Genomic DNA, 72,089 nt, shown 5'->3' with positions numbered 1-72,089 from the left:
ATGACTAGCTTTCCATCCAAGTCGATACCTTGAATGATGCTCTCATTAGCCAGGATAAGTTACTTAAGAAAGCTGTGTGTGAGTTGACGGATCTTAGGCCTAAGTATGAATCTGTCTCTACTGAACTTGCATTGCTTAGGTCTAGGCCCAATGTTGAGAAGTGTGAGAGTTGCCTGATTGTCATAGTTGAACTTGCCAAGCTTTGTAATGTGCATACTCAAGTCGCCAGTTGGCTTGAGAGTGCCAAGAATAAGTTCCTTGAGGAGGAGTCTAGGTCTACTCTCTTAGGTGCTTGTAAGATTTGCCCTTTGCTGATGTTGAACTGAAAGACAAACACTTGAAGGAGTTAGAGTCTAGATTGGAGAATGCTAGGAGTTCTAAGTATGTGCAGCCAAATTGTTTCACCTGCACCATCTTTCAAGATAAACTTAACTAGGTTAGTGGGCAAGTTCAAAAGCTTTTGACTGAGAATGAGTACCTCCTTTCTCTGGTGGAGAAGTGCTCAGAAGGCAAAGGGAAAATGAATTTGATCTTGGCCAAGACCAAGATGTGTGCTGACTAGGCGGGTTTGGCTCTTGGGTTGGATTTTGAGAGGGTGGCTTACAGTGGGGAGAGTAAAACTGTGTTCACCACACCTACCACCCTAGAAGTTGAGAATTTCAAAATCAATGCCACACCACAACCCATCAAGAAACACATTCCTCAACCCACAAAGAAGAAACTCGTACCACAACCCAAGAAAGCTCCACAGCCTAAGATGGGAGAGCCCCGAGTGATCGACAGACGAGTTCCTGAGAGACGCTACCACTACACCTACTGCCAAAGAGAGGGTCACTTGGTTGGGTTTTACTTTCGCCATAGGAGAGATGAGGGAAGTGAGTGGGAATAGAGCACCCGGGACATGTAATGTCCCTCTGTTGGTGTACATGAGTCTTTTCCTTGCTTCCACTCACGAGCCCCTAGCGCTTTTCAGTCTCTTCCTAGAGGTGTTGTCTGGCATGGATTTTGCCATGACTCATATGATTTTGGTCCACGTGTAAGAGGCTTTTAAGTCCCAGCACTTTAGCAGACTACGTTTTCCTCATCGTGGTACTCACCCTCAGCGTACTAGACATGTTTTACCCGTACCTAGTTTTACCACTTCAGGGCGGATGACCTAGTACTGCATTCCCAAAAGGTTTTTGGCTAACCCCAGTACTGAGCCAGCCACCTATTATTCTTCTCATAGGTAGGTGGCAAGCGGAGGCTTGGAGAACTAGTGGCTCATTGACTCTAGTTGTTCGTACCATATGACCGAAGATTCATCATGGTTCTCCAGCCTCATCCCCATGAAGCGATATGAGTACATCATATTCGGGGATGATCGGAAAGGAAGAGTAAAAGCCAAAGGTATAGTAATGGTGAATGAGAGTTTCACTCTCAAGAATGTAGCTTTGGTGGAGCTTCTGGGATACAACCTTCTCTCTGTATCTCAGTTGTTGGAAGAGGACTTGGAAGTGTGTTTCAAACGCGATACTTCTCGATTTATCAATTCTTCTGGCACTTTGATTTGCAAGAGTTCTCGAGTTATGAGAGTTTTTGGAGCTGATTTTTCTGAGTCTCTTGGTTCTTCTCGTTGTTTGATTGCTCAACCTTCTTATGAGCTTTGGATGTGGAATAGAAGACTAGGGCACATGAGCTTTGATTTGATTACTCGTTTGAGTGCCCTAGGCTTAATTCGAGGATTGCCCAAGCACAAGTTTGAGAAGAATCTTGTTTGTACTCCTTGTCAACATGGCAAGATGATTTTTGCCTCCCACCCACCAGTCAATATGGTGATGACTAAACGACCCGGGGAACTTCTCCATATGGACATTGTTGGTCCTTCTCGGGTTTGTTCGGTGGTTGGGAAGTGGTGTTTTCTTGTCATTGTTAATGATTTCTCTCGCTACTCTTGGGTCTTCTTTCTTGTGAGCAAGGATGAAATGTTTTCACACTTTCGGAGCTTGGCTTTGAGATTGTTCAAAGAACTCTTTGGTGTATTGAAAACAATTCACAGTGATAATGGCACAGAGTTCAAGAACTAACTCTTTGGTGTATTGAGAACAATTTACAGTGATAATGGCACCGAGTTTAAGAACTAACTCTTTGGTGTTTTGAAAACAATTTACAGTGATAATGGCACCGAGTTCAAGAACTATCTCTTTGGTGCTTTCTGTCTTGAGCATGGCATTGAGCATCAATTTTTTTTCCCAAACGCTCCTCAGCAGAATGGTCTGGTTGAGAGGAAGAATCGCACTTTGATGGAGATGGCTAGGATGATGCTCAATGAGCATAGAACTCCAAGGAAGTTTTAGGCTAAGGCCATCAGCACGGCGTGCTACATCTCCAATCGAATTTTCTTGCGCTCGATCTTAAATTTTACTTCTTATGAGTTGCGTTTTGGGAGAAAGCTGAAGTTTTTGCATTTGAGATTTTTTGGGTGTCGGTGCTTCATCCTAAAGTGTGGTAATCTTGACAAGTTTGATTCATATTCTTTATGGCTTTTCTTAGGATTCTCTTAATAATCATGCTTACAGGGTTTACAATCTTGACACTTACACAATCATGGAATCCTATGATGTGACTTTTGATTAGTCAACCTCCTATGCTAGTTTTGTCTTTGAGTGTGCAGGTGATCAGGAGATGAGCGAGAGCATCTTTGTAGATAGCGACCTTCCAGCTCTTGGTGATGACAAGGATGATCCACTACTTCCCTCGACCACACCTGCTCCAGAGATGGCTTCTGCTTCTTCAACTCCAGCAGAGGGTCATGCAGCCTCTATTTCCACTTCAGCTACTTTCGGGCTTGCACCAGTAGTATTTGAGGGAGAAGTACACTCACAACGTGAGGCTCCTCAACACATTCAGCGGCGACACCCTCCACAGACGATGATCGGTGACATCAATGAGAGGGTAACGAGGTCCAAATCTGCTTCTCATGCTCATTTTACTGATTCCGCATTCGTTGCTTCTTTTGAGCCCCATGATATTGAACATGCTTTATCTGATTCAATTTAGGTCAATGCTATGCATGAAGAGCTTGAAATTTTTTAGAGAAACCAAGTTTGGGTCCTTGTAGAGCCACCCCTAATGTTCACACCATATGCATAAAATGGGTTTTTAAAAACAAACAGGGGGAGGATGGGTCTGTAGTGAGAAACAAGGCTAGACTAGTAGCTCAGGGTTTCACTCAGGTAGAGGAGATAGACTTTGGAGAGATCTTTACACCGGTAGCTAGACTAGAAGCCATTAGGATCCTCCTTGCATTTGCGGCATCCCAAGGTTTCAAATTGTACCAAATGGATATAAAGAGTGCTTTTCTTAATGGTTTCATTTAGGAAGAGGTCTATGTCAAGCAACCTCCAGGTTTTGAGCATCCTAAATACCCACATAGAGTTTTAAAGCTTAGAAAGGTTTTGTATGGGCTTAAGCAGGCACCAAGAGCTTGGTATGATAGGCTTAGGTCTTTCTTGCTAGAACATGAGTATGTGATGGGGTCAGCTGATAAAACTTTGTTTATTCTCAGGCCTATAATGATTTCTTACTTGTTCAGATATATATGGATGATATCATTTTTTTGGCTCTTCTCATGCACTTGTGGCCAAGTTTGCAGAAACTATGAGCAGGAAGTTCGAGATATCAACTTCTTCCTTGGGCTACAAATCAAGCAATGCAAGTAAGGTACATTCGTCCACTAGATAAAGTACACCAAGGATTTTCTGAAGAAGTTTGACATGAGTGATGCGAAGCCCTTGGCAACACTGATGGCTACCTCGACCGTGATTGATCCAGATGAAGATGGTGAGGAGGTGGACCAGCGGGAGTATATGAGCATGATCGGCTCTCTTCTGTACTTGATGGCGACAAGACCTGATATTTACTTTACCATTTGCTTGTGTGCTCGCTTCCAGGCCTCAACGAGGATGTCTCACCGCCAAGCAGTGAAACGCATTCTGAGGTACCTCAAGCACACTCTCAAGTATGAGCTTTGGTGTTCTGCTTCCTCTTCACTTTCTCTTTGAGATTTTTTAGATGCGGATTTTGCTGGTTGTAGAATTGACAGGAAAAGTATCTCTGGTACTTGTCACTTCTTGGGTACTTCACTTGTGTGTTGGTTTTCTCGCAAATAGTCTAGTGTTGCGTAGTATACTGCTGAAGCTGAATATGTAACTGCTGCTAGCTATTGCTCACAGATTTTGTGGATGGTTGCTACTTTGAGAGATTTGTGGTTGAATTTTAGAAGTGTGCCACTTTTGTGTGATAACACCAATGCCATAAGCTTAGCCAATAACCCAGTTCAACACTCCAGAAACAAACACATAGATGTGGGATTCCACTTTCTAAGATACCACAATGAGAAGGGAGACATTGAGTTGAGTTACATAAATATCCAACACCAGCTAGCCGACATTTTGACCAAGCCTCTTGATGCAATCATATTTGCCTATTTGAGAGGAGAGTTTGGGGTGTGCCATCCTTATGGCATTGTGTAAGGGGGAGTTGCCTTTGTACATATTCTATTTTACTTTTGTTGCATTTGCATTGCATAGCATTTTGTAAGATAATCGTGTTAACAAGCTTCACTTATATGTTCTTTGCACTTTCTTGTACTAGTTGTGAATTTGTGTTAAGTGTAGTGGATGTATAACAACTTGTGCAAGGTTAGGCTCTTGTTAACACATGGCATAAAATCTATTGAGTAAGCTTGTCTTTTTCTAAGAATGAACTTGAAATATGAACATAATCTCTTATCACCTTTGAGTATCTGTTTTAGCTTGATCAGTGCTTAAATTAGGGCTAGTTCTGTTAAAAGCTTATACTAGGCCGCTTTGTTCAATTTAGCCGATTAAGGGTTCTTGACCTTTTTCTATGTAAATGTTTAGCCTATGATTAACCCTTGGGAGAGCATGTGCTCTTTTGTATCACAAAGACACAACTTGTTTTGACTTTATGAAAAATTACATATCTTGAATCCTATGTTGAGTTAATAAAATGAATGATCAAATTTTGACCTAAAATTGAATCCAATATGGTGGCTTAAGGTTTCATGTGGTTTGCCAAAGAAGTGACCCATGGTTGCTTAAAGCTCACTTTATGATAGTTAAATGATCAAATGAGAAATTTAACTTGTGCTTTTTAATGTGCTAAGAATGTTATTTTTCATATTGTCAAACTAAAACTTAGATTGATATGTAGGTGTTTGCATAGCCCGTCGGGTTGAACTTGGTTGCCTAGTTTGAACTTGACATAGCACTAGTTTCTCTAATCTTTGCTCTGATCATGAAACTGTGGATACTTTTGTGATGACATCTTTTGAATAATTGAACAACATGATCAAAACTTGCAGTTCATTTACACATCTTTGGCATTGTCTTGTATCCTTGATGTTTGCATTGCCAAAGGGGGAGAAAATATGCCCAAAGATATTATGCACAAATATCCTACAAAGGGGGAGAAAATTGCATTTATCTAGAAATGATAAAAAATGGAAGATGTGCAATCATCAAAGATGAGCTTGTGTTTTTTGGTCCTTGATATTTTCATGCTCTTTTCAGGTTTGTGGCTTGTTTTTGCCTCTCTTCGACCTTTTGAATCTTTCTTATGCCAAGTGACATGGTTCTTGCTCTTTCTCGAGTTTTGGTCACTTGGACGTGCTTCAATTCTTCAAACCCAAATCTTTGTGTTTTGAAGGTTATCAATGCACTCATCAAGGGGAAGATTTAGAAACTAAGTTGAAATGTGTCTTGGTTTGCATGTGATGAGTAATTGATAATGTTGTATTTGAAATGATTTTGGTTGGCATGAGCTTGTTTGTGTGTGATCTTGTTTATGGCTAACCAAAGTTTGAATTGGAGCATACTATTTCAGAGTCCAGAAAATTATGCCTCACTGGAACATCCGGTGTATGGGTTTTCGGCCACACCAGATAGTCTGGTGTTACGATGAAGTGAGCACCGGAGCATTTTTAGTTCTAAGAAATGGAAGCAAACACCGGATGGTCTGGCAATGGACTTAGAGAACGTCAGATTATTTTTTGTAGAGAGGAGATTTTTGGCACCAAGTTTGAATATATACACCGGATGGTCCGGTGCTGAGTTTGTGAACACCGGAGAATGCGCTGTACCTTTTGTTGCAGAAAGGTTGCAGAAGGGTAGTTCAGTGGATTGGCACACGCGGGATTATCTGGTGATGGATATGAGATCACCGGAAGCTTCCACCAGACCTTTTCTTGTATAGAGCAAAATTTTCCTAGAACAGATAGTGCTATACTCACCGGATGATCCTGTGTTTAGGAGCAGAACACACCAGAACATCCGGTGTTCATGTTTTCTCCAGGATGTGCTCTGAATTGAAGTTTTTGATTTTGTGCTAACTTGAAGTTGTTTTGGAGTGTGGAGAAATGTGTTTGCTTGTTTCTTGGTGTGCAGGTGACGGATGCAACTTAGCGGTCGATGATGGGTGATCGGGGCTAAGCGGGTGCTTAGTGTCGGACGATCAAGGAGGGTCGGGCGGAGTCAAGGGTGATCCTAGCTATACACATGGAGATCAAGCAAAGTATGAAACAGAGGATGAAGATGGCGTGGTGACAAAATAAAGCGAAGGGGATGCCGGTGCAAGTGACAAGGCGACCCGAGGGATCGGGAGCCGGAGAGACTTTTCGGCGGTCCAGATCGCAAGACGGAGGACACGTGTTATCATCGGAGCGCTTGCTTCAGGTGGAAGCAAGTGACGGCTAATCTCGCTTTGAGAAGCATGCTAGGGTTTTGTGGTTTGGCCTCAAAAACACAGGAGGTCTGGAGGAGTATATGGCACCATCGTAAAACTTGTGTCAAGACGAAGCTAAGTCGTGAGGGCGTCGAGGCCGTCCGATGAATGGAGAAAAAAATGGACCAAAATACCCTCTGTGGTGGGTAGAAGTGTACTACAAGAGAGAGGTATTTTGGAAAAAAGCTAGGAAACTTAGGGGCCAAGTTTCCTAGGCCTATAAACAGAGGGGTAGGGCTATAGGAGATAATGAACAAGCCACTTAAGCCCCTTGTGCCACTCATTTAAGAGCCTAGTGCTAGGGTCTTAGAGGAGAGGAAGGATGAGTGTTTAGCCCATATATTAGGTGAGAGTTTTGAGTAAAAAATCTTTGTAATCCGCCTAAAATAGGGCTGACCACTTTGAGTAATGATGTTTATGTTTTTACATATGCTTGAATTCCCCTCCTTCTAGTTTCTCTCTATTGGTTTCCTTGCAAATTTGAAAGTTTTTGGTGTTTCGTTGTGTTTTTTGTTTTGGAATTTGGGCTAAATTTTCAGCACCTTGTGAAGTCATTCTTCTCGTTGCTAGAGGCATAAAAATCACATACGAGTGTATACTCATGGGTCTTGAACTCCTTTGCCTCTAGATCATCAACTTGGAGAATTTCTTCAACCGGTGCTTATCTTTGATTTTTGAATCTTTCTTCTCAAGTTTCAAACTTTGTGTGTGGATGAGTTATGAATTGGTTTGTTATAGAACCTAGTGTTCGATTCTAACCATGAGACCCACCTTTGATTGGAGCTTTAAGTTTGGTTTTTGAATTCATTGAGTTTCTGTTCCGTTCTAGCCGGATCTTTCGGGTTGAGCTATGTGTTTCCACTGTTTCTGTGTTTTGTGTTGCGCTTTGTCCTTGAGGTGTGTTGTGTGACAAAATAGGAGAAGTCCATCTATTTCAAAAGAAATTTGTTGAGACGCCTATTCACCCTCTTTAGTCACCATTCTCGGTCCTACACCACTCCTTGCATCCCCACCACAGATCCCACAAGTTTCACAGTATTCTGTGCAACAGTCAGCGTTCAGAGGCTGTTCTCCCACAGCAGGGCATTGATCTGCACTATTCAGTCCCTGGCTTGCGAGATCTTCTTGTCATCAGCTAAGTGGGCCCAGCGGCTTGCCCTTCTGCTTCCAGCCTCCATCATGATGGCATCCCACAAGCTTGCGTTTCTGTGCTATCTGCAGGGGTCGTGTACCCGCCGTGAGACCATGCCTTGCCCCCTTATTTCATGAGGGAGTCCGGGATACTGGATCAGAGCATTCACTTCTCAGTGGAAGACCGGATGAAGCTAGGGCCATCCCTCTGTGGCTCCCCAGCGGGAGGCAATTCTGTGATGCGACGGGAGAAAGTTACTGCGGCAATGAATCTAGATCTCACCAAAGATCTCCTTTGCATTCAATTCAATCTCAATGCTAGTTCATCGATGACTTGCCTTCAGATGTCAAAGCTCAGCAACCCAGAGCTTCAACGTAGCACAAAAACCTCCCAGCATTCAAGCGGCACAGGCCTTCATCAGCTATGTTTGGTAGAGCGTCAGTCTCACATTCTCGTCAGCCCCATTGTAGAGTCCGCTGCAGCAAACGTTCGAAGGGCTCGAGGCAAAGCCCCATAAGATTTTGATGTGGGTTGGAGCTTGGTCAAACCACTCAATTGGTGGAGAAAGCCTGGGTTTCATTCACTGCATCGTCCTTCGGTGGGTATCTTTGTTAATGCAGAGGAGAAGAAGCTTAGCAAGAAGGCATTCCTTAGGAGAACCCAAAGGAGGTGTGCATCAACTGTTTTTCTCCGAACCATAGAGTTGCTTCCTGCTATGAACCTCTGCGGTGTTGGAAGTGCAGGAGGTCTGGTCACCGCTCCTTTGAGTGTTTCGGCAAATCTCCCGACCACCCAACTCTACTGCTCCACGCTCCCACCTTCCATCTACGTCTTGCTTTTCTCCAGCCAAAGAGCAGCCACGCTTAACCTACAAAGTAGATCTGCCTTGATCCACCTCAAGTCTCTCTTCAGCCGGCTTTCCAGTGCTCCGTCAGTGATCGAGAGACGATGGCTGCTTTCCCTGGTGATCCAGCATCGACACCTCTCAAGTTGGAAGTGGTTGTCTCTGCGATGAGCACGATGATGCGCCAAATGGAGATGCTCCTAGATCGTGCTACGGTTTGCTGACTAGCAGGGAACATGCCTGACTAGGAAGAGTGCCACCTCTCTGATGCGCTCTTGAAGGAGTTCGACGTAGCTGTGCATGAGTGCCAGGTGGTCAAGCATCACCCAAAGGACTTCCTCATTGAGTTTAGAAATCGCCGAAAGCATGATGAGGTTATCTCTTCGCGCGGCCTGATGTACCATGGAGACTTCTGCTTTGAAAATTAGAATGAGCGGAGGTATGTAGAGGGTACTCACTTCGATTTCCATGTTCGTCTGAGGATCGAGGGCCTCCCGGCCCATTGTTTCTTTGAAGAGATCACTGCACAGATCATCGGTTCATGATGCGCTATCCACTACATGGAGGAACACTCTCATAGAAGGGAGAGAGCAAGAACCTAAGGCCTTTGGGCATGGTGCAAAAACCCGAGTCAGATCCCAAGAATCGTTTGGCTCACTGTTCTGGAGGGTGACCGAGAGTTGCCTTCAATCAACATACCACTGCCTCAGGTACAGATCCAACACAATGAACCATCTGAGCTAAAAAGGGGTCAGACCTACCACCGCTTCGTCCACCTGGAGGTGGTCCATGACCTGGCCTTCCTCACTGACAATCTGCCGAGGGGGCTCGGTGAGTCAAGGCATTGGGAGCATATCCTAGACTAGAGATATGGCTCACCTGGTCACAGTGTGGTCGCTCCTTTTGACCCACTGTCAAGGCGCTGGGAAGATGACGCAGATGAAGATGTGTCAGGCAGGGTGTGTGACGTCACCACAGCCGTTCCCTTTGGTCCTAGCTATCGAGGTCGTGTCGAGATTCGAGGGACTTCGTCAAGGGCCACGTCGACCGGGGTTACCAAGGGTGGCATCAAGATGGCTACGGGCATCATTGACATGGGTCCTTGCCCCCTCGGTGTAGTCCAATCTGCAATCGATGTAAACTGCGAGGATGGTTCCCAGGAAAGTCCACTTCACTTCACCCGTTGCTACTTACCTGGACTTTGGCACAGGTGAACAAAAAGAGAACAAATCCTCTCCAACACCTTAGGTCATGGTTTTGGTTGGCCAGAGGGAGCACAACGTAGTACAGAGCTTTGACCCCATGCTAGATGAGAGTTGTTTGCTGTTTGTGTTTTCAAGTCTTTTGGATCTATCTCCGAGCATGAAAAACACCATTTGTGGTTTGTCCAGCTGATGATCTTTTCCGGATGCCACTAGAGACAAACTTGGTGCCTAGCAACCCTCCTCCAGAACATACAAGCACACATATTGATGGCAGTGACAACGAAACTGCTCCAGTTGACCTCCTGTTACACGATATGCAAGGGACAAACACCAACCTGGCAATAAAGGTACATGAGTCGGAAGAATTTTTCCAGCTTCTGTCTAGACCCCTTGACCTACCATTAATAGGCCAGCTTCCCACCTCGCCAAAACCACCGATGGCTTGAACCCAGATTTTCTCAGCTACATCATCTACACCTATCAGAAGTAGTGTGCGCCTAAAAAATAGAACCACCTCATGCAAATCTACCATGCAGTTGGCAAGTGAGGTGCTCGCTAAGAAATTGGGCGTTCAATCATTGAGCACCACTGACAATCAAGCCTTGATTAACTCTTATGTGCAGAAATTTGAGCAACCATTGGGGGAATCAGCCATGCTAGCAATCACCACTCTGGTCAGGAATGGGGATCGTTGCAAGAAGAAGATGGCATAGAACAACAGGGTGGCTCCAGCGGGTGCTATGGTCCCAGTGGCTCCATCGGCTCCTACAGAGCCAGTGGCTCTAGGGGCTATAGAGGGAACTTCTATGGCTTAGCGCAAAGCCCTCTACTCTCAAGTGGTATGTCTCATGTTATTTAATGGGTTCTCAATGTATTGGTGTGTCTGTACTGTTATGTGTCCAGTCCAGTTGTGTTACAATCGTTGCAAGGATTCTGCACTTAGGGGTTAGGATCTTTGGCTTGGCTGTGTTGGTGTCGTTGTTGTTGTCATGCTCATATGCCTGGGTGTCTCCTTTGCAGTCATCAGGACTCTAGTCTCTACCTAGCCAGCATCAAACATGTCTTATGCGATCGTGTCAATGTTGATGTGCTTTTGTGGTGCTCAGCTTCCTTTTGTCTGGTCAGAGTGTTCCAGTTGGTGGATGCCGTGTTACCATGTCGTAAGAAAATTATAAGCTGTTAAGCTAGAATGTCCGTGGGTTAAACGCTTCGATGAGAAGAGCTAGTGTCCGGTTGGTAGTGGAAAGTTGTGGCGCAAATGATTGTTTGTCTTCAGGAAACCAAGATTGTGTCATGGTCTGCGAACTTGGTTGTTAAAACTCTGGGTCCTCGTTTTGTTCGGAACTACGTGTGTCTTCCAGCTCAAGGAACTTCCAAGGGAATTTCGCTGGCATGTTCAGAATCCTTCTTCTCTTTCTTTGAAGTCCGCACCACCATCAATACAGTCTCTGTCACTATCACCATGATGAATGATAATTTTGGCTGATCCTTGACGAGGTGTCTATGGCCCCCAACAGAATACCAAAAAATTGTGCTTCCTGCAGGAAATGCAGGACCTCAGACAACATATGCACCCACGTTGGTTGATTTGTGGCGATTTCAATTTAATTTGCAAAATAGAGGACGAAGGTAATGCAAGAGTCAATAGACAGATGATGATGAGTTTTCAGAAGCTCTTAACAATCTACAACTACACGAAATGAAGCTCAATGGTAAGAAGTTCACATGGTTGAGTCAGCAGCAAAATGCAACGCTTTCTAGGATCGATCGATGCTTCTACTCTTCTGATTGGGAGCTGTTATTCCCAAACACCTACATGGTGGCCTTATCTTCAAATGGTTTAGATCATTGGCCACTGCTCATCCTGGGAGATCAGGCCAATAAGAGTTGTTCGGGTTTCAGATTCGAGTCTTTTTGGGTGAAAATGCAGGGTTTCACCAAAGTGGTACAAAGAAGTTGGGAGATACCTATGTACTCGGTGGACCCAATGCTCAAACTCCACGTAAAGCTTCCCCGCCTTTAGAGGGATTTGTGTAACTGGAAGAGAAGGACGATTGGTGATACTAGGAGAAGATTAGCGATTGCACAAGAGTTCATTCTAAGGCTGGATCAAGCGGAGGAAAAATGAAACCTTTCCCCGGATGAAATTGTGTTCAGGAAATTTTTGAGAGATAGAACCATCAGACCAGTGGCCATTGAAAAGACACGTCTGCGACTACACGCTCGTCTCACTTGGATACGAAAGTCTGATGCAAATTCAAAATTCTTCCGGCTCAAAGCAAATGCAAGGAGGAGAAAGAACTTCATCCAAAATTTAGAAACGGAAACTGGTATGGCCATCACAAAGGACGCAAAGGTGGCAGAACTGAAAGCGTTCTTCATCTAGCACATTGGCACGGTAAGGGAGAGATCGGTGGAGCTTAACTAGGCGACCTTGCAGTAAGCTCAGCATGACCTAAGTGAGCTAGAGTATCCTTTTGAGGAAGGAAGTGTTGTTGACAATTAAGTCTCTCCCTGCTGAAAAATCACCAGGCCTGGACGGATACATTGGGTTGTTCTATAAGACATGTTGGCAGATCATTAAGTTGGATGTTTTAGTAGCTTTGCGTGCTTTCTATGATTTGAGATGTGCAAACCTGCTTCTCCTCAATATTGCCAACATTGTTTTGATACCCAAAAAGACAGATGTAGCTAAGGTATTGGACTACAGACCCATAAGCCTCATCAACATCATGTCCAAAATCATTTCAAAGTTGCTTGCAAACAGGTTAGCGCCACGCCTGAGTGAGATTGTGTCCATGAGTCAAAATGTGTTTATCAAAACAAGGTGCATCCATGACAACTTCATCTATGTGTAAGGTTTTGACTCAGTAAGCTGGCCATACTTGCTCAAAGTCCTCGATGCATTGGGGTTTAGAGTTCGATGGCGGGACTAGATCGCTCAGCTTCTAGCCACGGCCTGCTCACGTGTCTTGCTCAATGGGGAGCTCAGATCTAACTTCAACCATGCAAGAGGCCTATGGCAGGGGGATCCCCTTTCACCTTTGCTTTTAATCATCGCAATTGACCTGCTCCAACGCTTATTCCAATTAGCCGAATAGAAGAGGATTCTCACAGTGGCTCTTCCCAAGAAAGCCAACCTTCGCTGCTCCCTTTATGCGGACGATGTTGCTTTATTTTCCACTCCAGATAGAGGCCAGTTGCAGACCATAAACCGAATTCTACATGTTTTTGGTCATAGTTCGGGCCTGCTTACCAATCTCACAAAAAACTGAAAATTTTCCAATTAGATGTGATGACAGCCACCTGGTTGACATCCAAGGGGAGTTTCCGGGTGCAATCAAGAGATTAACTTGCAGTTGTCTTGGCCTTCCCCTCCATACTAGGAAATTGAGAAGGATTGATGTGCAACCTCTACTGGATAATCTAGGTGGATACCTAGTCTATCAGGGTGGAAAGGAAAGTTTTTCTCCCTAGCGGGCAAAGATGTTTTGGTAAAGTCAGTCCTTTCTTCCCTGCCCACCTACCATCTGACAGTCTTCCCTCTGCAAAAATGGCTCCTCCAACAAATTGACCGCATACAACAAGCTTTCTTGTGGATAGGGGAGGAACTAGAGAAGGTAAATGGCTCTCACTCCCTTGTAAATTGGAGGGTGGTAACAATGCCCAAAGAGCTTGGGTCTAGGTATTTTAGATTTAGAGCGCTTCGCTAGAGCTCTGTGAATCCAGTGGCTTTGGTTCCGATGGGTGGATGTAGACTGACCGTGGAATAAGCTACAAATCCTGTGTGATACGAGGGACCGAGACCTCTTCATGGTTTCCACAGAAGTTGCAGTAGGCAATGGGAGAAATACTTCTTTCTGGCACGATAGTTGGCTGAATGGGGTGGCACCTAGAGTAATTGCTCCTGACCTCTTTATTTTGGCTAAGAGTAAGCTACGGACGGTAAACAAGGAGCTACAAAATGAAAACTAGATCCCTAATCTGCGCCTCTTTCATCGCGGGATGAGCTAGTTCAGTTTTGTGGACTACACTGTAGCACGTGCGTCTCAACCGCGAGGTAGAGGACCAAATCCACTGGAGGTGGACTATGGGAGGAACATATGATTCACGGAGCGCCTACAACATTCAATTAGTCAGAGCTTCCAAGCGCTACAATATAAAGCCTGTCTGAACCAAAATGCTAAACCGAAATGCAAAACTTTTGCTTGGATCCTCGTGCAGGGGAAGATTCTAATGGCAGAGAACTTAGCAAGAAAGGGATGGCAACACTCACAACTTTGTTCTCTTTGCCACTCAGCTAGTGAGGATGTCATGCACCTTATGAAGAATTGTCCCTACACAAACCGGGTATGGTGCTTTTTATCTCTTTGGTTCGGTTGGAACCATCTCCCTGTCCCCTCTAGCTACAAAAGTGTCCGGTCGTGGTGGCATCTTGCACATATCAAAATAGCACAAGAGGGCAGGCGTGAATTTAATGGAGTTGTTCTTTATTTTTGGTGGAATGTGTGGAAATAAAGAAACTGACACATTTTCTAGGGCCAATCGCTTCACCAGGAAGCTGTGGCCATATTTGCGAGAACAGGCATAGAGCAAAGAAAAAGAGCTTGGTGTCAGGGGCTGCATATGTAAGGTCTGTGTTATGGTAGTGGCGATCACTACCGCGGGTGTTGGCTTGGTTATTGTAGTGGTTTTTTAGCTTTCCCTGCTGTTGTCTTCCTAAGCTCCCCTGTCAGTTGGTGAGGTTTTGTTGTTTCTGAACTCTTCTTCCTTTAATAAAACATGGCAATCTTTTGCCATGGTTCTTAAAAAAAGTGCATGCTTCCTCGCGGGACGTTCGTACGTATGTATATACGGTAGGATTCAGGCCAGTGCGTCTAGTTCCAATGGCACGACAGTGAGTTCAGTGGGTGATTTTCTTCCAGAAATGGTAGGACAGATTGACTAGGTATTCGACGATTCCATGCCATTCTGGGTCAAATGTTTGAAGGCATTAATTAACGAAGGCTTGACCCATGCATTCATATACTCGTCCAGAAGACTAGAACCGGTCATAAGGCCACTCCTATACTTTGTTTCTTAAGTGATGTCTAAAAAAATAGATAGAGTAAGAAATTAATATTAAGAAACAAGTTTCTGATGGATGCAAGTGTATTACTAGTTTCTTAAGGTTTTTTAAAACAATTTTTTGTTCCACAATCACTTAGGATTGCTAAAAGAGTTAGTTTCTTTCATAATAAACAAGCTCATTCTCTTTCATCTTTAAATTACTTATCATATCATCTTTTTACTTAGATTAACACCTAATTAATATAAAAAAAACTAGCATTGAAAGTGATCTAAGTTATGCTGATCCAGCCTCTGGCTGATTAGAGTCTTGCCATAATACCATGCATGCATCTTGGAATCGGTTGTTTTTTCTTTTCTTTTTCTTTTACCCCTTGAAAACGAAAATTAATTAACATCCACGAGGAAATACAAACAGCTGGTATATGCTTCAGGTTGTACTCAAGGATGGATCCACGTTGTGACTATAGGGTGTACAGGACATGGGTTAAATTTTTGTTTTCTAGTAATCCATCATGTGTGGCAGCTCATATATACTACTACAGAAAAGCTCATCACTGTTGGTTCAAAAAACTGCATTACTGCAGGTTCAAAAACTACATTACTACTGGTTTTTTGAACCGGCAGTGATTAAACGGCTACAAAACCAGCAGTGATTGTACATATCACTGTCGGTTCATAGCTAGAACCAGGAGTGTTACAAACTATCACTTTTGGTTCTTGAGCTTATTTTGTCGATTGATATACTTATCACTGTCGGTTCTAGCTATGAACCGGTAGTGATACTCAATCTAGGGAAAAAAATTAAAGTTTAAACAGGCAGACAATAATTTAACCGAGCTTTAAATTACTAATCTCCATAATTACTGGTTTATATCACACTAATCTATAATTAAGTTACTAAATCTATCACTGTACACAAAAACAAAAGACATACACGGCCACGCGCAAATAACCCTAAACCCGCGAGCGCAAAAAAACCTAAACACGCGCGTCTACCGATGAAAGTGCATCTAGCCCTTAAGTGTGGCTTTGTTAATTAATGACAATACCTATAGACTAATAATATTGTCGAGAATTGTTAGTAGTTTATTTCATAGGTGAGAGATATGTATCGAGATGAATGAGCTCTAAGTAATGCTCGGGTAAGTGATGACAATACCTATGGACTAACAATTATATTGAGAATTATTATTAGGATTATTTCATAGGAGATGTATAAGAAATAAAGCATAGATTCGTTGAAGAATGCCATAAGTTCAAAAGAAATGCTTCATTGTCATTGAGCTCTTAGTGACGCTCATGAGATGATTGAGAAGCTCAAGAAGATTGACAATAAGAAAAAATGCTAAGTTACTTGTGGAGATCAAGTAACTAAATGTATGGCATTGTCAACTAGATTTTATGGACTAACCTATTTACTTTATGCTTGAGGGTGAGTTAGGGTTAGGTTTTATAAGAAGGCATGAGTTGATTTGAGATATTCAATATGCCAAGTCGGAGGAGCAAAATCAAGACAAGCTTAGTGGATAACTTGTGTACTTGATGCTTACGGTTCATGCCTAAGTGGTGAACCGGATGAAGATGATGCAAAGAGAGAAGTCTTCCATGCTTGGTGCATGGGAAGCAATCGAGTAAACTTCATCAAGCTTTTGGAAGATCAAGTGAATGTCAAAATGGAAGTGAGGATGATCATCGTCATCAAGAGAAGAGGAGTTGATGATGAGCCTTGAAGAGGTATGAGAAGCATCAGAGCTTGGATGATGTGTCCGTCAAGTTCGAAAGGATTGCTCAAGGCAAAGGAATAACTAGAATATGTTTTCTAGTTTTGCTGGTCTCAAGGAGTTTGGTGGAAGACTAGGTTATAGGATCGATAGCCGTACTATCAAGAGGGACTACCGAAAGTGTTGCTCGATTGTTATGTTAAGTGCTCAAACCATGTGCTTAGTGAGGGATGGGTTTGTGTTGAGAGTTCGCTTTAGGAGTCCAGAGTATCTAAAATGTGTTTTAGATTTAACCATTTGTGTTGTTGGCCTTAGTGGTGAAAAGTGGTTGTAGCCAAGCCTTAGTGGTGTTTGGCATGTTCTATGTGGTTCCTAGTTTAATCTTGGGGGATTAAGCTTTGGATAATGGGTGGAAGAATTGAATTGGTCTTCAGAGTGTTCCTAGCTTTGATCAAATATGTTTGAGATCATGAATTTAGTTGGGATGTGTAGTCCTCTGAATAAGCTTTTCGTAGAGTCCGAAATTATCAAAATCGGACTTCGAAATCAAAAGTTATCGCCATTTTCAGAGTGTGAGCTGTGCTGAAATTGGAAGTTCCGATGTGTAAGGTCGAAAGTTCCGATGTCAGTTGGAAATTCCGATATTTTAGAAATCTGGTGCTCTCGGGTTTGGAGTTAGCTTTTAATCAGAAGTTCCGATCTGGGGGATCGGAAGTTCCGATGTGTGCTGGAAATATTTTGTAACGACTAGTTTTCACCCGTTGGGATTTATGGGATCGGAAGTTCCGATCTGGGGGATCGAAAGTTCTGATCTATGTAGTCTAAGTCTAATGGCTAGTTTTTCAGAGTGGGGTATTTATACCCCTTAGCCTCATTTTGTGGGCTGGTTGCTTAGCCAGCTTTATGCTACTTGTGTTAGGTGTTTGAACTTGGTGTTCCACCTTTGAGTGCTCTCGTTCCCTCTCTATTAAGATTTGGTGAGATTTAAGCCTTTGTGGCTTAGTGAATAGAGAGGGAGAGAGGTGTGAAGGGTGTGGTCCTTTGGTAGCCTATGGTTGTCGCATTAGTTGCGTGTGTTGAGCACTCGATGTTAATCGTGCGTGAGTTCGGGAGTTTGTTACTCTTGGAGACCACCATCTCCTAAACGGCTCGGTGGTGGATTGCCAGCGATCTCCTCAAGTGAAGATTGTGAGGAGGTCCGGAAGTGGTTGCGGAACTCACCATCTCCAGAGTGATTGAAGAGTTGGCTATAGTGGAGGCGAGGAGTGCATGTGTGCAACCCCGTGAGGAAAAGGGTTGAAAAAGATCAAGCCCAAGTGTGATCAAGCTTCCTTAACAGAGACGTAGGATATCGGTGGATATCCGAACATCGGTAACAAATCATTTGCTTCCGTATTTACTTACTTTTGTACTTTACTTTGATATTCATGCGTGTATTCTTGTTTTTATGTGCATAGAGTTAATTTCGTAATTCTGAATCTGCTGTTTTGAACTGACCAGAACTTTCGATTTGAAAAATTGGAACTTCTGATGAACAGTACCAGAACTTTCGATGAATAGTAATATCAGAATTTCAGATTAGACTTTTCTTGTTTGATTTGAATAGTTTTTGTCTCACTCTAGGATTATAAGCTTTATATTGGTTTAGGGTGTTTGTGCACTAGTTGAGTCTAGCATGTTTAGGTTTTTCATTTGTGAAAAAATTGTTAGTTTATTTCCACTGCGAGTTTAGGCCAGATAGTAAAAGGGATAAAGTTATGTTAAATGCCTATTCACCACCCCTCTAGACGACATCATTGTCCTTTCAACCGGTTGGCCAGAATGACGAAGTAGTAGTAGTAGTAGTCGTCATCGTCGTCCTCATCCTTGTTGTCGCCGTCATCGCTGGCCTGCGCCTCCTAATCCTTGTCATGGCGTGGCCGGAGAAGGTGGTGGTGGAGTTGCCTGAGTGGGAGAAGAAGCGTGTGGATCCATCACGGCGGCGACGATTGCGATGGAGGAGAGAAGGACGATCGAAGAGATCGAGTGTGAGCGAGAGCGATTGAAGGGAGTGTGAAATATTTAAAGGCACTATAGAGAAGATGAGTAGGTAGGATAGCCATTATCACTATCGGTTATTAAAGGTACATCTTTTTATAAACTAGCATCACTTACGAACCGACAGTGATAATCACTATTGATGTCGATTCTTACTATCTTAACTTTTTATGTGCCCCATGAGCTTATGAATAGGTAGTGAAATGAGGCAGAGATGATCTTTTATGTATTAGTGATAATATCCCTAGCCTAACAATTGGTACACCCAAACCTATAGCAGACTAGCCTAGGATATCCGGTTATTTTTGTTATGCATCTGCAACTAGCTGTACCCTTTAGAAATTAGAACAGTGGTCATGGTGACAAACTTGTCTGATGTCCGCTACTAAATTTTGGTTTGGCTTTACTGAGGGTCTTTCAATAAAACCAAGGAGCATTTGGGGCCAAATCAATGGAGACCAGGTCAAAAGGCAGGGCCTGCAAAAAACAAAGCCTGGGCACATCATTGAGCCAATAAACTTCTTGCTGGGCTTCCCCGTCATCGGCTAGCCCAGCAAGAAGGTTGCTACCTTCGTGCTCGTGGTCGGTGGCGGAATTGTTTAATATATTTTTAAAAATATTCTAAGATTATAAGATCGTTTGAAAAATAACGAGTATACTCTACGTATGTTCAACAGGCGAGAACATGATCTCGTCTATTGAACGGGTGAGATTATATGAGCCTCGGCTGTTAGTGAATTTAATAACTAGAAAGAGAAAGATCTCGCCCGTTCAGTGGGCGAGAACTTGAACAGGCGACATATTTGTATCGCCCACCTTTCGAGCAATATATTTGATTTAATTCAATTACAAAAATATATGTATAATTAGTTTTTTTAATATAGATTTTGTATTCGGTAAATTGAAAAATATTGCACATTCATTCAGCGAAAAATGGTAGCTATGCATACAGTTGTCTAAACGGTTCATTCTATCCTTAATTTTAGTTGGATGTTATTTTATCGATATTTCTTTATTTAGTTGGTGTAAAAGTGTGTAGAATTTTTTTAAGAGACTTTGTGAGAATACAAAATCTAATTTATCAAATAATAATAATTATGAAGCACAAATATCATATAACTCGATACAGAGTTTACATACGTTGATAAAAATTATCACTATCGGTTGATAACCAATTATCACTATCGATTCCACAACCGACAATGATAATCATTGATTATCACTATCAGATGTAGACAATGATTAATGGTTATTGAACCGACAATGATATATATTTATGTGTGGTAGTGAGTCTAACTCTAAACCAGATTACATTTAATTATTGGAGCACTAGGATAGCTACCTACTTGCTTTTATCCTAAATAGAAGTCTATTTAGAATTATCCTAAGTAAAAAAATTATCCATGCCTATTAATTTCTAAAAAACATATATATCAACAACATAAGATTGATGCTACTAGATTTGTCGTGAAAAATATTTTCATAATATATAATTCTTTCTGTTCAAAATAAGATATTTTTATACATATTAGGAATCAAAATGTTATATACGGACCGTGTCAATGTTATAATAAACTTATATTTAAGATTAGACTAAGTATTCACTAAGTGTCGCTTGATATTTACAACTAATAAAAGAAGTCGGCATGATATCAAGTAATCCTGACGATTGATGCCGGGACCACCCACCGATCACCTCTCACCGGAAATTAAAAGCTTCGCCCCCACCCTAGTGGACTATGACTTCTTGCCAGTCCCCTCTCTCTCTATATATACACACACTTTTTTCCACAATCAATGTGTGTAAATATAAATGTACCATTAATCGTCCCCAAATCTAACACGAGGTGCAAATAAAAAACGAATAGGCCGTTCCACTAAAGGAGAAGCAAACCGAGTGCCAAAGACCTAGCAGTAATTAATTGAGCTCCGATCCGTCCCATGCGTGTACGTACTTACTAGCTCAAAGAAGCTACAACCATTTGACAATGGCTGCTGTACGCGCGTAGCAGGGCAGGAGCGCATCATGGCATGGCGCGGCACGGCGTGGAGCGCAGCGGGCCAGGTCGACGAGTGTAGAAAAACCGCGTCGGCCACGGGCCACCGTCCCGGGGGGACTGCAGGACGGTAACCGTACCGTGGGGGCCGTACGGTGCGCCGCGCATGTGATCCCCCCTCGCCAGCTGCATACCGACGCGGCGCCGCACCGGGACGGCCGGGCCCCGTGATGGCGTGCAGGCACCAACAGCAAATCTCGAACCACATTCAATTGATGCTCTGTTTACCTGTTCACCGTAAGTTCAGGAACGGAAGGCAATGTCACGGAGCTCCAAATTGAAGTCCTGAACGCTCAATGCAATCAGCTGCCAATTATGCAAATCAAGTACAAAACCGGTTGCAAAGCATGTTACAAACGCTAACCACAATTACAGACCTTTTCTCAAGGTTAGCCCTAGGAGAAAGTCTAAACTACACCGAGTTCTCAAAATCGTCTACCATACCACCTCTATCTAAAACTACTAGAGTTTGCGCTAGCTGACATTGAGGTGTTGAGGTGGTTTTGCTAGGACAAACTAAGTCGCCATATCAGTCAACCATACAAATGATCAATAACATAACTAAAACTATGAAATCATGATACTATATTAGCTAGAAGTGGACGAAAAGCTCGAAACTCGTGAGTTGACTTGGCTCGGTCATAGCTCCGCTCGCCTCAACTCGACTCGGTTCTTGATGAGTTGAGCCGAGCTTAGTTGTTAGCTCGTTTGTTTAACGAGACGAGTAGAGCTGGCTCGCAAACCTAACATGCCAAGAATGCGCTACAGGGTAGTCCAACATCCCAACAGCCAACCCTACCTCAATAACCCATGTGCTGCGAGCTCCTCTCCCGTGGTCCCAATTTAAGCGGCGACATGTTTGTTCTTCATGAAAAAAAGGCCACAACCACATTCAAGCGGAAGACAATGTCTCACCGGCCACAACCACACCTCTTGTTCCACCTCACCACCACCCTTTAGTACGTCTCGCAATCTGCACTGCCTTCCCCTTTGTTGATTATGGGTGAGCCTTGAATTTAAGAGGCTATGAACAACACCACGGTCCACACTAATGTCAACCCCCCCCCCCCTCATTGAGCTCATCCGCCATGCCACATGCAGCACTGGCCAACAACCTCCACGAGACTCCGCCACATCTATTTTTGCTAGTTAGAAACCTTGATGTTTGAGTTGTTTCTTGTGGTGATGTCAAATATCTAACTATAGGGTATATATGCATAAGGAATATATTGTATACGGACATGGTACACCGTGCGCATACTTAAGAACTCTAGATATTGTGGAACCGAATCTGCGGTATCTAATACACCCAAAAATCTAGAAGGTATATACTAGGAAGGTTTCGATTGGTTACCGAACTCGATTACGACTAGTATCTTGGTCGGATTTATCTGCTTTGTCTTGGCGGATAAGATGAAGGACTCCCTATCAATTACGGCTGGATAGGAGACGGTACATCAGTCTTATATAAAGCAGGAACCCAGACCCCCTGAGGATGACCGCAACTCAAGGCATACATATCTTAACACAAGTACCAAGATCATAGGAGATACTCGGTGACTTTATCTCTAGTTTAGTTTAGATTTGATTTACTCCTTGTAATAGGTCTAATTCCATTGCTTGTACTCGAGAGAATACATATATATCAACATCCATACAGGACGTAGGGTGTTACTCCAATCGGATGCCAGAACCTGTCTACATTGTGTCTCTTGTTTCTTACTCGATCCCTGATCAATGAAGGTAACCCCGTTATTTACGAACATATTGTTAAGGACAAATATTTGATAGTTGGCACGCTAGATAAGGGCATTCATCTACTTTTTAGGATCGATCATGCCTTGAATACACGCTCGAGTTGGATTCTTTGGCGACGGCTTCTACAACCACTTCGAGTCGACATCGGCCATCTTCACATCGCCTCCTACCGGGTCCAAGATCATCTTCTAAACACATGATTTCCGCTAGGATGATCATGGTGGACTGATCCACATCGGTATTTTCGAGTCTAGCCCATTGGACGCATACCGCGAGATAGGATACCTCGAGTGGGATCCCATGGAGCCCAACGTTCTTGTGAGGAACTATTCAAATAATATTCTAATCACTAAGTAGATCATTTATATAATTACAACTTGAACGATTAACCAGAATATCATCCCGGTAGTCCTGACACATTTGCGCTCAAGATCGGAACATATGACATATCAACATTTAACATCACAACACAGCTTAATAAAGAGCGAGTAATTAAGCTTATATTATAAGTTTTAAGTATTTGCAAATTCTCAAAATTTACAGTAAAAGAGCTAGGAGGATACTAAAACTAATCAACTCCTAGACAAAAGAGAAATTATGCAACGGAAGCTAAAGCTATAAACAACAAAAGGGGGATGGAGCTATATGCCCTTAGGCTCCATCACAAAAGCACGACCTCCAAGTAGTTGCCTACTCATGCTCGCCACCACTCTCGACGAGCGTGAAGTAGCCAAAGACCAACTCCTCATTGCCGGTAGCACCTGAAAGAGCAGCGTAAGTATAAAGGTACTCGCAAGACTTAATCCATAATAGGTATTTATATATAACCCGACTCCAAGGATTATACATTTGGACGTTAGCAAGAAAACGACCACATGGTTAAGTAGATTAATATGCGAAAGCAGTTTGACATAAACATGTGAGCAACTATACTATAGTAAAAGTAACATTCTACCATATAACCAACATCATGAACATGTAAGTAATTGGAACCATGTTAGCAAAACTGAACAGAACCACCTCAACCACACCAACCTATAATTGTGACTCTACGACCAATGCGGATGGACAAAAGTATGCTCATAATCGAGAGCGTCACATTTCAAAATATTTTACATTTTATAGGGGATACGACTTGAGGACCATATGGCTCATGTGACCACACATGTCCACACTAGGGGTATTCATGTCAAACTTTCTCATACCCAGAACTATCCACTTGCACATGTCCATATGGCACTAGGGTTACCGCGAGCGTGTCCCGGACACCTCCGGCTCCCCGCCAACTTGCTTTTCCTATTCTTTTTCTCTTACGTGTCGTAGGGACGCACGGAAAGAGTTAGCATGGTGTATGATATTTGTCTTATCTTACCATTAGATCAACATGTGGTGAGCACGGAAAGTGCTAAAGCCAATGGCAGCAACAGACGATGCTTAAACGATGCAAACAGTCTATGGCATCTGGGTTCCTCTCTTGACCTACCTCGGGGAACTCCACATCAGGGAAGAAGAAAACACCCCTAATACTGTCCACATGTCGCCTCATCCTCACTACTCATTCAACCAGCATCATAAAACCAACATTATTATTATTGTGATAGTAATTAAAGCCTATGCTCGCGAATGATGAATTCATTTCACCACTCGACTTCTACCGAAGAACCTAAGCATGGCTAAGCAATTCGGTTAACCTTTGAATTAGACAACATCAAGTTAACCCCTGGTTACAAGGATATGGATCATCAATATCTTAAGACAGGGGATGTAATGCATCAATATAAGTTCTACCCATACCAAAATCCGACGTCGACTCAATAACATGCAAACATACATAAAGCATATGTTATCATATTAGAAACATATGATCCAAATTAATGGGAGAAATATGCTTAGATGTTTGCCTTGCTGCTTTGGTGACCACCTAATGCTACTCACACAACACTCACAGAATTCTGGTAGATTGGCGTCACCTTCGCCCATGCTCGCGTCACGCTCCGGTTTTTCGTTCACTAAAGAAGAACGTGTGTAATGATGAACATGAATGATGTGCAACAATGTATGCTACAATATGCATAATAACAAGCTAAAAGTGTAAGACATGCGAAATAATAGCAAACTTTGCGATCTAAACGACTTTAGAAGGCTAACAAGAGGCTGGAGACTCCGGGTTGAACTCAGAACATCCGGATCTAGACCTCCTGGTTGTACTCTGGACAGAGGTTCTCTGCTAAATCTAAATCGAAATAACCCAGAATCTCCGGGCTATACCAGAATCTCCCGGGTGAGGCTTCGAGTGAGGATGCTCGATTAAAATCTCTCGATTTAACCCGAAACCTCTGGGTGGTACTCGGAACCTCCAGGTTCCGGCCGAGTTGAGCTATAATGTGTTTTCCTCGGCCGATTCAACTCGCATACCAAATCTATCCCACCTAAACATGGATAAGCACTATACAAAGGGTTCTAGATTCAAATGGCACCCTAAACAATCATGGTTTTCAAACACAATTCAATGGGGGTTTTCCCCTGTGCTACCCAGAATCTCCGGGTGAAATCCAAATTATCCGGGTTGCTACAGAGAGCAATTTCCACAGGGACAACTTCGCTGATTTGATTTGAAAGCCTCTCCAATCAAAAGGGAAACATATTTGAGATAGTTTGTATAGCCTAGACCTCACTTACTGACCTAGAAACACGATTCCTAACTCAAATCCTCAAATTCATTCCAAAGCTCATGAACATGAGGCGCTTCACAACTTTGCAACCGAAGCTCCAAACTCGGATTTCAACCAACCAAACCACATATTCTTGCAATGGGAGTCTAGGAGAATCACCCAAGATGTTTTATCAAGGTTGGTTACCATCGGTGGAAAGTGGAAAAGCTCAGGAAGAGGAAGAACACCGGTACTCCTCGTGCTTCAATCAAAAACACCAAAAGACATCAAAACCAGCTTGAATCCTTCAGGAAAACAAAAATGAATTAAATGTATACGGAGCTTAGGAGCTAGGGATCACATTAGAAACACATGCATACCTCGATTCCTTCTCTTGAGGTGGGACTTTGGGAAGAAGGAGAGGGTGCTTGAGAGAGGGAGGGGCTCCTTTGGTTTGGCCGGTTGGAGAGGAGAGGGAGCTCAGGTGGGAGTGAGGGAGAGAGAGGGAGCAGGTGGGGTTGCTACCCAAGGGAGAGAGAGAGTGGTTGGCCACCCATGTGGGACCCACATACTAGAGAAAGAAGCTCGTTTTAACTGCGAATTCATTTTTTTCTATCCCGAATTTCTTTCTCTTATCCAAATTGATGAGGACATCCCTTCCATTGATGCAACCATGCCTATTGCACAGCAGGGACCAATGACTTGAGCTCAAGCACGCCGAATCAATTATCAGGTTCCTCTCCAAATGGGGTACTACTAAAACCTTGTGATGATTTTCTTATGCTTAGAAACTTGGGAGACGAACCAGCTAGACACAAGAGTAACCAAGGTAACCATCAGGTGGATGCTGGTGTAAACAAGAAGATGATCGGACCAAACATCCAGACTGCATGTTCGGACCTCCAGGCATCACCATTTTGATTTGTCCATAATTCTCTGCTCCAGAATGTGATTGGGGCCCATGAGCACTTGTTGGAAAGATCTCATCATCTACTTTCATATGGATCCAACACCAGCATTAGATTCCATCAGAGCTGCTCAGAATCGGCGAAAGAATATTCGGACCTCCAGCCATGGGCCTTGGTCCTTGTATCCCGTAGAGCCCACTAGGGGCCCATTCTAAGTTAGGGTTTGTTCTATATTGTTAGGTAGACCATGGCAACATGATAATGGCAAGAAACTTGTGTTGCATCCTATGTCGCCTGAGGCCATTTTGAAAGATGAAATTGCTAGAGCTAGCAAACTGAAAAATCTTGAGAATGCTAAGAGTGAAAATCAAATTGTGGTAACTGAACTTGAGAAACATAAAAAGAAAAACACCAAATCTGTTCATGGTAATAAGAATGAGATTAAGCTGAAAGGATCTTGTTTCATTGCTACTAAATCTGATTTGGAGGAAATTGATGCTAGCACTGTTGTTTGCTATGCTTTGGTATGCAAAGAAACATTGTTTCCACTCAAATATATCTCTACTTCTTTGCCTCCTACTGTCACTAACCTTTTGCAAGAGTACGCTAATATTTTTCCAAAGGAGGTGCCACCGGGGCTACCACCAATTCGAGGGATTGAGCACCAGATTGACCTCATTCCCAGGGCCTCCTTGCCCAATCGTGCGCCATACAGGACTAACCCGGAAGAAACTAAAGAGATTCAGCGCCAAGTGCAAGAATTGCTTGACAAAGGTTATGTGCGTGAATCTCTTAGCCCCTGTGTTGTTCCCATGCTTTTAGTTCCTAAGAAAGATGGATCATGGCGCATGTGTGTAGATTGCCGAGCAATTAATAACATTACAATCAGATATCGTCACCCTATCCCTAGGCTAGATAATATGCTTGATGAACTAAGTGGCTCAATTGTGTTCTCTAAAATTGATTTGTGTAGTGGTTACCACCAGATTCGCATGAAGTTAGGAGATGAATGGAAAACAGCGTTTAAAACTAAATTCGGTCTATATGAGTGGTTAGTCATGTCTTTTGGTCTCACTAATGCACCCAGCACTTTCATGAGATTAATGAATGAAGTTTTACGCGTCTTCATTGGCAGATTTATGGTGGTATATTTTGATGATATTCTAATATATAGCAGATCACTAGAGGAACATCTTAATCATTTGCGTGCTGTTTTCGATGCTCTACGTGATGCACGTTTGTTTGGTAACCTTTAGAAGTGCACCTTTTGCACGGATCGAGTCTCTTTTCTTGGCTATGTTGTGACCCCGCAGGGAATTGAAGTTGATCAAGCCAAAGTTGAAGCCATACACAGCTGGCCGGTTCCCACAATGGTCACACAAGTGAGAAGCTTTCTCGGACTAGCTGGATTCTACCGCCATTTTGTGAAGGATTTTAGCACCATTATAGCCCCACTGCACGAACTCACCAAGAAGGGTGTGCCATTCACTTGGGCTGTAGCACACAAAAACGCCTTCAACACGTTGAAACATAAGTTAACACATGCACCTTTGCTCCAACTTCTTGATTTCAATAAAACTTTTGAGCTTGAATGTGATGCTAGTGGAATTGGTTTGGGAGGTGTGTTGTTACAAGAGGGGAAACCTGTAGCATATTTCAGCGAGAAGTTGAGTGGGCCTAGTTTGAACTATTCTACTTATGATAAGGAATTGTTTGCTCTAGTTTGAACTTTGGAAACATGGCAGCATTATTTATGGCCCAAAGAATTTGTTATACATTCTGATCATGAGTTTTTGAAACACATCCGAAGTCAAGCAAAACTGAACCGTAGACATGCCAAGTGGGTTGAATTTATTGAGTCTTTTCCCTATGTCATCAAACACAAAAAAAAGGGAAGGAAAATGTCATTGCTGATGCTTTGTCTAGGCGTTACGCCATGCTTTCACAACTTGACTTCAAAATATTTGGTTTGGAAACAATTAAAGAACAATATGCACATGATGATGATTTCAAAGATGTGTTGCTAAATTGCAAGGAGGGTAAAACATGGAACAAGTTCGTCCTCACTGACGGGTTTGTGTTTAGGGCTAACAAGCTATGCATTCTGGCTAGCTCCGTGCGTATGTTATTGTTACAGGAAGCGCATGGAGGAGGGCTGATTGGACACTTTGGTGTGAAGAAAACGGAGGACATCCTTGCTAGTCATTTTTTTGGCCCAAGATGAGGAGAGACGTGGAGAGGTTTGTTGCTCGCTACACAACATGTCAAAAAGCTAAGTCACGCCTTAATCCTCACAGTTTGTATATGCCTCTACCTGTTCCTAGTGCACCATGGGAGGATATTTCTATGGACTTTGTTCTAGGACTGCCTAGAACAAAGAAGGGGAGGGATAGTGTCTTTGTTGTTGTGGACAGATTTTCTAAGAGTGATGATGCTACATATGTTGCTGATTTGTTCTTTCGGGAGATTGTTCGTTTGCATGGTGTGCCAAATACCATTGTTTCGGATCGTGATGCAAAATTTTTTAGTCATTTTTGGAGAACTTTGTGGGCTAAGTTGGGGACTAAGCTTTTATTTTCCACTACTTGTCATCCCCAAACTGATGGGCAAACTGAGGTTGTGAATAGAACTTTGTCTACCATGCTTAGGGCTATTTTGAAAACGAATATAAAAATGTGGGAAGAGTGCTTGCCTCATGTTGAGTTTGCTTATAATCATTCACAGCATTCTACTACTAAGAAATGCCCTTTTGAGATTGTTTATGGGTTTGTGCCTCGTGCTCCTATTGATCTTTTGCCTCTTCCAACCTCGGAGAGGGTGAATTTTGATGCTAAACGACATGCTGAATTAATGATAAAACTGCATGAGATCACTAGAAAGAACATAGAGTGCATGAATGCTAAGTATAAACTTGCTAGTAGCAAAGGAAAGAAACATGTCACTTTTGAACCGGGTGATTTGGTTTGGTTGCATTTGAGAAAGGATAGGTTCCCTAATTTGAGAAAGTCTAAGTTGCTTCCTAGAGCTGATGGACCATTCAAAGTGCTAGAAAGGATTAAGAAAAATGCATACAAGTTTGAGCTGCCTACAGATTTTGGGGTTAGCCCCACCTTCAACGTTGCAGATTTAAAGCCATACATGGGAGAAGAGGATGAACTTGAGTCGAGGAGGACTCCAATGCAAGAAGGGGAGGATGATGAGGACATCCCTTCCATTGATGCAACCATGCCTATTGCACAACATAGACCAATGACTCGAGCTCGAGCACGCCGAATCAATTATCAGGTAAAATCGTTCCTTGCTGTCCAAACAAGTTCCTCTCCTAATGGGGTACTACTAAAGCCTTGTGATGATTTTCTTATGCTTAGAAACTTGGGAGATGAACTAGCTAGACACAAGAGTAACCAAGATAACCATTAGGTGGATGCTGGTGTAAACAAGAAGATGATCGGACCAAACGTCCAGACTGCATGTTCGGACCTCCAGGCATCACCATTTTGATTTGTCAATAATTCTCTACTCTGGAAGGTGATTGGGGCCCATGAGCACTTGTTGGAAAGATCTCATCATCTACTTTCATATGGATCCAACACCAGCATCAGATTCCATCAGAGCTGCTCAGAATCAGCGAAAGAATATTCGGACCTCCAACCATGGGCCTTGGTCCTTGTATCCCGTAGAGCCCACTAGGGGCCCATTCTAAGTTAGGGTTTGTCCCCCCCCCCACGCCTCCTGGCTGCCTCGTATGTATAAATAGCACCAGCAGCCACCAGGAACAAGGTTGGGTTTTGTTTAGATGCAAGATAGCTTTAGCTTCTTCCTTATAAACGCGTGTGTCGGTTAGACCACTTGTTTTACTCGACTCAGAACCCCAACTTCTTGTGTATCGGTTTCATCCTTGGCAAGGTCTATGCACTATTTGCTTGTCAACTTGTTCTTGCTTGTTCTTCGATTTGCTAGCAAGTTCAAGGTTGTTCTTGGCACGGCAAGAACAGCAACAAATCGGAGTCGGTGTAACTGTCGCTAAGGCGCAGCGTCCCTGTTGGTCGTTGTAGTCGGGCAGCACAATGTCGAATCCACCCCAAATCGAGTTATCCCCTCTCACCGAAAGGTCAGGACCAGCCCTTGCCTTATCACAATTGACTTAAAACCAAGTGCTATAATGCTCCGAAACAAAATCACTCAAAATCAAACATAATGTTTATGAAGCATGATTACACTTAATTACGTGATTACGGTTTTAGGACGTGATAGTTCTGCAATTCATGGACACCGACATCGACGGTGAAAGTCACAAGAGTGGCAACAATGTCTCTGTCGTAGCCAAACCAGCCGAACAGATCGATTCATGTTCATGGTTGGAGGAGTCGTTGGCGCACCCCCAGACCTAATCACAGAAAATCTAAACACCATGGTTCCAATCACATTCAATCAAGTCGACCACCCTATCGCGGTTCCACACCCTAGTCGGTATCCGATTATGGTCCAACCAACTATCCTCAACATCAAAGTTTCTCGAACCTTGGTCAACAAGGGTAGTTCCCTCAATCTCATCTTTAACAAGACCTTAGATAAGATGGGGATCAAAAGGTTGGAGCTCAAGAAAGGAGTTGAACCCTTCCATGGCATAACTCCCAACTCATCGATCGTGCCCCTTGGTTGGATTAAGTTGCCATTCACATTCGGTGCACCTGACAACTTCCGCATGGAGAAGTTGACTTTCGACATTGCTGACTTTGAGATGGTGTATAATGTTGGTGCATTATGCATACCAGATGCTCAAAATCCCCAGTCCTAAAGGGGTCAAAACAGTGAAAGGGGATCAACATGTAGCAGCCAAATGTGACAAGCAGAGCTTGGATATGGTCGAACACTTCTATCAAGCGACAATCACTTCTAAAGGAGTGAAGTCCAAGAGCTAGAAGCATCAAGTTGTCGTTGAGGTCAAAGACTCCAAGCTCGTAAGTCTAGCTAACACTTCTAAGTTCAACAAGGTCACCATGGGAGAGTCCAATGATGGTTACAAGGACAAGAAGATTGATCGTGGTGTCAAGGCAATACCCCTCAACCCATCTGAACTAGCCAAGATGATCAAGATAGGGGTTGACCTTAATCCAAATAGGAACTTGACCTCATCATTTTTCTCTGGGCGAACCAAGATGTGTTTGCATGGCAACCGTTCGATATGCCTAGAGTCCCTAGGGAGGTGATTGAGCATCGACTAGCTATGAAACCTGACGCCAAACCCATGGTGTAGAAACAGCAAAGATTTATAGATGATAGGAAGCAAGCTATCCAGGAGGAGGTCTACAAACTCCTAAAAGTGGGCTTTATTCGAGTAGTTTATCATCCTACATGGCTTGCGAATCCCATCCTCGTCAAGAAGGCCAATGGCAGGTGGAGATTTTGTGTCGACTTTACTGACCTTAACAAAGCCTGTCCCAAGGATCATTTTCCTCTTCCTCACATCGACCAGATCATCGACTCTACGATAGGTTGTGACTTGCTGTATTTTCTAGATTTCTATTCGGGATATCACCAAATTAGTATGGGGGTAGAGGATGAAGAGAAAACTGTTTTTGTTACCCCATTCAGTATATTCTATTATGTAAAGATGTTTTTCAGTTTAAAGAATGCTGGTGCTACTTATCAACGGTGTATTCAAAATTGTTGATAGCCTCAGATCGGCATAATGTTGAAGCTTATGTCGATGGTATTGTAGTCAAGTCTAGAACCGAAGACATATTGATTAACGACCTCAAGGAAATATTTGACAACCTCAAGAAGTATTGTATGATGCTTGACCTTGAGAAGTGCACGTTCGGCGTTCCGTTCGGTAAGCATCTCAGCTTCTTGGTGCCAAGTCGAGGCATTGAGGCTAATCAACGCAAAATCGAGGCCCTCGATCAAATGTGGTCACCTCGAACACTGAAAGAAGTTCAAAAATTAATAGGATGCATGGCAGCCCTTAGTCGATTCATCTTCAGGATGGGCGAGCGAGAGATGTCTTTCTTCGAATTGCTAAAGAGGGAGTGAATTGGGACACTTAAGAACTATTCTAATTTGCTCCAAAAACTTCACAAGATAAACCTATATCAATATCTATCTAAATGTGCTCTAGGTTTATCTAGTGTGTCTATTCTACCGCTTAAAAGGTTTGCAACCTATAGCCAATCCTAGCAAACTACTCTAGGAAAGTAAATGCAAAAAGGTAGATTGCTAGAATGTAAATACGACAGAGAAAGCAAACTCGACATAAGGGATTTTTATCTCGTGGTATTGATGGCATAAATGCAACCTGTAATCCATGTTAGAGCTCCACCAAAGATATGCTCCCAGGCGACACCCGGTCACGGCTCTTGAGCCACTAAGGCCTCAAGCCAGATGAGCCACAAGCCACCAAAGTAAGGCCTCACTACAAACCTCTCTTCCAGTCACTTACTGTCGTGATCACTTCAAAGCTTGAGTCACTAAGGCAAGAGATTCGTGTCCCCGTACACGTGTTTTGCCGCTGCTCCATACCAAGTCAAAGGGTCAACAATCTTGAACAACTCTGGCTTAAGTTGCCAGCGAGTCACCAAGACTTTAAGGTGTCGGTGTACCACCTGGTACAAGCTAGAATCACTCTTTGATCCCTTCTTCAAGCTACAACACCTAGCTACAACTCAATGTAGGTCCATAAGCACTAATCACTCACTAATATTGTGCTTAATTGCCTTGGATGATCACTTTAAGCACTTTGGTGGCTTGGATGTCTTTCCCAAGTGTCTTTGTGTTTCTCTAAACTCTAGCAGCATGCCACACCTTCAAATATCTTAGTGGAGTGGTATTTATAGCCTCAAACATGCCAACTAGTCATTTTCCCAATGGCTCAAAAAAGATGTTAATACTGGATGATCCGGTGAGAATAGTAGTACTAATACCGGATCATCCGATGAGTACATCTACAAACACTAGCCGTTGGAACCCCCACTCAAAGCCTCTTTGAATACCGGACATTTTGGTGTATACTTCATCTCCATCACTAAACTATACGGTGAGTACATTTGAGCCATCCGAGCCTCTGTAGCCTCTCTTTAAATTACTCCGGTGTAAACCTCCGGTATACACAACACCTATCATCGGACCATCCGGTGAGGTATTCTTCGATCTTAAACTCTTGGAAATGCTTCTGCAGGAAATACTCCGATGTGAAGCAACCGGTGTGTACAACACAGACATCGGTCCTTCCGGTGAGTTGATCTTTGTTCTTTTGTACTTGGATTCTTCACTGCAAGAATTAATTTGGCGTGGTCCTCCAGTGATCACCAAATAATTCGGTGAAGCCATCTGCATTTTCCCCTTTTTCAACAATGTTCTGCTGCTTCTGCCCTTTTGACACCGGATCATCTGGTAAGGTAAAGCTGCCTCTGGACATAAAACTCTAGTGCATACAATTCTTCCAGCATCAGACTATTCAGTAAATATGTTTTTCCTGGGACTTCTCCAATTCAACCAAACTTTGTCCCGACTACGGTGGCTTCTTGATGTATTATATCTATGAGACCTACTAACATATATTCTTGATAAAGATGTTAGTCACAATGACTATGTTGTCATTAATCATCAAAATCATAATCATGACCTAATAGGGCTATTTTCACTATAATCTTCCCATTTTTGATGATTGATGACAACACAATCAAAACAAGTGGTGAATAATAAATCAATTGTAAAGAGCACAAAGCCTTACCACATTGTTTAGATACATGTTGTTTTCACTTAGTCCCCCTTTTGTTGTGGCTCCTCCTTTCTCCATTGCAACTATCTCCCTTGATCGACTCATGCAAGAGCTTCTCTATTGCATGCTTTTGATACCAAATGTAGGTGAGTCCTCCTTTGTTAATCTTGACATCTTGCTTGTTCTCCACTAAGCATGTCTTTTGCTTTGGTCGTCAAACTTCTCTCCCTTTGTCAATAATCTCAAAAAGGGCTACAAACACATGTTGAACTCGAGAAAGAGCGTTAGAGCACATGAGAGAGAGTTTCATAAATTATGATCCAATAAAATGATATCAATTGAAAAAAAAACTAATTGAAAAGGTAGGAGGCATTGATATCAATTGAAAAAGACAAATAAGGATCATAATTCATGAAACTCACATGATATAATCTAAACTCCTCTTATATGTATGCATACATATAATGAGACCCACTTGTGAATACCACTTGTAGGAATGTAGTAATATATGCACATCTAGACAATAAGTAGAGGTAGGAATTTTAAGTCATATCATGCATTTATGTAGCTTAAATGCATAAATAAATTGACAATGATACCAATTTAAGCCTTTAAGTATTGCCTACCTCCGGGGACGTGTTGATTGCACCACGAGGCTACAAAAGATACATCTAGCAACACATGTTTGCCTCAAAATCACAACCTATAGGATATGCTCTCCCTAAATATGTACATACAAATGTTGAATACTTGTGAGAGATATGCACTTAATTTTGATAACAATGAGAATTTATCCTATAGATTGGATCATGATACATAAAAAATACCAATTGTAAAACTAGTGTCATGAAAGAAACTTACAACTAATAAACCAAATAGGTTACTCATAATAAAGAGAAAAACACAAGCAACCTACCATATGAAAACCTACACTAGATATTGCAACAAATTGAAATATGCACATACAATTATAGACAAGGCAAATAAGCTATAATAGTAAAAATATTTTGCATCTAGCTCCATTACCTCTTTTACCTTTGGATAGACATTTGTGTATATGATGATCATAATCTTTGTTAATACGTCCAATCTTATACACTTGGCTTCTTTGCTTGAACCTTCACTTTATTTTGTGATCCAAGTATCCAAATCCCCATAGCCGCCTCTGGCTTCAAGTCTTCTTTGGAACCCAAACCGATTGGAGCCCATTCATGTTAGTGATGACTTCCTTGGGCACCCAAATGGGTTGATTCCACCCTCGGTTCTTTTTTCTAATCATATGTGCAATCACCTTGTTATTTTCCTTCTTCTTGAGCTTGTAGTGGTTACTTTTGATCTTATTCTTGAAGTTGGGCTTGGTGTGGAGGTTGGAGGTCTTGTTGGAAAGGTTCATCATCTTCTTCTTTTCTTTAGTCTCCTTCTTGACTTGCTTGCATTGGAAGAATTTATGGTCTTCTTGATGACACTTGAACCATATCACGGTGGACCCCTCCACAGGCTTCTTTGCCATGGTAGTATGGTTCTTTCCCTTTAATGTTGTCAAGTCCTTCTTGAGCTTCTTCACTTCTTACTTGAGCTAATTATTCTCTTATGCAATGAGTTTATTAGATAATTCTATAACAACATTCTCAATGCATGTCTTATTGTAAAGGGGTGAGCTAGATAAATCAATTAAATCTTCACAAGAAGTGAAAGCATCTACCTTAGACTTGAAATTAAAGAGTGAGGTAGATTGATTCAAAGGAACCTTAGTTTGATTTTCAATTCACTCAAATTTAGCCTTAAGCTATTCTTGCTCCTTATTTAGCAAATTAAATTTTCTCAATAATTATTCATAATTAGAAACAAATGTAGTATGAATATCATTAAGTGCATTGAATTTCTTAAGCTCTTTTGATTGTTTTTTAAGGTCATTTGGTGCTCATAGATCAAGTGAAGGAGTTCTTCTTGAGAGAGAGAGAACCCTCATCGGATTCATCATCACTTACATCGCTATTCATATCTTTGGCCATAAGGTATTTCTAAGATGACTTGCGCGATGATGACTTGCATGGTGATGACCTTGAGAAAGAGCTTCTCTTAGAGGGGAGGATGGTGAGGCTTTCATCACTTGAACTCGATTCTTCATCATCGCTCATCTATTTTCCTATGCTTGAGAATGCTTTGGCTATTCCCCTTGTCTCCCTCTTGTTTTTTGTTTTCTTCTCCTTCTTGATATGATCAATTGTGTTGACCAAGTCTTCAATGAAGGTTGGATAATCAATCTTGGCATTAATCCTCTTCATATTCTTCTCTAATTTTGAAAAGAGCTTGACGATCTTAGGATCAATTTCTTCATCATTTGATGTGCTTTGATCATCCTCTTCATTGCTCTCTTCATCTTGATCATCATCATCTTCGTTTGAGCTTGACTCTCGCTCTTGTCTCCTCATCCTTGCCTTCATGTGTTAACATTAAGCTTGTTTACTTGTGAGAGTAAGATTCTTGGTATCGGATGAGGTATAAGCTTCCATCCCCATGTTTATGATCATCTCATGAGTGGTGATGTTGCCAAGCACTTGACTTGAAGTCATCTTATTGATATCATTGTTATCGTAGATGATGGAGACTATCAACTTGTACTATGGACTTGATCATTATCAATTTGCGTCAAACCTAGCCCATTGATCTCATTAACAATAATATTCAAACATGAGTATATGTCATTAGCAACTTTATAGGGTAGTTGTTTGATGTCATTAAGCTTAGTAACTAACACATGATATTTCTCATTGTTCACATCCTTTGTGTCTTCATCATGAGACTAGTCTAAATATCATATATATTGGTGAGAGAATAAACATGATTAAATGCATCAATATTTAAAGATGATAAAAAGACACTCTTCGCCAATACATCTAATTGGCTCTCCTTGTGGTGATGTGTTGTCTTATCCCTTCCTCGGTGACTCTCCAAACATCTAAACCTTAGGCTTGCAAATAACAAGGAATTAAAATTTTCCATCGGGGGTAATTTGTGTCATCGAAGAGTGGAACACTATAGGAATCCATCTCTACCCCGGACGTCACAACTCTCTAGACGGTGAAGCCTAAACCGATCACAATGAGACTAAGGCTCAAATGCCACTTGAATTGGCGAAACCTTACAAAAGGTGTGAGGCTCTAACACAAATTGTAGAGCAAATGTGAGCCCTAGCTCTAATATCACTTGTAAGGATCGGTAACGTCTTAAGAGGGGAGTGAATTAGGACATTTAAAAACTATTATAATTTGCTCCAAAAACTTCATAAGATAAACCTGTATCAATTTCTATCTAAATGTGATATAGGTTTATCTAATGTGTCTATTCTACCGCTCAAAAGGTTTGCAACCTATAGCCAATCCTAGCAAACTACTCTAGGAAAGTAAATGCACAAAGGTAGATTGCAAGAATATAAATATGGAAGCATAAAGACAGTAGAGAAAGCAAACTCGGTACAAGGGATTTTTATCCCATGGTATAGATGGTTAAATGCCAACCCTAGTTCACGTTGGAGTTCAACCAAGGATATGCTCTCGGACGACACCCGATTACGGCTCTTGAGCCACCAAAGCCTCAAGCTAGATGAGCCACCAAGTCACCAAGGCAAGGTCTCACCACAAGCCTTTCTTCCGGTCACGTACCGTCGTGATCACTTCGAAACTTGAGTCACCAAGGTAAGGGTTTCTGTGTCCCCGTACACATGTCTTGCTGCCACTCCACACCAAGTCCGAGAGTCAACAAGCTTGAGCAACTTCGGCTCAAGTTGCCAGTGAGACACCAAGACTCCAAGACGTCGATGTACCACTTGGTACAAGCTAGGATCACTCGTTGATCCATTCTTCAAGCTGCAGAATCTAGCTACAACTCACTCTAGCTCTATAAGCACTAATCACTTACTAATCTTGTACTTAATTGATTTGGATAATCACTTTAAGTACTTTGGTGGCTTGGATATCTTCTCAAATGTCTATGTGTTTCTCTAAACTCCAGCAGCATGCGACACCTTCAAATATCTAAGTAGAGGGGTATTTATACTCTCAAACCCGCTAACTAGTTATTTTCTCAACGGCTCAGAAAAACTGTTAATACTGGATGATCCGATGAGAATAGTAGTACTAACACTAGATCATCCGATGAGTACATCTTTAGAAACTAGCCTTTAGAACCCCCACTCAAAGTCTCTATGAACACCAAACACTCCGGTGTATACTTCATCTCTATCACCAGACTATACAGTGAGTACATTTGAGCCATCCGAGCCTCTGTAACCTCTTTATGTAAATTGCTCCGGTGTAAGCCTCTAGTGTACACAACATCTATCACCAGACCATCCGGTGAGGTATTTTTCAATCTTCAACTCTTGGAAATGCTTCTGCAGGAAATACTCCGATATGTATAACACAGGCAACGGTCCTTTCGGTGAGTTGATCTTCGTTCTTCTATGCTTGGATTCTTCTCTGCAAGAATTAGTCCGACGTGATCCTCTGGTGAAGCCATCTGCATTCTCCTATTTGTCAACAATGCTCCGCTGCTTCTACCCATTTGACACTAGACCATCTGGTGAGGTAAAGCTGCCTATGGACACAAAGCTCCAATACATACAATTCTTCCAACAACAGACCATCCCGTGAATACATTTTTCCTCGGATTTCTCCAATTGAACCAAATTTGTCTTGACTATGGTGGCTTTTTGATGTATTGTGTCTATTAGACCTACTAACATATATTCTTGATAAACATGTTAATTCCAATGACTATATTATCATTAATCACCAAAATCACAATCATGACCTAATAGGACCATTTCCGCTACAATCACTTAATGGACAAGCATTGAAGAAACAAGTCCAAGTGTGGTCAAAGATCACTGGATGCTCTTCTTCAATGGATCGCTCACACTTCAGGGCTCGAGACCTGGCATTGTGCTCAAATCTCCAACGGACAACGAACTCATGTACGTTGTTCAATTAGATTAAAGCTTTCCAATAATATTGCATAATACGAGGGACTGATAAACGAGCTCCGCATAACTACGTCACTTGGAATCAGCCGACTATTCGTGAAAGGGGACTCACATCTAGTCGTAAACCAAGTGTAAAAGGAGTACCAGTGCCTAGATGACAACATGACAGCTTATCTGAATTAGGTGTGTAAGCTCAAACAAAAGTTTGAAGGGTTAGAAGTAACACACATTAAAAAGAGTGACAACTCTGGTGTGGATGAACTTGCTAGACTTGTTTTTTTCCCTAGCACCGGTGCCCGTGGGAGTTTTTGTTGAGAAACTTCTCAAATCATCTGTCCGAATAACGCGGCGAACGGATGCTGCCCAACTTGACCAGCAGTCTAGTTAGGTCATCGAGGCAGAACCCGCAGACATGGATGCTGCACTACTCGAACACAAGCCGACTTGGATGACTCCATTCTGAACCTATCTCGAAGGTTGAGAGATCCCCGACGATGATGCGCCTATAGACGAAATTGCACGTAAGTCCAAGCTATACACTTTGGTAGATGACAAGCTCTACCAAAAGGGGAGTAACAGAATCTTGATGAAGTGTAGAACTCAAAAAGAGGGTAATAAAAATATTGCTCAATATCCATGGAGGCATATATGATAATCATGCGCCATACCGCACCTTAGTCGAAAAAGCTTTTTGACAATGATTATATTAGCCGGTTGCCCTCTAAAATGCTTCCGAACTGATAAAAAGTACGAGAGTTACCAATTTTTTGGAAGACAGGCCACTCGATCAGACCAAGCGCTACAAATAATTTATCTTTCTTAGTCTTTATCTGTCTGAGGCCTAGATATCTGGGATCATTCCCTAGAGCTTAAGAGCGCTTATAAATTTCTATTTATAGCTATTAACATATTCACTAAGTGGATCAACGTTGAACCCGTAAGAAAAATAACCGTAGAAGCGGTTAAAAAATTTATAAGAAGTATAATTACTCAATACAATATTTCGTATCGTGTAATTCACTAGTCACGCGGTTCAGGTGTGATGGATTTCATCGGGTTCCGAACGGCTCCTTTATATATGAATTTGAAGTGGATAGTACAAATGTTGTACTTAAAGTATTTGGAAAAGTATTAAAAAGTGAAAAGGTTGATTTTTATTGAAATGCAACCATCTCTTCAGCTTTAAAGAGCATTAAAATACACAAATATCTCCCGCAAAAGAAAACCACAAACATCTAGCAACGGCCTACACTTACTTTTTAAAAAAGAAAAAGAAAAAAAAGAGAAAAGAAGAACAAACTGCAAAAGCAACGGGTTCGCTGGATTCGCCGCGGTCTCCCTCACCGGGCGGTGCGGCCACCACCCCTAACCCCCTCACATGCCGACATTATCCCACGCCGCCCCACCACGACTCCACGAGACCATTATTCCTTCCCCCGCATCGCCTCCCCATCACTCCACTCCACTCGCGGCCGCTCCAGTTCCCCAGCTGCTGCTCGTCTCGTGTCGGCTGCAAGGCGATGGCCTCCCTCCGCGCGCTCCTCCTCCTCCTCGCGGCGGCGCTGTGCGCGCTCGCGGTGACGACCGCCTCCGCGTCCCGCGACCTCCGCCCGCTCCGCGCCGGCTTCGTGGTGCGCGGCCGCGTCTGGTGCGACACCTGCCGCGCGGGCTTCGAGACCCCCGCGTCCACCTACATTGCCGGTACCACGCCTCACACTCTCCATTATCAAAGTTTCCTTTTTTTTTGTTTGACTGAATGAAGAGAAGGTAAAAAAAGAAGTTTTTTTCTTTCCCCCTCCGTTGATCTGATTTAGATGCACAATGCTTCGACGAGTTGGTAGAGGTTGGTTGAGGGAAATGGTGTTCGGATGCGCTTCAGCGTTCTGAGAATGGTGTTAGACCATCTGCTTCCTTAAATTAGAAAGTCGGTTTCTACTCACAAAATAAGAGAGAAAAAGTCTTTGAAGTTGCCACTGTTAGCGTGCGTTCTCGTCTGTCGTCTCCATGATTACGCACGTGTTATCGGATTAGTTCTAGTTAGATCCCCTTGTGTGTGCTCTTTTAAATGAAACCGAGATCCCGTTGTGATTTTGATGTGTCTAGTTATTCTAGCGGATCCAATAGATGTGTGCTTCCTCTTATTGTAAAACAGATATCGATGGTTATGGCGCGATCTTTGCGAAATATGACGGAGTGCATATAGGCTTGTAATGTTAAGGTGGTGAACGGACCCCCAAGATCCATTGTAGTTGAAGATCTAAAGATTGTAGGAGCTCTGATCATGGTCGATGGTTCATGGATTGCATGGTTGGAACATGGAATGGTGGAAACCTTTTTTTTTTGCCGGAAAATGGTGCAAAACTTGGAATGGTGTACTGTTTGAACTTGAAGTAATTGGTAGTTGGATCAGGTCATATTGCTCATGTCTGATGATGCTGTCAGTTAATGAATTGCAACATTAGCAGGTGGTCGAAATATCTGAAGAGCTTTGGTATATGTACGGGTTTTTTTATGAATGTAAGACAAGTATCAGATCTGGTTCGTTCATCAGTTGGTTGTGAGGGTTTCATTAGACGTGATTAAGCAGTTAGCATGCATCAGTTGGTCGGATAATACGGTAGTGCCATCTTTGTAGTTATTGTTTTTGTACGCATATTGTTTCCGATATCTGAATCAATTTACAAATTAAACTTGACCTGAGTCATCATTACATGTCTGAACCCTGAAATGAACTAGTCTTATTCGTATTACAGAAGAACCAAACATGCATCTGATCTGCAAAGAAATTATTTGCTTATCTGCAAAAGCAGTCATTACTGAACATAAATAGAAACACCCAATCTTCATTAAGAAAAATATTAACTGTAAAAGTGGTATTGATGTCAAATTGGACAATATGGAAATGAAGTTTGGTATCTCAGACTTATCGTCTCAAAGAATTGATTGATCCTACTAGAGAAGATTTGGTGAATTTGACTAAATCTGTTAGTTTGTCCCTGACAATGGCAGGCTATGTAGCTTAACCAGTATAACTGGCTGCAGTTCTATTTTTTCGTGCGAAAAATTGGGTGCAGTTCTAGCAGGAGATAATTGCTAACTTTTTTCCTTTCAACAAGGAAGATGGGCAAAACTTGATTCTTTTGATAGGGACAGTTGAGCTTTGCCTTTAATTGGATTCGTGCTGTTAAAGCTTAGTATAAAATGTAACTGCAATTTTATTCATATTGCCTGCATACTACAAGAGTGAATGTTAGAAAATGGAAATAGTGTTCTTCAGAACCAAGAACGGCAGGCCTGGTGCAGTGATAGCCTCTCCATTTGTGTCCTGGAGGTCCTGGGTTTGAATCAGCCTCCTTGCAAAAAAAAAAGTAAGGGTAAAGCTGCCTAGAAATTCCCTTCTCCAGACCCCACAATGTGTGGGAGCTTTTTTCAGCACTGGGTATGCCCATTTTTTTGTTCTTCAAAACCACAGGATGTAAAGCAGCCCTAAATACAAAACATTGAAACATTTTTGCATAAAGTAGCATGTTCACAAATGTAAAGTGAAAAGTAAAATGGTTCATTGTGTTTGAGGATGCATAGCTCTTATGATTCCATTCAATTACTTATAAACCATCACCCGTCCTTATGCACTTATGCACTAGAGGCCTTTCCCACTATAGTCATGACTTGTGTACTACTGCAGCTGGAGGCTGTTATTCTCCCTCCTTCACTGGCAGCTATGATTGATAACCATTTTACAGGTTATTAGGAATTTAGGATCTTAGGATATATGATGAGTTGAATGTTTGTTGGTTTTCTAACAGTGCTCCAAGTCTTTGTTTGTGATGTTTGATAAATTATGTTAGTTCAGTAGTCTCTGGTTGATAATGGCAAGATGACTTGGACTCTAGTTTGTAAGTTAATTCTTAGTTGACTACTCTTTCGTTGTGGATGAAGCATTTGTGAGCAGAGCTCTGAAACTCAGCTCTGAGCAGATTACTGAAGGACTGCGATTTATCTGGTCCAGCACCAGATTTCCAGCATGACTTTGATTGATTTTGGGAGTTCTTCATACTAAAACATAAATAAATAAACCTATGTTGGTTGAAACATAAATAAAATGATGTCCATTTGGAATAGTTGGAGCTTGTTCATACCATGGTATAATTCAGAAGAGAATATTTAATCGGTCCCCAAATTGTTTTCCTTTTGGAAAGCTGGGCCAGAATAGGCCACAAGTCCTTGTTACCGAAATATTGCTACCAAAACAGGGCAATAGCTTGCATGCTATGCATGTTATGTCTAGATTCCGTTACTGCAGAATTAGCCTGGCTATTTGACATGCGTTGATGACTAGAATTGCGGCATTTATGGAACACATCGATGAGGGTTGCGTGTATATCTTGACGCAAAAAGGCAAACTTATATTCTGATACATAATTGTATTGCTTGGTTCACAAAACTTGCAGTTTTTTCCATTCACTGGTTACAAACGTACAATATATGATAATATGAAGATAGGGCTAAAAGTTTGAAAAAGATAACTATTATCACTTAGTTGTATATTTCATCAAAACTTAGTGAACAAAATGATAGCAACTATTTACCAGTCATGTTTTTCTTTCTTTGCCAACTGCTAGTAGTATGACATTCTTTGTAACAGGGGCAAAGGTGAGAGTTGACTGCAAATCAAAAGCCACCGGGGCAAAGACCTGCAGCTTCGAGGGACACACTGACCGCACTGGCACCTACAACATCCTTGTTGATGATGAGCATGAGCATGAGCTCTGCGAGTCTGTCCTTGTCAGCAGCCCGGACATGGGGTGTGCCAAGGTTGTGGCTGGTCGGGAGAGGGCCCCCGTCTTCCTCACTAGCAACAATGGTGTTGCGTCCAATGTTCGTTTGGCGAACACTCTGGGGTTCCAGAAGGATGTTGCTCTGCCTAGATGCGCACAAATCCTCAAGATGTACGAGGAAGACCAGGTCTAATGATTTAGAATTTGGCACTACTTGGTGAGTTATATATTTATGTGGTGTCTCATGTCTGAAATATTTGGAGACCTCTATTACTAAGACCAAACGTATTGTTGCTTCTTAATAGCTTAGCACTCAATTATGTGTCGGTCTGCAGTTGAATTGCGAAGGTTATCAGCTACTGAATCTACATGTTGATGTTTCATATCTGGCTAATATAGTGTGGTTGTTGTCTGGTATGGCTAAGGTGCTGGAATGGTTTTTTGCCTGAGCAACTTGGTTGTGTTTGAGAGGAGACTGAAAGCCAAGCTCCAAAACTCTGCGACCTGCTTATCTTGTATATTTCTCTCTCTAATTTGTCTTGGCTCTTATTGAAAACGTTTCTCATTTCGTAATGGGTAAATCTTTTTTTAGGAAAGCCATCATAGCATCTTTATTGATATCAAATAAACATTATATCGTTCACCAAATCCGATAAAATAAACGACAGAGGTTGCTCAATCCAAACACAAAAATGGGAACCTTTTACTCAATAAGCTAAGCTATGAGTAACATAATTGTTTTCTCTAGACAATGTTTAACTACTACATGATCGAACTGTGAACTAGAAATGAGCATTCATCATAAATCGTTGCTGCTTGCCCTGCCTAATTCGCACCATTCAACATAGTCTCTACCTTCATACAGTCTGAATTGATAATTATCTTGATACACCCCACCTAGCCCGCGAGGAGTCCATCATGAAGGGCATAGCCTTCAACTGTTGTAGCCACATCGATGTATAATATTTTACTGTTACTTGCCCTAAGAACACGCCATATTTGTCCGCAACATTGTCCCATCGTCAATGCATTGTTCCATCAATGTTACCCTTCCATTGGTCTAGTCCAACCATACCTCATAATTCCTCCATTCTTTTATGACGCTTTCTCATAATTAGTAGTGAGTGCTGCTATCGTCAAAGATGACCTTATGGGTCGCGCGATCTGCTCGCCATGTGTGACTTAATAAGTTCTTTTAAGCCAACTTGAGGTAGTAATGGAGCAGATAGGGTCGGGCATAGTAAAATATCCTCCAATACTGCCAACCCAGCCCTATCAATAGTTACAGCATTATCAATCACACTTGTTAGCCCTAAGTGATCCCATATTTCCTTCACACGTCCACAACCGAAAAAAGCATGCTGGATGTTCTCACAATGAATCTGGCATAGAGGACATTGACTTGATTGCCTCACGTGCCTATTCGTAAGGACCTCATAGAATGGGTAAATATTAATTATTCATCTGTCAATGAGTTGGCAAAGTTGAGCTTATAGACTCTTTTGCATTGAAACAAACAATTTCAAGTGAATACTATTTTATCTCATTTCTTCCGGAGAGGAGCAGATAATAATGTCAGATACCACATAGTTAAATAGGATGCAGTTTGTAGGCCTAAAGACCATGGTGACCTTGGTGTGATCAACACTAAAATTATGAATGATTGTCTTCTAGTTAAATGGATTTGGAAAATTATTTTGGCTCTAACGAGACTTGGTGTTAGCTTTTGAAAGCCAAATATACAAAATATGCGGATTTCTTTACCTCTCAATGCAAGGGTGCTTCACAATTCTGGCAAGGCTTACATAAAGTTAAACACTTGTTTCGATGGGGGTGGCTTATAAAGTAAATAATGGAGGAAAAGTGAGGTTTTAGAAATATGTGTGGCTAGGTAATACTCCTTTGCATATCCAATATCCTGAACTTTTCAAGATGTGTGCTGACCCTAATGTCCTAGTGAAGGAGTGTTTTGAGGAAGATGAATGGAATGTCGAGTTCAGAGAACCTTCACCGAACAGAACAATCTACAATGGTGTTCCTTGCCGACCTTATTGCAAATAGTGCAGCTAAATGATCTGGAAGATGAGGTGTATTGGGCTCTTGACAAATCTAACATGTTGTGAGGAACCGTCTAAATAGTATTCTAATTAATCATCAAGAGGATCATTTGCTTAATCACAACCTCAATGATTAACCAAAATACTATCCCGATAGTCCCGGCATGTGTTTTATGCTTACGATCGGAACACATGCATTTCCAACATATAATATCACAACAAGGCTTAAGAAAGATCGAGTAATTATCATTAAATTACAAGTTCTTAAGCATTTAACTATTTACAATAATTTACATAAAAGATAAGATCAACTATGAAACAAAAAAAAAACTATAGATAACAAAAGAAGAGTGGAGCCACATGTCCTTAGGCTCCACCTCAAAAGCTTCACCACTCGAGAGTAGTTGCCTACTCAAGTCCGTCACCAACATCGGCGGGTGTGAAGTAGCCAAACACTGTCTCTTCCTCACCAGAAAAATCCCAAAAAATAGTGTGAGTATGAAGGTACTTGTAAGACTTAATCCATATAGGGTACATATAAATAGCTCAACTCCAAGGATTATGCATCGAGCTATTAGAAAGAAAAGGCCACATGATTAAGTAGAACATATGCGACCGCATCCTAGACACATATGTGTGAGCATCCAAACTTAACTGACAACCTCTCCAAACGTGTAACAACTTGAACATAACTGTAAATAGAACCAACTCCCAACATACTACATACAAACCACCACACCCATTCGTGACTCTACGACTGCTGCAAATGGACAGAAGTGTGCTCATAACCGAGAGCGGGGTATTTTGAAATGTTTTTACACCCTGCAGGGGGTACAACTTTACCTACGTGACTTGAGGACCATATGGCTTGCATGACCACACAGGTCCGTACAAGAGGGTACTCATGTCAATCTTTCTCAATAAGCCTCAACCGTTTGATCATGCGCTGATAGGTGCGAGGGTCATCCAGAACTACTCTCGGAGCAAACTGGATACCCCAACCGGCCTCTCATGGCCGACACCATCGACTCACACGCTAAAAAGCCACAGCTGCAAAGATAATCGGCTTATCGTTCCCATATGCGATATGTAGTAAGCACGAAAAGTGCTAAAGCTAACTGCAACAATGATCGGTTCTTAAACAATGCAAGCAGTCTACAGCGTCTAGGTTCCTCTCCCGACCTACCCCGGGGACTTCACGTCGAGGTAGGAGAAACACCCCTAACACCGCCCACATCTTGCCTCATCCTCACTACTCAACCAACTCAACATCATCGTTGTATTTTGTGAACACTAATTAAGCCCTAAGCTCACGAGCAATAATCAAGTCATTGCTCGTCTTCTATCGATGACCTATGCATTGCTAAGCATATTAAATCGGTCTTGTAACTTAGACAACAACATTGTTAACCAGGCTACAAGGATATGGTTAATCAATAACTCAAGGTAGAGATCACGCAACCAACATAGGTCTACCTAAATAAGCCCAACACTTGATTTAATACATGCAAACATACATAAGACATAATTTATCATGTTTAAACTCCATTCAAATTGAACAATAAGGTGCAATATGCTTAGATGCTTGCCTTACTGCTCTGGGGTTTGCCTGATACTTCCCGCACAACACTCACAAAACTCTGGGAGGTTGGCGTCACCTTCACTTGCTTGAATGGTCAGCACATTGCTCTCTAAACAGAATAAGAATGCATTGCATAATAAGAAATGATGGAAAAGTGTGCACATGATGCATGCTTGAATAATACTAGAGCAGCGTGCTTCAAAAATATTTGCAAAAGATGGATAAGTGATTAGGGTTTCGAAGTTTGAAACCCCGGATAAGCTAACCTAAGTCCATCTAGCTTTCAGAGGCTGGCAGTCAGACTTACATTGAACTGGCGATCAGACTGCCATCGTGTAGAAGGTTTTGGCCTCTAGTGGTCAGATCGATGTTGTGCTGGCAGTCAAACCACCGACCAACGGTTAGACCGGCCCTAATGGTATTGTGACCCATGTATAGGGTTTTTAACTCAGATTCTTCGGCCCTAACTGGCGGTCAGACCAGCCCTATCGATGGTTAGACTGCCTGACCTTGCTGATAGCTCCTTTGCAGGATCTCCGACGAGGACTCTGGCGAAATCTTCGACGACGAAGGGTACCAAAATGCTCTATGGGACTAGTAGAATGCTTCTAAAGTGATTTGGACAACATTCACCAAGCTAAACTCAAAATACCCGATGGATTCGATCTAGGCTAGGTTGAACTTGGGTCTAAACGATATGAGGGTCGAATTGAGCTCGGAAACAATGGGGAAACATAAAGGGATGCCTCACCTTAGTGTATGGCAGCTTCCTAGCAGATCAATCCACTCCGGAGAAGCTCCGGTTTGGAGATCGGGCTCTGGGGTGGCGTGCAGACTTGAGGTTGGACGAGCATGCCTCCGATGAGGGAGAAGAGAGGAGGAACTCGGGGAAGTCCTCCAGAAGATTGGGGAGGTTCCCACCATCGATCTCCGGTTGTCGTGGACGTCGAGGTGGAGCTCTCCTTCTCTCTCTAAGGTGGAGTTGGGAAGAGAGTGAGGGAGTGAGTGTGAGAGAGGGCAAGAGAGAGTGATCGATTCACTTAAGTCGAGTCTTTGTGCTCTGGAGGTCAGACCGCCAATGCTCCCAGTCAGACCGTGGTAAGTCCACGTGGTAAGCCCACGTGGCTGCACACCTGGCATTCAGACCGTGGCGAGGCCTAGTCAGACTGCGAGTGCGGTTTCTTGCTGAAATCTTTCTAAGTCTCCCCTGTTTGCATACCTCACTAACTCTAATGCACTTAGGGTCTTTCTAATGAGCTCTAAACTATATCCATGTACTTTTGGAATATTTTTAACTCACTTCGATAGAAAAATGCGTATAACACATGCGATGATGACTGATAATGCTTAATTATGTGATTAATTTTTTGGGATGTGACAAACCTCCCCCCCCCCCCACCTAAAAGAATCTCACCCGAAAATTCGACAACTTAGGGCGAAGGTGACGGTGATGAACATGGGAAGGAATCTCCCCATACTTAGGAAAGATTTTTGTCGAGCCACATCGATGGAACGAAAAGATAACCTTGGAACATCACATGCGTTGGCGGTTAAACCATAGCTAGGCTCGGTCAGACTGCGGCTTAATTGGACTGTGGAAACAGTGGTTAGACCGAAATCCATACAGAGAGTTTTGGGCTCTAATGGTCAGACCGCAAGTCTCTTGGCGGTTAGACTGCCAACCAATGGTCAGACAGGCAGAGGCACCGGTCATGCCGCAAGCCAACAGAGGGGTTTAGGATTTTCAACGCTTCTGGCGGTCAAACCAGCAGACTAACTGCAGTTAGACGACCAGAAGCAGGGTTCTCCCGGTTCAAAAGTTTCTAAGTGCAATTCTTTAGAATAACATTTTCATTCACATATGCAAAATTGCAATGACATTTACAAGCTCTCAAAGAGCTCGGGATACTCGGAGTGGATTTTATCCTCACGCTCCCATGTTGCCTCACCTTTGGTGTGGTTGCTCCATTGTACTTTGATGAATTTTATGGAATGCTGTCGAGTCTTGCATTCTGGTTTGTCCAATATCCTTATCGGTCGCTCACAATAAGACAAATCCAGTTGCAACCCTTGATGTGCAACTTTGATCACTTCTGTTGGGACTCAAAGGCACTTATTCAGTTACGACACGTGGAACACATTATGAACGGCAGAGAGGGACGGAGGCAAGTCCAATTGATAGGCCACCTCTCTATACTGAGCAATAATTTGAAATGGTCCCACATATCGAGGTGCGAGCTTCCCTCTGACTTAAAAGCGCTGAACTCCCTTGAGAGGAGACACTTTGAGATACACATAATCCCTAATGGCGAACTCAAGGTCTCGGTGGCAGCGATCTACATAGCTCTTCTATCGGAACTGGGCTGTGAGCAAACACTTCTGAATAGTCAGAATATGCTCTTCTGCCTCTTTGATCCGAGCCTAGGAAAGCCCTCTCACCGGATTTGGACCAATTCAATGGTATTCGGCATCTACGGTCATAGAGAGCTTCAAACGGCAACATCTCAATGCTCGATTGGTAGCTATTGTTGTAGGAGAACTCCGCAAATGACAAGCATATGTCCCACTACTTCACATAAGTGAGAACACAAGCTTAGAGCATGTCTTCTAGGATTTGATTCACCTGCTTGGTTTGATCGTCGATTTGAGGATGATATGCGGTGCTATGGAAGAGTGCGGTTCCCATGGCTTCATGCAAGCTCCTCCAGAAATGAGAGGTCAACTGAGTGCCTCAGTCAAAGACAATCTTCTTTGAAATCCCGTGAAGGCAAACAATCCGAGTGAGATATAGCTCCGTATGTTGTTTGACCGAGTACGTGGTTCTGACAGGAAGGAAATGAGCGGACTTTATCAACCGGTCCACAATAACCCAAATCGAGTCATATGCTTGGGAAGTCTTCGACAATCCGGTAATGAAATCCATGTCAATCTCCTCCTACTTCCAGGAGGGAATAGGCAAAGGTTGGAATGTACCGGCCGGTTTGAGGTCCTCGGTCTTCACCCTTCGGCAGACATCACACTCAACAACATATCGAGCGATCTCTTGCTTCATGCGAGTCCACCAGAATCTAGGCTTGAGGTCTTGGTACATTTTGGTACTTTCCGAATGAACGGACAACAACGAACCATGGGTTTCATCCAGAATTTTCTTTCTCAATGCCTTAACCTTCGAAAGCACTAGCTGGTTTCCAAACCACAGAACACCTTGGCCATTTTCAGAAAAACATGTGGCCTTTCCTTCCTTCATGTTTGCTCAGATTCAGGCCATGCCCTTATCACCCTTCTGAGCTTCCTTGATTTCATCTAGGAGGGTGGATTTGATCTCCAAATTTACAAGAAATCCCTCTGGACACATCTCAAGCCTAAGCCTTCGGAATTCATCACAAAGTGTTGCATTTCCAGGCGAAACAATAAAGCAATTGTACCGAGCCTTCCGGCTTAAGGCATCAGCGGCAACGTTCACCTTGCCAGGATGATAATACACTTCTAGATCATAATCCTTGATCAGCTCAAGCCATCTCCGTTGCCTCATGTTGAGGTTGGCTTGGGTGAAAATATACTTGAGGTTCTTATGGTTAGTATAGACATTGCACATATTTCAGAGGAGATAGTGCCCCCAAATCTTCAGGGCATGCACTACTGCTGCAAGTTCTACAGTATGTGTGGGATAATTTTCCTCATGTGGCTTGAATTGGCATGAAGCGTAGGCGACCACGCATCCTTCTTGCATGAGAACACAACCAAGTCCAAAGCGAGAGGCATCGCAATAAACATTGAAGCTCTTGTGAACGTCCGGGACTTCAATGTCTGGAAAGCCACTTCACACTCCTCGGACCATTCGAACTTGACATTCTTCCTCAACAATTCGGTCATGGGCTTGGCGATCTTGAAGAAGTTCTCGATGAACCAACGGTAATAACTTGCAAGTCCGAGAAAACTCCGGATGTCAGTGACACTTCTAGGCTGCACCTAATTGAGAACCTCTTGCACTTTGCTCGGGTCAACGGCAACTTCGTTCTCTAACAAGACATGACCTAGAAAGGCAAATTCCTTGAGCTGGAACTCGCATTTGCTGAACTTGACATAGATTTGGTGATCTCAAAGTTGGCCAAGAACAACACAGAGATGATCTGCATTCTCTTCTTCGGTCTTGGAATATATGAGGATATTGTCAATAAACATCACAACAAACTTGTCAAGTTCCTCTATGAAAATGGTGTTCATCAAGTACATGAAGAATGCCGGGTCATTTCTCAAGCTGAACGACATGATGGTAAACTCATAAAGCCTGTAGCGGGTCGAGAAAGCAGTCTTTGGAATATCCTCCGGTCGGATCTTGATTTGGTGGTAACCCAGCCTCAAGTTAATCTTGGATAAAACTTGGGCACCAGTCAGTTGATTGAACTAAATATCAATATGAGAGAGTGGATACTTGTTCTTGATCGTGTCAATATTAAGTAGATGATAATCAACACACATCCGTAAAGTGCCATCCTTTTTCTTCACAAAGAGTGCCAGGTATCCCCAAGGTGAGGAGCTCGGACGAATAAAACCCTTCACAAGTAATTCTTGAATTTGTTTATTTAATTCTGTTAACTCGTTCAATAGCATCCGATAAAACCTCATTGAAATCAGGGTTGTACCAGACAATAACTCAATGGAGAACTCCACCGTTCAGTCGGATGACATTTCTGGCAGTTCTTCTGGGAAGATATCAGGAAATTCACAGACAACTGGAATATCTAGGAGGTTCGCAGTTGCGACAATTTTCAGGGCATAAAAGCAAGGATGAGTTTCCTTGAGCTTCAAGTGGACTTAGGTGATGGACAAGTCATTAAAAGTGAGAGTCTGCTGAGCACAATCAATGACAGCCTTATTCTTGACGAGTCAATTTATTCCCAAAATAACATTAATTCCCTTAGTATCAAGCAGGATCAAATTTGCAGGAAACTGAACTCCCTCAATGAGAATATCTGCCAAAGGAATGACTCGGTTGGTTTTCATCATAGCACAGAGTGCATCAATATAATAAGAGGAAGGTAGAGTCTTGGTGGTCATGTTGTGCCTCGAGACGTAACTCTCTTTGACAAAACAATGAGATGCACCGGAGTCGAAAAGCACAATTGCCGGGCATGAATTCACAAGCAATGTACCCATCAACATGTTGTCAACCTTGTGAGCTTCTTCGGCGGTGGTGTATTTGACTTGATCGCGCTTGGGGACGTGCGCCATCTTGGAAGCTTGGGGAGGGGGTTGCCCCAATTGTGATGGCCTTGGAGTAGCCACCAGAGCTCCCCACTTTGGGAATGGGCAATCATGTGCATAGTGGTTGACACGCCCACAATTGTAACACAAGCCGTTGGGGCCACTAGTCACACTCCCCTGAGATACCGTAGGCCTTGGAGGCTATGCTTGAGGAGCAGAGAAGGATGTGCATTGCACTCCACATCGGTTGTGGAGCAGTTGAGGCTGACATGTGAGATGGTGGAGGCTGACTCTCCTTGTGGGTGCATTGAAAACTTCCACCCATAGAAGGCGACGGGACCCTCTTGCACTTCTTTTCCTCCTGATGGTTCTTCAGCTTGAACTCCATCGTGAGAGAGGTGCTCACTAGTTTGTTGAAGTCGGCAACCTCATGCATTGATAGCTAGTCTTGCATTTTGGAGTTGAGGCTATTCACAAAGCAGTATTGCTTCCGCTCATCTGTGTTGACCTCATCCGGTGCATATTGTGCTAGGTGGTTAAGCACGTGCACATATTCCATCACCGACCTGCCTCCCTGCTTGAGGTCCAGGAACTCTCGCCTCTTGATCTCCATAATCCGCTTGAGGATGTGATAATCACAGAGGGCCTGGCGGAACTCCGCCCAAGAAACCTAGTGATTGGCGGGGTGCATGGCCAAATAGTTAGACCACCATGCGCCGGTAGCACCTTGGAGCTGATGGGCGGCAAAGAGAGCCCTCTCATGGTCTTCACATCTGAGGAGAGTGAGCTTCTGCTCGATAGTCCATAGTCAATGATCCACATCCAGAGGATCCTCAGCACGCGCGAAGGTCGACAACCGAGTACGAAGAAAATTCAAGTAGTCATCATGGTGTCTGGCCCCACCTCCTCGATGAGGGGCTGTGTTACGCACAAGAGCTTTGAGGAGCTCCATTTGAGCTTGACGGTTATGTTCAATTTGTATGAGCACATTCGCCATACTAGGTGGTGGAGGCGGTGGCAGGTTGTTCTCATTGGAACCCTCAGGAAGATCATTCCCGAGATTCTGGCGGGTCCTCATCATGTTGTGACGATAAGATGAAAGAGGGAAAAGTCAAACTATGACATAGCATATCAGCATTAGTCGGATATCATTTGATTGGATCCCATAATATCGTATATTTGGAAAAACACATGCATATGGGTGATAGAAAAATTAAGGCATGCTCGATTCCTATCTACACATTTCATTCTCGAATGCGTCTCTCCGCAACAAACATCAAGATCACAAGCATTCATATATACAATAATTATCAATAATCACCCTTCACGCTAAGAAAAGAATAGGTAGCGTGAACAGTGCTTATGCATCTCGCCGCATAAGCGACATTTCATACGTTGTTGCCAATGTATTCACTTCTCATATAGTCACCTTACGAGACACCCTATATAATCACCACATGGGTAGATGACCATATCTACCATCGTATGGTGGATGTTCATACATTATTGCTAATGTATTTACTTCCCGTACCATCGCCATGCGTGACACACCATGCCCCTGCCTCGCACTGGTTGAGCCCCCGAGATTTACCACCATTGGGATGCGTTCCTTACCTTTTTCATCGATGCAACATGATTCATGAAAAGGAACATCACAATGCGAAACTAAACAACATAAGTGTCACACACAACAACATATTACACTTAGGAGCATAATATAGCAAGCTCATACCTATTAGTAAGAGGGGCACAAAAAGAACTTTAGTGGGATGCTTAGGGATATTGACACATTTACTAACCCACATCCTAAGCATGTTTAGGCTACTTCATTAAACCAACCTCTGATACCATGTTATGAGGAACCGTCCAAATAGTATTCTAATTAATCATTAGGAGAATCTTTTGCTTAATCACAACCTCAATTATTAATCGGAATACTATCCCGGTAGTCCCAATACGTGTTTTGTGCCTAAAATTGGAACACATGCCTTTCTAACATATAACATCACAAAAAGGCACATAATTATCATTAGATTATAAGTTCTTAAACATTCAACCATTTACAATAATTTACATCAAAGATTAGATTAACTACAAAGCAGAAACGAAACTATAGACAACAAAAGAAGAGTGGAGCCACATGCCCTTAGGCTCCACCCCAAAAGCTCCGCCACTTGAGAGTAGTCACCTACTCAGGCCCGCCACCAACATCGGCAACCGTGAAGTAGCCAAACACCACATCTTCTTCACCAGCAAAACCCAAAAAAGCAGCGTGAGTACGAAGGTACTCGCAAGACTTAATCCATATAGGGCACATATAAATAGCCCGACTCTAAGGATTATGCATTGAGCTATTAGCAAGAAAATGTCAGATGGTTAAGTAGAACATATGCGACCGCATCCTAGACACATATGTGTGAGCATCTAAACTTAATTGACAACCTCTCCAAACCTGTAACAACCTGAACATAACTATAAATAGAATCAACTCCCAACATACCATATACAAACCCCCACACACATTCGTGAATCTACAACTGCTGTAAATGGACAGAAGCATGCTCATAACTGAAAACGTGGCATTTTGAAATGTTTTGACACCATGCAGGGGGTACAACTTTACCTACACAACTTGAGGACCATACAACTTGCATGACCACACATGTCCATATAAGGGGTACTCATGTCAACCTTTCCTAAGAAGCCCCAACTGTTCGGTCATACACTGATAGGTGCGGGTGTCATCCAAAACTGCTCTCAGAGCAAACTAGATACCCCAACCGACATCTTATGCCCGACACCATCGACTCACACACCAAAATGCCACATCTACAAAGGTAATCAGCTTATTGTTCCCACATGCGACATGTAGTAAGCATGGAAAGTGCTAAAGCCAACTGCAACAACGATCAGTGCTTAAACAATGCAAGCGGTCTACAGCGTTTGGGTTCCTCTCTTGACCTACCTCGGGGAACTCCATATCGGGGCAGGAGAAACACCCTAAAACTACCCACATCTCGCCTTATCCTCACTACTCAACCAACTCAACATCATCGTTGTATTTTATGAACACTAATTAAGCTCTAAGCTCGCGAGCAATAATCAAAACATTGCTCGTCTTCTATCGATGACCTATGCATTGCTAAGTATATTAAATCGATCTTGTAACTTAGACAACAACATTGTTAACTAGGCTACAAGGATATGGTTAATCAATAACTCAAGGTAGAGATCATGCAACCAACCAACATAGGTTCTACCTAAATAAGCCCGAATAGGTAAGACCGCCATACCTTGCCAACAACGCCTTTGCGGGGTCGCCGGTGAGGACTCAAGCGAAATCTTCGACGACGAAGGGTACCAAATGCTCTATGGGACTGGTGGAGTGCTTCTAAAGTGATTTCGACAACATTCACAGAGCTAAACTCAAAATACCCTATGGATTGGATCTAGGCTAGGTTGAACTTGGGTCTAAACGACATGAGGGTCGAATCGAGCTCGGAAACAACGGGAAAATGGTAGAGGATGCCTCACCTTAGTGTATGGTAGCTTCCTAGTAGATCAATCCACTCTGGAGAAGCTCCAGTTTGGAGATCGGGCTCTGAGGTGGCGTGCGAGCTTAAGGTTAGACGAGCATGTCTCCGGCGAGGGAGAAGAGGGGAGGAGCTCAGGGAAATCCTTTGGAAGCTTGGGGAGGTTCCCACCATTGATCTCCGAACGTCGTGGACGTCGAGGTGGAGCACTCCTTCTCTCTCTAAGGTGGAGTGGGAAAGAGAGTGAGGGAGTGAGTGTGAGAGAGAGGGTAAGAGAGAGTAATCGATTCACTTAAGTCGAGCCTCTGTGCTTTGGTGGTCGGACCACTAATGCTCCCGGTCAGACCATGGTAAGTCCACGTGGCAAGCCTATGTGGCTGCACACCTGGTGATCAGACCGCGGCGAGGCCCGGTCAGACTGCAAGTGGGGTTTTTTGCTGAAATCTTTCTAAGTCTCCCCTCTTTGCATACCACACTAATTCCAAGGCACTTAGTTTCTTTCTAACGAGCTCTAAACTATGTTCACGTACTTTTGGAATATGTTTCACTCACTTCGATAGAAAAATGCATATAACATATGAGATGATGATTGAGAACACTTAATTACGTGATTAATTTTTTGGGACGTGACACATGTCCTCCATGATATCTCTTTATAGATTTATAACATTTGGAGGTATGGTTAGCAAGGGAGCTAAAACCCTTCGGAAGTGTGCCATACCTCTCAAGATCAAAATCTTTCTTTAGCAAATGTTCTAGGACAAGCTGCAGGCGCTAGCAAGCTTAAAGAAAAGAGGTTGGAAGGGTAGAGTTGTGTTGTATATGCGGAGAGAAGGAAACCACTGACCATCTTGTTTTAGATGTCACATTTCGAAGTTTATTTGGTGCTACATTAGGGATGCCTTTGAATGGGATGGGCACCCCATTGACGATGGCTGATTTATGGGCGAAGTAGCTACCTAGCAAATTTGGTATTTCACAACATTTGGGCACGTTTATGTTTGCAGTGTAGCTTGGGCTATTTGGAAGATGCGCAGCAAAATGATGATTGAAAATATATTTCCAAACACGCCAGCTAACATTATATTCTTTGGGATATTTTTTCTATAGAAATGGCAGGTGCTGCTCAAAAATGGCATGAAGCTCAAAGCTAAGAAGATTATCTCCTGCATGCTAGAATGGTTGAAGAGTTTGCACCTACTCAAGTGACTACCACTGACATCATTGAGTTGTAGGTTTCCCCTGTTTTTGTCTGAATGCCTTGCGACTCTTCCCTACAGATGGCTTTGTGTTTCTGAGCTCATGGAGAGCTGTAGCTAGATAGACTCTCTTAAGTCGTTGGCTCTGTTTTGATAGTTTGAACTGGTCTTGATAAGCTGGTAGCCCCAACAGATGTTTAAAAAATCTTGTGGTGCCTAATTTGGCTTTTCAATATAAGCCGAGCAAAGTCTCTTTTCTTAAAACAAAATGATTTCTAGTAATATTCACTTGGTTCATGGTATTGGAGACTTCAGGAATCTTGGCCTGGCTAGGCTTCATGATCTTAGAGATTTCTAGTATTTAGTACAAAAGTTTGATCAGTAGCTTGATCCCTAATCTCTATTTCCATGAGATGTGAGCATTGCACATTTGCAGCTACAAGCAACCATGCCGATCTTATTACCTCTGCATATCGTAATCCCTGGATTGGCTGATGTCATCCCTTTCAAACATTTCTTAATCCTTATCCTCTACTTTCTTTAATCGCGCTTTTCCAGCTTAATTATTCAGAACGCTGAAAAAGCGCTGCCTCCATGGCATCACCAGGCTGCTGCTCAATGCTGATGTGACACCAAAACCAACCATTTCGTACGCTGCACGATTAGATTAGCCCATCGCTAATCTGTCGTCGGGCCATCTACTTTTTAATTAGATTAAAGGGTATTCTGAAATTATATCCGTAGTTATTTTTTTGGCCTCTGGCCTGCTTGGTGACTACCAGTTAATCATGCACAGTTTTTAAAATCCTCCTGAAGAACAGAAGCCACAAGCTTGGTTTAAAAAGTTATCTTCTTTAGCTTTCTTTATTTTGACCCAAGATTAAGATGGCTATCACCACTCATATAATGTTGTACAATGCTTGGGCAGCTGACAGGTTGTGGAGATGGACCAACGCTTTTCAAATTAAAGTGACAGATAGATAATCTTTGGACTAACTTCAATGGTTTCTTTTCGATTTCTTTGGATTAGTTGCAGCGATTTAACTGAAATTAATTAATGTTGTGGACAGGAATTGGGCCAGTTTGAAGTTAGTGTTTTTCTCTGGATTTCACTTTTTTATTTAGAAAGTTCTATGAATATTTTTTTTAAAATGATAAGTTGTAAAATATTGTGATTATTTGGATTGTTGTGAAGGCCAATCTATTCTACATTTCATATTTTGGGTGACATTAGCATTCTAACTACGTTTCTTCATAATTTTGCTTTCAAGTTAACTATAGGATCTTGGAGAAGGCAATAGACAACTTCTTGGAATAGTTTTTAAAGATCCCTTTCTATATATTTCATGAAAATGTAATTGTCATTCTTTGTTCTACCTCATCTATATCTATATATATACTCCTATATAATTCACCAATTACATTAGATCCGGATAATCTCTATCGTCCACTCGAGTTAATCAAACAGTCACCATGCAAATAAATCTCGTTTCTCCTTCCAAAAATACATTTAATCTCTCGATATTTGTCTTTTATATCTAGACGTCTAATATTTATCTTCCATACATTCAATCTTTCATTATTTATCTTTCATATTTTTTCAAATTACTATATACTAAATAGATTTCACGTATGTAACACGTGTACAATTACTAGTATAAAATTGAAACGTGTGTATCCCCCACTTGATGTCTTCCATTTATTCTCTGACTCCCTACAAAGATTCTTTTTCCAGTGTTTATCCAGAAGTATTTTGTAGTATTCGATACATGCAAGGCGTCTGTAGCAAGGAAAAAAAAAACAATTTCATGTTTCTAATTACTAAACGAGAAAAAAACAAGGGAATAATAACAGATTTTATAGCAAACGAATATAAAAAAGCATAAAGTAGCTGCGGTTTTTTTCGCACTTTTTGAATGCGTGGCTGAGGTTGAAACAATGAACTGTTGGCCTACATTCCTTGCGCTGAGTGCTGACACGAAGGATGATGCATGCCATGTCCAGTCAACCAGAAGCCGTTGTAAGAACGGCCGTATGCAACGACAAATCAGAATGCATAGGCGGCGTCTACGTCACCATCGCATCACTGTAGCCCAGAGGTATACCATTGATCAGCAGCGTATTTTGTTTCATCTACATAGTTGTAGCTTGGAAGCAAGCAATGCAATTTCAGAGTATCTTATCTTACAGGCGGTAAATCATTCAAATATAGATGTCATAAGGTGCTAGCCAGTACATAGAGAGATTACGCTGGTAATTAACCTGCAAAATCTGTGTATAGTTTCTGTTACGAATTTTTGTATAAGCTGAATACTCTCTTCGATTCCAAATATTAGCCCATTTAAGTTTATTCTAAGCCAAACTTTTTTTAGTTTTGACTATCAATAACAAAAAATAATAAAAATTGATAATAAAAGTTGATGTTACTAGATTCATCATGAAAAATACTATCAATATATAAACATTTTATATTTAAAATAATTTATTTTTATAGATATTATTAATCAAAATGACATATTAGAGACTGTATCGATATTCTAATAGTTTTATATTTGACATCTGAGAGAGTACATCACTTGCATTGAGGTTACATCTAAATTTCCTCCATTGACCATGGTTAACCGATGGACAACCATATCAATGGGTCAATGCTCCATTGCACCTTGGGGGCCAACCACCGGCTCCCAAGTAGGGATTAAAATTTTGTGAATTTTAAAGGAGAATGAAATATTTAATTTTGGAAAAAAATCATTGACACGTGGAACTCAAAAATAGAGGATGGAAAATAGCCAAAATTTAAGTAAAATTTTATAAATTTTGGTCGTTTCGCCATTGAAAAAAAAAGTTATAAAACGAAATTGAAACCGCTGCTCGCAAGTGCCATGTATGTCACACAAGCTCCTTTCCACCTTTTGACACGTAGGACAGCAGAACGCATGACAGCTGCCCATTGGATAGCACCTGTAGTGACTTCCTCCCTATAAAAAGTGCCTGAACCATTGCTGCATATTCATTCCAGTTCCAAAATATTCAAACAAACCAGAACCATAAACTAGAAGCTAGCCAAGAACTACTCATTGGTTTGTTGCGTCTTTCTTGAAAGATCCAAGAAGCCATGACCACAGCCATGGATCACCAATGGCGTCGCCTTCATCTTGCTGCTACTACTACCTGTAAGTTTCTTGCCTCGCCGGTGCCACTAGGCGCCGTGGAGTATACAGAGCTCATCCACGCGCTAATCACCCCTGCGCAATCTGCTCCGGCAGTGCCATTCATGGTGGACACCGAGCAGAGTCCGGCCATGGTTCTAGGCGCCAACTACTACCACCTGATCACGCCGGCACAGGCGGCTTATTGCTACCGGTCCCTGGCGCGGCCGGCCACGATGAAACGTCACAGCGGCCTGGCGGCGCCGGCGGTGGCGAGGGCGAAGCTGTACCGCGGCGTGCGGCAGCGGCACTGGGGCAAGTGGGTGGCCGAGATCCGGCTGCCGCGGAACCGGACGCGGCTGTGGCTCGGCACGTACGACACCGCGGAGGAGGCAGCGCTGGCCTACGACGGCGCCGCGTTCCGGCTGCGCGGCGACGCTGCTCGCCTCAACTTCCCCGAGCTCCGGCGTGGCGGCCAGCACCTCGCGCCACCGCTCCACCCGACCGTCGACGCCAAGCTCCACACCATGACGTCGGCGCCAGCTCCACCCGAGAGCGCGGGCATCAAGAACGAGCCGGGCTGCTGCTCCGGCTCCGAGGCCTCGACGACGACGACGGCAGGCGACGGTGCAGACGTCTCGTCGTCATCGACCGTGTCGTCGTCGTTGGCAAAGGCGGCGCCAATGCCAGAGATGCAGCAGCTGGACTTCTCGGAGGCGCCGTGGGACGAGGCTGACGGTGTCGCGCTCCGCAAGTACCCGTCGTTGGACGTCGACTGGGACGCCATCCTCTCCTGAGTCCTGATCATGCAACCATATGAGATCAAACAAGCACAACAGAAATGGCCATCGGCTTCTTGACTATGCCATGTCTGCGTTTGTGGTTCAGGGGGCCTTCGACGCTGCCTTCAATCGCATCGAATCGCTTCGTCTGATCAGTGTCATCTTTCCTGGCCCCTGCTTGGTTTTGTGTTCGTGGCATTGTGCAGGAGGAATTGGAGGAGTGTAGTGCAGTGCTGTTGCATCACCCAGGGTCACTTTTGTGGGTGTTGTTGTCACCAAGAAAAAGGCTATGTGCATATGCCAAAATATATACTAATATAGTAGTACCACTCTTATGTGATGGACGCTATGGATGCAGTTGTTTTGTCCTCAGAAATATAATGGTTAATGAACAATCTTGAATTGACACATTAGCTGGGAATGTAATGGTTGCAAGTTTGTGTCAATATCTTGCGTTGACGATTTGTCAACTACCGATCTAATAAATTTATTAAAGAAATAGGAGATACTTTAAGTAGATGAATTGCCTGAGAATACACAGGAGTTGTTATACAGGTTCGAGTATCAAGAGGATAATAAACTTACGTCCTATTTATCTTGCATTGATTGAACCTATTACAAGGGGATATATAGCTAGTCTATATGGATTTAAACTTAGTCGGCAACTTCCTTGCTTTGCTCCTGGCTTGTCGAAAGGCTTCGATTTGTGTTGTCTTCTCTTGTGCTCATAATCACTTCTTTTTTGCAGGGTCCTCTGGTTCTATATATATATATATGATGCTGTCGTACATCCTCTGGAGCCCTTATTCTTATTTTTGGACATAGACCTTCATGGTTATAGGATGCCTTGGTACCTATGGATAATTTTTTTTCATCTAGGGATCTCCTTCCTAAGGATAAAAATATACCTCGAGAATTACGGAAAACCTTGTGGTGTCTGAATATGGTAACTATCTATTATTCATTATCAAATCTCCCATCAGTACATAAAATGAGGCTTCGACAAATCAAGTATATGGCCAGCAAAGATAAGCTTTTTGTCCGACCACATTATTGAGTAGGACTCGGGTTCTCGATTAGGGTGAAGTATCTAACTGGGTTTTCTAGCATTTTCAGATTATGTACTCGGGATTCCAAACACTTCTGAGTTTTCAAGCGAGTCCTCGAGAAGGTGTTCCATCTGTGTAGATCGTCTAGTAGATCCATGGAAATCATCCCGCCCTTGCAAAGGTATGAGGGAGATAAGACTCGTTGCTGACTAGGCTCGACAGTTGAACTATTGCGGCGAAAATTTTGCATAGTGGTGAAAAAATTCCATATCATGAGCATAGAAGGGTTATTGTTCTGTCTTTTCGACTATACTCTGTGTACTGAAAAATTCAGCAGATAAAAAGGTGCACCATCGACCGCCTCTTTGTCTATGCGAGCCAGCTGAAAAGACGTAGACTCGATAACTATGATACGCTTGGGCATTTGTCGCTCATAATGCGGCCGCACCTCGAATTAATATTTGGGAGATGAAGCCATGCGTCTCTCGACCCGTTGGCCTATATAAACCCCTGGGTGCCAGAGTCTTGGCTGCATCAAACATGAACTCAATCATGGAACCTCCTCCTTCACCTGAATAAACTCCTTCATCTCCTGACTATTCTTCATCCTCCCCCGAGTACTCACCCCTTACCCTGCCATCGTCTTCACACAAATCTGGTTTCATGGTAGAGGTTATCGATGTCTCATCCAACGAGGAAGTTGAACGGATGGCGGTGACTCGCAGTGTCCCTATTAAAGATGGCAAGCCCCCAACGTCTCTAGTCCAAGATGTGGTGGATTGGGACCTTCTGTAGGTGGAAATAGAGGAGGAAGAAGTGGTGACTGATGTGGAGGAAGAGGAGGCATCTAGCACTATCTCGGTTAAAGACGACAAGACGTTGGCTGCTTCATCCTCTCTATCCTCATGTTATTCTGGCAAGTACGGCTAGAGGGAGTAGCTGGAGCTGCAATCCTGACGATGAGGGTGGAGAGGCAATGGCTCTTCCAAACCCTATGTCATCAGAGATGTCGATGATCAGGTGCTGACACCAGCCAGTTCGGCATGAGGCCGGAGTGTCGAAGTCTCTCCTTCCTCTTCATCGAGTAGATCTTTTAGAACTCTTTGTAATCCTCTTTCCCTTAGCTTATCTGTAAAAGAGCAAAATCTTGATAAATGAAAGGCTCATATTTCTACTGCAATGAATGTGTATGACTATAAATCTTCTCATGAATACAAGGAAATTTTTAAACAAGTGTTCATCTTTTGTTTCTTCAAAGTAGGTTAGGGAGTTCTCGGAATGTTCATCGAGATCGCCTTAGGTAAAACTCCGAGTGGAGAACGTCTTTGTAATTCTCAGGAACTTCGGGGACACAATAAGGTTTTCTATAGATCCTAAAGATGGGTTTTCCGTTCTCGTAAGAAATATGACGTGCACGACAAATTTTATAGTCCTAGTGTACGTGAAGCCCCCTGACTGGTTATCAGGGAAGGATTCCCAGATGGATAGTCTTAGAATCCCGAGTGCGCATATGGGCGTAAGTGCCCAAGTAGCGGCTTATCTTAGTTTTAAGGCATTGCCTTGAAATAGGTAAAATACATATATTGATAATATGACAACTAATATTTACAAAATATATCATAAATACTTATAGATAAAACTTACGAAGCTAGTCGATATTCCAAGAATTTTTAAGGACTTAACCATCCTCCATAGCTAACATATACGACCCTGGTCGGTTAGTTTCGACCACCCTATAAGGACATTCCCATTTCAAAGATAACTTGTTGTTTTTCTAGCTTTGTATGAGTCGTAGGACCAGATCCTTGGGTTCGAAAGATCTTTTTTTAATGTTTTGGCCATGGTAGCGCTGGAGAGCTTGTTGGTACCGTGCTGATCTTATCAACACTTCTATCCTTTTTTCCTCGAGAGTATTGAGGTCTTCCTGTCTTCTTGGGATTTCATCCTTGTCAACGTGTAGTTCAACTTGGGGAGATTTTATCTAATAGTTCATAGGGTAACATTGCTTCGGCCCCATAGTCTAGGAAGAAAGGCGTTTCACCCATCGTCTTGCTGGACATCGTTCGTAGTGCCCAAAGTACATTAGCCAACTCAAAAACCCAGGCTTTAGCATAAGCAGATAGGCGGTAGAAGACACTGGTTTTGATTCCTTGAAGTACTAGGCCATTTGCTTGCTCGACATGTCCATTGCTTTGTGGATGTGCCATGGATGCAAAATAGATTGTAGTGCCAAGTATCTCGCAGTAATCAATGAATGACACGCTGGAGAACTGAGTGCCATTGTCGGTGATGACCCTATTCAGCACATCGAATCTTTTCATGACACTTTTCTTGATGATCTTCTTGGTGGCCGTCAATGTGATTTTTTTGACTCCATCAGCTTCAATCCACTTGGTAAAGGTATCAATTGCGATAAATAAGAACTTGAAGCTCCCAAGCACTACCAGTAAGGGCTCCAGAATATCCAGCCCCCAAGTCGCAAATGGCCACGACAATGGGATCGTCTGTAGGGCTTGAGCGGGTTGATGTACTCTTCTTCTGTGAAATTGACAGCTCGTGCACTTTTTTACTAGCTCGCTCGCATCATGGAGAGCTGTAGGCCAATAGAAACCTTGTCTAAATGCCTTTCCGACAAGGGTTTAGAAGAAAGTGTGAGATTCATACATACCTCCATGGATCTCTTTGAGTAGTTCTCTACCCTTCTTCTAGGAGATGCATTTTATGAGTACTCAGTGAGCGCATTTTCTATAAAGGGTGCCGTCCACCAAGGTATACATCTTGGATCAATGGGACATTTTCTCGATTAGTGCATCATCCTCAGGCATGACTCCATCTTAAAGGTACTTGTGGATTGCGGTCTTCAATGAAACATCACTTTCAAGCTGAGCTACGAGTTCCTCCGTGACTCCTTTTGGGGTGTCAATCCCTGGTGAGCCCTCGAGCTGGTTATAGGTCTCATAGACCACCACTCCTGCAGCTGCATCCTCTGATGATTTTACAAACGGCTTTGAGAGTTTATCTATGAAAGTCTTGGGTTGTCCTAGAGATTGTGAGGATACTAAGCGTGCAAGACTATCTGCGAGGTAGTTGTCCTTTCTTGTGATTTACTTGATCTCGAGTTTGATGAATTTCTTTTCAAGCTTCCTCACCACCCCAAGGTAGTCCGTCATGGTCTTATCAGAGGTTTGATACTCCTTGCTAACTTATTTTACCACCAACTATGAATCCCCTTTAATAAGTAAGCGGCAGATGCTAAGAGCAGAAGCTACTCGGAGTCCAGCGAGAATACCCTCATATTTGGCTACATTATTAGTGGCTGGAAAATCAATCTGCAAAGCGTATTACATGCTTTCTCCTATTGGAGAGATCAGTATAATCCTAGCCCCTACCCCTTGAAGCATGAGTGATCCGTCAAATAATAAATTACATACATCGTGTAAGTTGTCGCGATCATTCTGGGGTTTATCTGGTTCTATCTATTCAGCCACGAAGTTGGCGAGTGCTTGCGACTTGATTGTTGTTCGAGGCATGAAATGGACGTTGGATTCTTTGAGTTCAACAGACCATTTGACAATTTAGCCGATTGCATCTCTGCTATGCAGAATCTCGCTGAGTGGAAATATTGATGGTATGGTAATCTTGTGAGCTTTGAAGTAATGTTGTAACTTACGAGAGGCCATTAGTACAACACATAGTAGTTTTTGCACATGTGGATAGCGTTCTTTAGGACCATAGAGCATTTCACTAATGCAGTACACCGGTCGTTGACTTTTATCTTGTTTGTTTTGCACTTCTCTTTCCACCATTCATACCCCATTTATAGCACAGGGTCTGATCGTGGTGTATAAGAACAAATCTTCATTAGGGTTGGGAGCAATTAGAACATGGGGAAGAAAGATACCTCTTTATATTGTTGAATGCCTCATCTTTTTCTTTTGACCATTCAAACTTGTCATGTTATCTTAATAACTTGAAAATGGGAAGTCATCGATCTCCATGCCGGGAAATAAATTGACTAAAGGCTGCCATGCATTTGATTAGTCTCTAAACTTCTCTCACTGATTTAGGCGGTTGCATCTCTTCAATAGCTTTGATCTTCTCGGGATTGACTTCTATTCCCCATTAGGACACTAGGTAACCAAGTAGTTTCCCTGTGTTGACTCCAAATGAGCACTTCTCTGGGTTTAGAATTACTCGATTCTTGCTCAAGTTGTTGAACGTTTCTTATAGGTCGGAGATGGGATCTTCCTTCTTTTCAGTTTTGACAACGAGATCATCGATGTAGGCCTTAGCATCCGACCAATCTGATCATGGAGTGTTATCTGCATTCATTGTTGGTATGTGGCACCGGTATTCTTCAATCCAATGGACATTTTAACATAACAATAGACTCCCAACAGAGTAATAAAGGAGGTCTTCTCCTCATCCTCTGAATGTATGCTAATCTGGTGATAACCGGAGTAGGCATTGAGAAGGTTTAGATAGTCACAACAAGGTTGAGTCAACTATCTGATCTATTCGTGGTAGAGGAAAAACATCTTTAGGGCATGCCTTGTTAAGATCCATGAAGTCAACACACAATCGCCATTTTCCATTTGAATTTCTGACCATGACGGGGTTTGCAAGCCACTCAGGGTGATCCACCTTCTGAATGAAACCTGCCTTGGTGAGCATTTCGATTTTCTCTTTAATGGCTTCTTTTTGGTTTGGTGTGAATTGTTGGAGTTTTTGCTTGACAGGTTTTGCATTAGGCTGGATTGCTAGTTTGTGCTCAATCACCTCCATAGAGATCCCGGGTATGTCTGACAGTTGCCAGGTGAACACGTCAGCATTTGCCCAGAGAAAGGTGATGAGCGCAAGTTCCTATTTGGGATCCAGATTGGAGCCGATCTGAGCGGTCTTAGATGGCTCCTCAGTTCCAGAGAAACTACTTTGACTTTATAGTGGGACTTCACAATGGCCTTGGGCCTCGAGTTTTGTGTCTCCTTATGGGGTTGAGCTTCGTGGCCATGTCCAGACTCCACTTGTCATAGCGCAAGCCTATTTTTCTGTAGCCCCGGATGATGATGACTCCTTTGGGTCCTGGGCTCTTCACGTACTGATAAGCGTAATATCTGGCTGTCATGAATTTAGCAAGAGTAGGTTATCCTAAGATGGTATTGTATGTTGTATCAAAGTCGACCAAATCGAACAAATTTTTTTCTATCCGAAAGTTGTCATGCTTATCGAAGGTAATGGGTAACGATATCTTCCTGAAGATTCAGATACTATACCGTGGAAGGCTTGAGTAACCAACTTGATAGTAGACCGGGAGATCTGCATCCCTTCGAGTGCATTTGTGAAGAGGATGTTCAAGGAACTCCCTCCGTCAATAAGAACTCAGGTAACCCTGCAGTTATTTATCATAGGCTCGACCAGTATCAGGAAGTGGCCTAATTGTACAAAGTTATTAGGGTAGTCTTCTTGGGAAAAGAGATTTCAGTGTTTGACAACTTAACGACCTATCGACTATTAGGGATGGCAGCTAGGACTTTCAGGCCACCATCTTGTATTGCCGTTTGGACTCATAGGACAAGAAACAACCGAACATGTGGTCGATCGTCCTCTCATCTGGTTGAAAAGACATCAGGTTCATATCGTCCTAGATCACTATCATTCGAGTTGGAGTCTCTACTTTTGGGGCTGCAACCTGTGTCTTCATTCCTTTTGCCACTTTTTCGACCTCCGCTTTGACCATTTTCTTCCAGAGGCGACATTCGTTGAGGATGTGGTTGTCGATCTGGTGGAGGTAGCACCAAGGCTTATCGTCGCGTTAGCCGGAGCCTGTTGTAGAACCATTACCTCGGAAGGAACCATGACGCTTGTCGGGACGGATGTCAGACAAATCTGCAAAAATTTCCTCATAACTATTTTTCTTGCTCTTACCTCCCTTCGCGTTCTTATTGCGTTTGGCCTTTGCCTTGTCACCCTCGAGCCCGGGTTGAGAGTGCTTGATGCCTTAAGTCTTCTCCTTGACAAAGAGAAGCACATCTTCTGCCTTAGCAGACTCATCGATGATCTTCATGAGCTCTATAATCATCTCGGGCTCTTGGATGGCGATATCTTCAACGCATTTTCAGCTCCTGAACCATTGGATGAATGCTTGTATGATGTCATAGTTGCTGACCTTAGGGATGTCGTTTCAAATATTGCTGAAACGGCATATGAACTCACGCAAGGTCTCCCTCCCCATCTACTCACAACGGTAGAGATCATTTTTTGTGCCAGGATGGACATATGTACCTTGAAAGTTGGCTCAGAATATATGCAAAGCTGCTCCCATGAGTAGATTATTCCCTGTGATAAATTTGTCAACCATGTCCTAGTTGCCCCTTTAAGGGCGGTAGGGAGGTAATTAGCTATTACCTTCTTGTCTCCACCAGCCACTTGGATAGCCGTGGTATAGATCTAGAGAAACTCAACGGGATTTGTACTTTCATTGTATTTCTCGATTGTCCCGGGGCAGAACCTTGCTGGCCAACATACATTCTGTAGATCTGGAGAAAAGGCCAAGTATCTATTGATGACACCTTGCTTGGTTCCAGCATCCCTTAGAGTCTTTCCCACAGATATTGGAGATCGGTCCCGATTTGATCAGTGTTGGGACGTTCCTTGATTAGATCAATGAGGGGTAGACGAAGCCTCTTCAAAAGCCCCCAGGTGCTTTCACTGGTCGTTTATGACCTCACGCAATTCATTGATCGAATGACCTTTGACTGGCGAGGTCTGGCGGCAATTGTTTGACCGATTATCTTCTTGGGAAGCTTTATTCCTAGGTTTGCGCCTCTTCGACTCCGATGTGTCCCGTAACGAGGGATTACCTGATTTGCTCCGATTAGCGCTGCCTCAGGCTAGGGCTAGATGTGAGTTCTTGACTTGGATGATGCTCTCCTTTGTTAACTCAACCGTTGAGTTCATCCAATCCTTACCGGCTAGGGCATCCAGATTTATGGTCGGAGAGCATACGAGGGTCTCTTGTAGAAGAATGATCCTCTTAGCAATTGCAGATTTAAAATGGTCATCCCCTGTTGATGTTTGGGAGATCGTAAGACTAGGGCTCCATTAAGGACCAAGGGTGGTGCGCCCGCCTAGGGCTGACCATTGCCTGCCGCCAGAGCCAAAGGACCTTGTCTGTTTATAGGGTCATCGTCATGATGACCCAGATCGTCACCCTCATCTTCGATAGAGAAAACTTCTCGGGGGGTAATCTTCACTGAAAGAGGTATCTAGATCCATCATGGATATTTTATCGGTTTTCTCCGGATTAGTATCTTGACAATCCATGTTGTCCGAAGCTACGGGGATTGATCCCGACTTGCTATGAATTGGACATTCACAGTTGTCTTGGCAGCCGAGTGGTCCGAACTCGATGCCATAATTCTTGGCGCATTGATCCATGAATCAACTTACCTCATCGCTTGAATCGTCACAGGAAAGTTCATTATCGAAATTCACCCGATCGATTGCCGGTTCATCAGGAAGAGAGGTAAAATTGTCGTAGAACCCCTTATCCAAAAAACCAGTTTTTGGTTAAACTTTGGGCGATGTCGATGGCTTCTTCTGCAAAATTTCTTTAACACATTTTGTCATCATCCACAAGATGGTGCTAGCTGTTGACGATTTGTGAATCGCTGATCTAACAAAATTATTAAAGAAATAGGGGATGCTTTGAGTAGATGAATTACAAGAGAATATACAGGGGGTTGTTATATAGGTTTGGGCCTCTGAGAGGATAATAACCCTATATCATATTTGTCTTGTATTCATTGAGACTATTGCAAGAAGGTAAGTAGTTAGCCTAGATAGATCTAAACCTAGTTATTGACTTGATTGCTCAGCTTCTGGCTTGTCAAAAGGCTTTGATTTGTGTTGGCTTCTCTTGGGCTCGTAGTCCCTTCTTTTTTGTAGGGTCCCATAGCTCCGTATATATATGAGGGTGTTGTGCATCCTCTCGAGGCCTCCTTCCTGTTTTTGGAGATAGAACTTCTCAATTGTGGAACGTCTTGGGTACCTACAGATAATTTTCTTTCATCCAGGAACCCCTTCCTAGAGATAAAAAATATACCCCGAGAATTACGGAAAACTCTAGAGTGTCTGGATATGATAACTGTCTATTATTCATCGTCGCCTTGGAATATAGTGGTTACAAGTTTGTGTGAATACCTCGAAAAGCCGCATTGTAGGTTGTTCCAAACTGTTACTCCCTCCAGTTTAAAATAAGTGTCGTTTTGTGTTGCCTGCAGTCAACTATTTTAAACTTTAGCTATAAATTACTTTTTATATATTGAGTTTGGATAGTCGAAAAGTACTTTCATAATAGTATACCTTTGCTATATTTTATTAATATATTACAGCAAAAAATATTAGTCAAAGTTGTATTTTAATGAACGTAGCAATGTCCAAAATAACGTTTATTTTGGACTGGAGGGAGTATCACATATGGTTTCTGGATCATTAGCCTTTATTTATTAGTGATAATCGCTGGTTATCACACACAGTTCAGGAACCATTTATGGTAATGATTATCACATAAGGTTTATACCACCAATTGTTTGTGGTATGCCCTTATAACACTAACTGCTTGGAACACGAACCATTTATGGTAATGGCACATCATAGACGATTATTCGTGGACCAGTCATACCAGACGGTTCTAGCTTATGAACCATGTGGGATACCGCCAGTGACGAGGCACCAATGATGGGCCGCTCTATATTGTGTTGTGTGTAACTGGTTAGAGTATTGACACGAGATATGTTGCCGAGTTTGATCCAATGGGTATAATTCTAGAGGTGATGCGTACATATACTGAATCAGGAGTCAATTTTAGAGTAAAGAAAGATTTGTTTTGTTTTGTTGTAACTGGACCTATTGCAATAGTACATAATTAATTGTTCTGTTGTGTTGCAGACATGACGCAAACTCCCTTGTTTGGTGCTCAAACCAAGGTCAGTGGTCAATGGAACAACACAGCCTATCAATGGGAACTTCTATTGTCATTATGTTGAAGAAATCGAGTTCTTATAGCAATATTTATGCCGAATCTCGTTTCCATGATCTTGAAAAACAATTGACAAATGAGTTTGGAGAATGATAAAGTTTATTTTGCAACTGAAAATATTTATCCACGTTATAAGATACTCCACACCACATACTTATAACATTTAAAGCAAAAGAAGATTATAAGGTCACTCCCAATGCTCTATCTTGGTTTATGTCGTAGACATTAAATGTACTTTCATTAGCAAAAGAAGGAGCGGGAAAATTCAAACTATACTCAAAATTCAAAATATAAGAAACAATAAAATGTGCTTTGGCAAAGCGTCATCAGTATATGTTCTTACATTTATCTATTGGTCATAGAGATCTCTTTATATACAAGCTATAGATATTATGCATTGGGAGCTTGTTTCTAATAATGTATTTCTTATACTCTCTCTTGAAAGAAATAGTTATATACATCATGCATTAGGAGTGGTCTAATAGTACTTCTAATTGGTGGCGCCAGAGCAGAGGAATCATTTGAATCTTTTCCATAAATTCGGTAGATTATACTGGAAACTCTGGTATGTCCGTTAGATTCACATCCTCTGCCATCCCATTCAAATGTCACCATGCCTTTAGCCCTTCACCCTTCCAAGCCACTGGATCAAGAACGAAAGCCAGAGTTCTTGCACTGAATACTGCAAAAGAGAAAAATCACTATGGCAAAAGCGCAACTCATCGGAGCTATCCATTTTTCAATCCAACGGTCACGGGCACCAGAATGGTGCAACACTGTGCTCCTACCATTTGAATGGGACGGCAGAGGACGTGCTTCCTTGTTGAGAGTAGTTTGATTAG

General features: G+C 42.6%; 2 protein-coding genes across 2 annotated transcripts; both read left to right on the top strand.

Annotated features, from left to right (window-relative positions):
* The first annotated feature begins 40,289 nt into the window (after window positions 1-40,289).
* LOC133907848 (pollen-specific protein C13-like) lies at window positions 40,290-44,068 on the top strand. The gene is made up of 2 exons (XM_062349943.1): window positions 40,290-40,574; window positions 43,519-44,068. Exons 1-2 carry the CDS (start codon window positions 40,394-40,396, stop codon window positions 43,842-43,844), a joined length of 507 nt encoding a protein of 168 aa, XP_062205927.1. The 5' UTR covers window positions 40,290-40,393; the 3' UTR covers window positions 43,845-44,068.
* Window positions 44,069-60,256: 16,188 nt separating this feature from the next.
* LOC133907671 (ethylene-responsive transcription factor RAP2-13-like) lies at window positions 60,257-61,571 on the top strand. Its single transcript, XM_062349740.1, has 2 exons — window positions 60,257-60,400; window positions 60,494-61,571. The coding sequence occupies exons 1-2, from the start codon at window positions 60,343-60,345 to the stop codon at window positions 61,171-61,173; spliced, it is 738 nt and encodes a 245-aa protein (XP_062205724.1). The 5' UTR covers window positions 60,257-60,342; the 3' UTR covers window positions 61,174-61,571.
* The last annotated feature ends 10,518 nt before the right edge of the window (window positions 61,572-72,089 follow it).

This window comes from Phragmites australis, chromosome 24 (genome assembly GCF_958298935.1).
Source record: "Phragmites australis chromosome 24, lpPhrAust1.1, whole genome shotgun sequence".
NCBI classification, from domain to species: Eukaryota; Viridiplantae; Streptophyta; class Magnoliopsida; order Poales; family Poaceae; genus Phragmites; species Phragmites australis.
The sequence above is the reverse complement of the archived record's forward strand: the minus strand, read 5'-3'. Positions and strand labels throughout refer to the sequence as shown.

Coding starts and splice junctions, on each gene's coding strand:
- LOC133907848 (XM_062349943.1), top strand. CDS start 40,394: ATGGCCTCCCTCCGCGCGCTCCTCCTCCTCCTCGCGGCGGCGCTGTGC. Junction 40,575..43,518: donor CGCGTCCACCTACATTGCCG/GTACCACGCCTC, acceptor TCTTTGTAACAG/GGGCAAAGGTGAGAGTTGAC.
- LOC133907671 (XM_062349740.1), top strand. CDS start 60,343: ATGACCACAGCCATGGATCACCAATGGCGTCGCCTTCATCTTGCTGCT. Junction 60,401..60,493: donor TCTTGCTGCTACTACTACCT/GTAAGTTTCTTG, acceptor CTGCTCCGGCAG/TGCCATTCATGGTGGACACC.